Here is a 72,089-nt window from a genome sequence, read left to right on the forward strand (position 1 = left end):
AAGGCAGCAGCGTGGCTGACCCGCCCGAGCTGCGTTGGCATATCAGGGCTGTGCCTGGGGCTTGGCCCTGGGAAGCAAAGGCAGCAGCTTCCCCTTTAAAACACTTTCTTTTGGGGTTTCCTGTCTGCACTTTGCATTTCACCCAGCCCAGGATTCAGATTGGCATGGGGCACCCACCCTTGAGCATGCTGTCTGTGAGCATCAAGCATTTCTGAAGTATCCTCCCCAAAACATGCCAAGCTGCAACAGAGTCAATCTGTGAGCAAAGGAGATGCCGCACACGGTCCTGGTGTTAAAGCATAAGCAGGGAAAAAGGATGTGAAATAGGAAAGGCTCTTGTTCCTCACCTACACCTCCAGCTCACATGGGTCACCCAGAAGCACTTGGCTCTGGTGGTAGAGCCCAGCTAGCAGCTGCCACCCCTGGGGACAGGGACGAAGACACAGACACGTCCTCCAGTGCACTGCTCATCCCAGCACAGCCTATTGCTGTCACCACAGCTGGGACAGGTGACACAGCCACATCACCCTGCCAAGTCCCACACTCCTGCCAGGTTTTTGCCCCCTTTCATGCCATCATGCTCCCACTGCCCCACTGTGTGGCAATAGACACTGCCCTACACTTTCCACCCTCTGGTTCCCAGTGATGGACGATACCAACTTGAGCAAGAAGGATACATTTGCCATTAAGTGCATGGTCAGAATTACCTGAAAGGGGTGCATGGAGGTTGTAATTGATGGAGGCATTGATCTCATTTGCTGATGTGAAGCAATGGGCATCTTCTGTCTAAGAGAGGATGTCAGAATGCATTGCACAATTCAGAAGTTTTTTTCCCTTTGTTTTGAAAGAAGTCATTAGGAAAGAGATGGCTCAGGCATTTGGTAATAGAATATGAAACCTCTCATCTCTCCATCGACCATTCAAATATGACCTATTGTATTAGTCATAGAAAATCATCAGATTACTCGCTGGTGTCTTATGCAAAATGAGACAGCCATCCTCTTCTGCAGCCCAGCTCCAGCTGAACAGATTTTCCAGTTGAAGTGGTAGGATTTTGTTCCAGCAATTTGGCTTTCAGCTTTTAAAACATCAGCCTTTCTGGACTGTGAGCTGCAGTTAGCTCCTTGCTGGGACGGAGTTGAACAGTACTGCTGCCTCATTCCTGATGCTGATGCCTGCCAGTGACATGAGGAAGGGACAACTCGGAAACATGTCTTCAGGTGTATATACTTCATGAGTGAAGGTATCTTATGCAAGATGCTTAGCCAATGCTCCTCAATGAGAAGAGCATGTTGGAACAGGTCTGTGGCTTTATCATGACAACTTCTCAAGGAAAACAATACTGAAAGCAGTAGAAGTGGTAAAACTGCAGAACAAAGATGTGCTTTGACAGATTAATTTAGAAGAGAGACCTCAAATGGATCAACTGTATGAGCAGGAAGAGGTCTGGGATACGTTTTTCCCCCAGATGATACTGCCTAGTACAGAGGAGCAGCTTGCATTAGGTGGTAGGAGGCAGTGAAGTAATCCTTCTGTGAACAGCGCAGCGTGAGAGTCACTATTTCACTGGGTCTGCAGCAATTCACCACATTTCACCTGATCTGGGGTAAGAACATGCAAGAGAAGTCCTGCATCATGGTAAATGCAAGAGAATCAGAGGTAACCCCCAATGACAAAGCACTACTTTTATCATCCTTTCTACTCAGTGGAGATGCTTCAAGATTTTTCAATCTCTGTGCTGACAGCTGGAGTGTGAGGGAGGGGATTGGTAAGAGAATATTCTCGATTGGGCCCATGACCCACACAGTGGCTGAACAAAATGCCTAACCAAAGAAGCACTCTCTTATGGTGCATGAAATGGCAATAGCATAAAACAACAGGGGCTCATAAGGAAATGACTGTAAATATACTTTGGGAACACAAGAAAAGAGGAAAGAAACGGGACAGAAAAACAGAGAGAAATGTGTCTTCAATCTGTTCAGCTTTTCCCACTCATGACAAACCTCTCTATGTAAGCACTGGCTCTCATCTTGGGCAGCTGAAGTAATTAAGTTTTTAAGAATATGCATACTCTCCCCACATGCCCTCCTGACCTCGACGACAAGACCAGACTCCTGAGCCATCATTCAATACTTGGTGGAAGACAGGGCATCTCTGACACAGGAGCACTGCACGCCTAATCTGTCCAGGTACAAATGTTGGCAAACTTGTAAAATTGCTTGCTATCCTTTGCAAAAGTGATGAGCAGTCCCATCCATGGATGCATTACAAGCTCAGGCATGACACTCGCTGTGCCCAGCTTCCTGCTGGCCATCACCCTCCTTTGGGTGCTTTGGGCAAGACAGAGTCAGTCCATACTCCAGCAGCTCTCCTGAAAGAGATGGAGCAAGTGAATAGCAGCTACTGGCAGCTCCGAGGTGTGGTGAGAACCAGTAGCTAAGGCTTGCAAGGCAAGAATAAATAGCTGAGGATTGTGGCACATTAAGAAGAATGGAGGGACTATGCTGGTCTCCTCATTTACAGCAGATGGAGCAAAAGGGAGGCTGCAGTGGCTTGGGCTGTGCAGCTGTAACTGCAGGGAACAGCCAGACCCGCTCTCCCAGATGAATACCAAAATATATTACAAAGCAGAAAAAGCCTGACATGTTTTTAATAGAGACAAAATTTGCTGTTCTCTTCCCCTTCCTGTAAGCCTCAATAATGTAATGTAAAAAAGGAAAAAAAAGGGCTATGATCTCATGCTTGGTGCTTTATCTAAAGTGAGTTGCTGATTTCAGTCCAGCTCTTAGCAGGCAGATCTAGGCTTGGTGAGCATCTGCATGTTCCTGACCTGTTGGTGGTTTCAGCAAGAAAGCCGTGGCACTGAGGGCCCAGACCTTCCCCGGGGAAGCCACTGGGGTTTTGCTTTTGATAAATAGGGGCAACAGAGCTGAAGGGATGGAGACTGAAGTATTTTTTATTTATAAAGGTAGTTCTTCCCATGTGAGGGATTGGATTTACTGTTGGGGTAGTCTTGCTGTATGGTTTTGTGCCAATGAGGGCTAGAAAGTTCCATGCCCATAGAGGCAATGTATTCCACAAATCCAAACTTCACTTAAAAGTGAGAGAAATAAAAGTGATAGGAAGTAATTAACAGGAAAGCCAGCAAAAGAGCACTTAAAAATGCATTTAAACCCACACCAAAAGGGGTAGGACCCTTAGGACTAGTGGTCCATCTCAAGAGGTCTTGCTTGCACTGATGTGACTGTGCTACTATTTCATCCTATTTGTCTCTTTATCTGCTTTCCATCCCCAAAGCCCTTCGCTGGGGAGGGGAGGAGAGGCAGCCACCTTGATCAGTGGTGGGACAAGAGTGAACGGGGTTTTGTCACGCACAGGTGGATGCCCCGCTGGCTGCTGCCATGGGATGGGAACCTCCCTGCACCTGGAGAGGCAGCCAGCTCTTCACCGCCCTGGCCCCGGCGGAGAACATCAATATGGCAAACGTTTCTATCCCTCTGCCATCTTGGCTATGTGCTGCATATTCATCATCTTTATATTTTCTTTACTTTAATCTCCTCCATTTGCATATACACAGGTCCAAATGACAACAATTACCATAAAACAATCCTGTTGTCGCCCTACCAATAAAAATTGCTCTGTTAATCAGGAGACTTTCAGAGGCACCATGCCTGAAAGACCTCATTTTAAACTGGCAGGCTGAACAGGGCAGCAGATAAATTAGCCTATATATGATTGCATGCTGAAATACATTGATTTAAGATTTTTCCCATTCAGCCTGACAACTTGTCTAAATAGTCTCATGTCTGAAGAAGACAGCTTGCAGACATGATGCGAATGACAGGGCATTGCAAATAAAATGCAGCGCTACGCAGAGTGAGGGAGCAAAAACACTGCGGAAGGGATTACTGTGATAAAAGATAGAGTTAAAAATAAACAGAAGCAGGTACTCTAAACAGCACAGCTCTCAAATTTCATCTTGATTTTCTTCTTCCATTTCTAATTGCTAAGTCACTACAGCGAAAAAGCAATTACTGATCTACTATCATTCACCATGTCATCTTTAGGTCCTCATTAGCAATTCCATCGACAATCTTAGCATTTAGCTCCCATCCTGTGATTCTGAGTGTCCTAATCACACTGTGATGGTTTGGGGTGCCTGAGGAGCAAAGAGCAGAGACTACATCTTCTTGTGTGTTCGGAAAAACACGGTACCTTAGGTATGGATCATCAGAAGTAAGTGATTGAGATGGGTTCTGGTCACTGCTGGTGCTGTGGACTCTGCTTGTGCCATTCTCACATATGTTTTCTATCCTGGTCAACAACAGAAACACTTGAGAAGGACTAATTATTTTTTAAAAAGCATCCCATAAAGCATCCTGTAAATCAGCCCTATGCCACAAAGGTTTTAACTGTGTAAACTAAACCCCAATATTTTTCCTCATCATCAGCATGCAGTGCCAGGAGAACAAAGGGGAAAGATCTGACGGTACTTGCAGTATTAGACTGGACTCAACATTAGATTTGATATAAAATAATATGCATATTTTGATACACATCTAATACTATCTGGGCCCCAGTGGATTATAAGTATTAAGTAACTGCTGGATTTTCAGTACAAGGCAAAGGCAGAGAGATGAAGATTTATGGAGGGACTTCACTGGAGACCTTACCACCCAGAGGGCTCAGAAGGGCTGAGCTCAGCGAAGGTGTCCCCACCCTCAGTGGAGGTTGAGGCACCCAGTGCCTGGAAGCCCCTTGGCCTTGCATGGGCACATGCAGAGCTGGGCTGTATGAGGCTGTGCTACTGGAGCAAGCCATGGTGGGAAGCTACTCTTCTGTACCTGCAGTGTACAAAGACCACGGGGGTCCTGGCTCAACCTCTGGGAACAGCTCCATTGGAAATCCTTGGAGAAGCCTTGTGCCCAACCTCCCAGCCTGCCTTTAGCACTTTTCCTCCCTTTGAGAGTAGTTTGAGGGTCTTTGCAAGCGCCCTCCATTGCACCTCAGCCAGAGGGTCTTCCCTCTGCTCCCTGCCAAGAACAACGCCTGTGCCCTGCCAGGCACAAGGGCAGAGCTCAGAGCAGGGTGCTTCTCTCTCTGAGGATATGAGAACACCCAGAACTGCAGCTATGGATGTATCCATCAGTTCTGGAGTTAAGCACCTGTGGAAATCCTTTCCCTTTTACATGCAGACATGCTCCAAGGTGGAACATGTGCTGCAGAGGCATGGGACTCTCCCCTGAAAACTCACCTGTGCTCCCCCAGACTGCATACTCAAACTCAAGCCTCTCTTACCGGTGATGACCTGGTTCCTTGCTGCATTGTCTTATGACATAACTGGGCCTTCACTGTGCAGAGACCATGAACTTTTGATCTTCAGCCAACATGCAGTGATGACCAAGGGTAGCTAGGAAAAGCCTGTTAAAAAACCAGCATGTGCCATTGAGTCTACTGGTGCTCTAACTCCTTGTTAGTCACCAGAAAGGTTGGCAGCACTGTTGTGATAAGAAATCCTGCCTGTGTCCAGTACGTCAGGGAACAGCCACTGTGGCTGGCTGGCTGGCTATCAAGAGCATCACATGGGCTTTCAACACCCGCTTCCTGCTTCTGCTTGGTTATTGTGGTGTACTGACATCTGAAGAGGATGGGGGATCTGGGAATGCCTCTCTGACACTCTAATTATCATTTATTTGGTTGTCCCTTGCCTTAGACCCTTATTAAAGCCTTTCAGACATGATGCACTTTTCTCTAGTGGACCAATAAATTAAGAAGCCATATATTTTTAGAGCAAGCATTTTAGTAAACAAACAGTCTGGAAAAAAAAAAATAAGAAAAAGGAAGTCCCTGGGAAGCTGGTATTGAGGAGAAAATAGTCTTTATGTTCTGATTATTGGAAACTGCTCCTGTCAGACCAGTGAGAACAACACAGCTGCCTGGAAGACAGGGGTGGGGGGCAGAGGGTGCTGCCAGGAAGGCACCTTGTGATTGCTGGGAGGGAAAGGATAGGTGTGCTGCTGTGAGGAACAACAGTGGGCTGCTTAGAGGTGACCCTCTTCCATTTTGTTTGGAGGTATAATTACAGCACAAAGACACTGCCCAGTCATCCTGGGGTGTGATCCTCTTCCTGAAGCCGGAGCCCACGGTTTGATATGCAGAGGGAAAAGGGCTATACCCCCTCGTTCAGAAAATACCCAGAACCAAGGACTGTGCTTCATGTTCTGAACTCAACACTGTGTACCAGGAGGCTCTGCAAAGCCCTGCTGCATGAGTTGTCCCACCTCTTCCTTGGATTCAGCACATCCATGTCCCCTGGAGGACATCTGATCCCTCCTTCATTGCTCTGGCCCAGCACGGATCCTTTTGATGGGACCAGAGGCATGACAGCATTGTAACTCAAATAGCATTTCCGTCTGCAGTTGCTAGAAACTGGATCTTCTCACCCAGCACAGTTCATCTGCACCATCCTTGTGTGTGTCCAGCTTGGGATCCACAGATACTCCTCATCCTTCAGGTGGCTGTTTCAGTCCTGTCAGCCTGCATTGGTTTTGTTTCTCTGCAGCACTTGCTTGAGATAGAAGCATTCTCCTCTTTCTCACTGTCCAGGCTATGCATAGTCCACTCATTCTTGCAAATTCTTCTGCACAGCAAAGTGATGCATTATATTTTTGCACAACCTTTACCTACTGGGGTATTAGTTTACGCTGGCTGTCACAGGCTGTGACTCTTTACTTGCCATTTTTTGCTGGAGTTTGACTTTGAACTTCACATGACCCCTTGCATCAAGCTTTTACCTGCAGTATCTTGATTTTTTACTTTGTCCCTTCTGTCAAGACACTGTCCTCCTCCTTCCATGATTTACCTCTCTTTCTTGACAAGCTTTCATTCCTTGTCAGGCATTAATTCTGTGCCTGCCTTTAATCTCTCCCAGAAGGTCTCAGTCCAAACCCTCGTTATAACATGATCTTATCACAGACTTTGCTCCTAAAATCAAAAAGGTATTTCTGCAGCTCGAGATCACTTGCCAACTGTTCCTCCCTTGCCTACACATGCTAAAAGATGTACGTACATCTCCTTTGTTTCCTGTTGACATAACATGCACCACGCTGAAGCTTCTGCCATGCACTTTCACAGCTAATCTGAGTTAACTGCAAATGATTAAGAGCGTGCTGCTTACCGCAAGGAGCGGAAGAACTCCTTTTTTGGCACCAATTGCTTGTGTGTAGTGCTTGGCCATAGCTGAGCCTCCTCCAGCTGCTCTCCATGTTTACAGCACTTTGGTTCCTGCTGGGTGGGTCTGGTTGTGTAAATGGGATCCCTCCCACCCCTTCCCAGTTTAAAGCTGTCTCCTGATGTTGAGGCGAACACAGATCCTAACTTGGGGTCCAACTGCCAGCGACTCCCCTTCCTGGGGGGGCCAAGCCAAGGACGTGCCTGTGCCTGATGTGCTGGTGATTGCTGTGCTGCAGCAATGTCCCTTTGGGGATTGCTGTTACTGCTGCTGCAAAGGCAGCACTATACACCAGCCACCCCACCGCTCGGGTGGTGAGTGGGTCCGTCTCTTCTGCATATTCATTAATGGCAATATAAAGAACAGATGGCACCTTCTCCCTTTAGTGCACTAAAATGAAGTTTGATATTATTCTCTGTTCTTTGTTACAAGCAGGTTTAAATTACATTAGAGGCTTTGAGATCCACAGTACACGTCATCACTTATCTTGCAGGGCAGGGAAAATAAACACCACTGAGCTCGCTACCCAGTGACTCATTCGTAGGAGAAATTTTACATTGTGGGATTGGTTCTTGACAGTGCACATCCAAGGGCCAGAGCGCTCCTTTGCTTGCAGAGACAACTGGAAGTGTTGATAGGGCTGGCAGGGAATGCTAAGATAACAGAGTTTTGCTCTGGGGAAAATGTCCCTAAAGTGGTTGGAAAAAAGGGGAAAAAGAGAACTAGATTTCAAGGATATAATGAATTATTTAGGTATTTGCATGTTCATGTTCAATCTCATAGGTAGGGGATTAAATGCACATTAATCATTGAAAATCATTATCTCAGGATAAATATTTAGTTACATGGAAATGATCTTCAGATTTGTATTCCAAGGCACAATTCTTAAAAGGATGTTGAGAAATGACCAGTACCCCAAACAGTTGCCGAGAAATGAGTAAAAGCTAAAGTTCAATTTTACAACAGGATCTGTACTGTTAGCCCCATAGTTCCTGTGAATAACCTCTGGCTTCAGTGGGTTTACAGCCTGACCTAAACAGTAGTCAGGGTTTTGCTTGCCTTCCACACAGGAGCATACTTCAGCCTTCATATTCAACAGAGGTATGGAAATTTATTTTTGCTTTTTCATTTTCACCTGGAAATTTTGCTTCACCATAAAAGCATTCACTTCTAGTGAGAATCTCTGGAAACACCCGTAGCCCCCCTCCCAGAAACATCGTATCTGTGCTCCCAGTGGTAATAGAGTGGGGCTTGCTCCTATTTGGCTATATGGCCATCATTAATTTTGTCATCATTTCTCAGAGCTCCAGGCATCCAGCTTCCCCAACCACTTTTATTATCTAAGAAAAAAAAATGAGCACTTTACATCTAGATAATATATCTCAGCCACTTTGTCCAGCTACTTTAAGTATCACAACACTCCATGGAGTCAATCCCATTGACTGAAAAGTGAAGAAAGGAATTTGTTGACATGGTCCAGGAGTAAGGAGCACGTTAAACAGAGTAAGTGGGAATAAAAACCACTTGTTCCAAGTCTTAGCCCTCTCATGCAGGGCACATAACACTCCCCTGCCTTTACCTGCCAGCGGATATTGCAGGAGCAGGGGAGTCAGCTGTCACACTCTTGTGCTTCACTACATTGCTGACTTCAGCAGTAGGTGTTGTCCAAAACCCGAAGCCTTTCACATTTGAATTTCACTATTTGTAACACCACCACTGCTAACAACTCATTGGCTTCACTTAATTTTAGGTGAGCGCCAAAGCTTTGTCTTTTTTCAATATGTAATAAAGGGTGTTGTTTCCTTTTTTTGGTTGTTGTTCTCCACTCCTTGCTCACTGGATTTGAAGTCACTGTTAATCCGGTTAAACCCAAGTTGATTAAAAATGCAGCTAATGAATGAAACTCAGGAATCTGTCAGCAGTAAACAGCCTTTCTGGAAAACTCCTGCAAAGTTCCTTCCAAGTTCCAGCCTGCGCTCATGCATTACTGGCAACTCACCATCTATATTGTAATTCATCCAAAAAGCTAACCCTACAGCGGGCAGTGGTTTGAATGCTTCCTTCCTGTGATGTGTAACTCCAGTGAGGAGGTGGCAATCCCCTGCAGTTTAACAGCCACATGCAGAGGGCTCGGGATGCCTGAGCAAGGCACAGCTCATGCAGAGGACTTGCCCATGTGAAACGTGTCTGCCCCACCGGCTCCCTGAGCCAAGCTGGACTTGGGAAAGGAGAGAATGCACGGCACCAGATGGCTTTTTTTAAAAGGACTATCTTCCCTCTTTCCAAGGCAAGAAGACCTTCAAAGAGATTTACCTCCCACTCCCAATTTTGGGTCAGCTAGTTAGTCCTCCCACCCGGGGCACCTCCTGCAACCAGGATGACACCAGACTTTTCCAAAGGGCTTCTCTGGGCACAAGGACATGGTCCACCACCAAGGCATTCTCTGCAAGGATTTTCCTCTCTGTCCTCCACCAGGAGGAGAAGAGCGACTTAGACCCCTAAGCACTGGGAAATTCATCAAGCAGACTGATTATCCTGTTCCCAGTCCATGATCTTCATGGCCAGGTTCATATTTTCCTCTTTTGTTGATTTCAGTTAAAGGTAAAATTATCCCTGGTTGAAAAGATGTTTTTGCACATTTTAATTTGGCCACACAACCAGATCTCAGGCTTTTCTTGAAATCTTTGTGGCACTTGGTATGCCAGCTAAAGAACCCACTCCTGGAGATCTGTGATTTTATGAACATTTAAGCCTTCTTTTGATCCCTTCACTTATTTTTTCCTCTTTGCTTTTATATAGGTTTGCTTCAACTCTTAGAGATTCTACAGAATTGCAAAACATTTTTGTAAAGAAAATACACATTTTTATAAAAAATATTGTAAGAGTTTTCTGACTGGCATTCTCACAAATAGCAGAATAACTCCACCCTGGTCCTGTGAAATGATCTTTGCTTCTAACTGAGAGAGAAAACATCATGTCTGTGTATTAAAAAAGTTAAAAAAAAACTAAAGTGGATAAAAGGAGGTACAGATATACACTGAATCCATCAGAATGCCAAATAACACCCAAACAAAAGATGAGAATATCTAGATAGTATCTTTCATATACTGGTTTATTATGTGTGATATTGAATATATTTGGCCCATCATAGTAAAGTTATGCCTGTATGTCAGAATTCACTATCACATTAAAAAATACTAAAAAAAGCTAAAAAAGAGAAAAATAACTAAGACCACTTGCAGGTGTTGGATCCAGTTCTCCAGCTGTGGCCCAAGCTTGCATACCAAGGATGCTATTTTTAGCAAAGAGAAAAGTTCGAAAGTGGCTGAACTTCTTGGCTCCCAAGTTTTTATCTATTATAAACTTTTTCCTTAAAACAAGACAAGCATTCTTCTTAAATCCCTCCTATGTAATCATCTTCAAACATTTTAAAACTCTTTATAGACCAGATAAGCTTGAAAATATAACATAAGTGATTTCCAAAGTCCTTTGGAACAACCCACAGTGCAAAGAAAAAGCCCTCCTCCTAGTTTACAACTAAGCTGTGATTATTAAACCAAGCTCAAGACTGGGGAGCTTGGGACTGGGAATTCATGGGAGTATTTCATGCCATGTTACCAATTTCCAGATAATGATTTCTCCTGTGATCCCCCCATCCAACCCATAGCTGTGACCAAACCCATAGCTGTTTTCTAGATTTTAAGTCCCTTTGTCTTTGCTCAAGCAATTGTTTTTCCCCTTTGCTGTTAACTCAGATGTGTCCTAGAGCTGTACATGTCTCCTGCAAGACTCTCCAGCAGCAGCTCAAACTCCCAGCAGCACACCTGCCAGGCAGTGGTCCAGGTCTTTCCTCCTCTCTGTTTTGCAGGACTTCTCAAAGAAAGAAGCAGCAGCCTCTGCCTCCATGCACAAAAATGGGCATTTGCATGTTTTCAGCAGCTTTGCACATTGCCTGGAGAAGCTGTTGCATTAAGGAGCTGAGGACAGACCACACAGAAACCAGGTTTACTCTCTCCTCAGATGAGGGATCTCTGTCTTGCAGAATAAGGCTCAGGAATCCCAAGCAGAAGCCCTACCATAGGATCATACAATGATATAATGGTTTGGGTTGGAAGGGACCTTTAAAGCTCATCAAGTTCCAACTCCCCTGCAATAAGCAGGGGCACCTTCCACTAGATCAGGTTACTCAAAGACCCATGAAACCTAACCTTGGATGTTTCCAGGGAGGGATTATCTACCACCTTGCTGGGCAACCTGTTCTGGTATTTCACCACCCTCATCGTAAAAAATTTCTTCCTTCTATCTAGTCTGGGCACCAATGACTGCTGCAGAGTCCTTCCCTCTCCAAATACATGAGCTGAATAAAAGTAACACCAATCTAATGAGACCTGAGGCTCACCCCGCTTTACCCTCAACTGACCAGTGGTAGTGGATCTGCCCAGCATCTCTGAACCTTGAGGGGAGCACGTCATGCCTTCCCCATCCCCCTGCCCAAGGACTTGCACTCAGGAAAGTTGCTCCAAGTCTCTGAGTGGCTGATATACTCAGACTCCTCCCTGGTTCTACTGTGGCATATGGACTTGGGACCTTCAGAAATACCCTAGGTCTGATAGCACAGACGTACTACATGTGGGCACGAGAGATGCTCAGCTCAGTTTCTCTAAGTTTTTCTTCCCTTTTACCATTAGTCACTCAGTCTCAGGAGGCTAAACTTATTTCCAGAAGGGATAAATATGTGTCAGCAGGATGCATCTGAAGTGTAACAATTAACTATTAAAGATCAAGACATAAATAGTGCTGTCTCCAGGTGGGCTGGAAACTAGCAGCATTAGCGTCCATCCCTGTTACATTCCAACAGCAATCATCAGGGGGCTGTGCTGGATGTCAGACAGATGGGGACCCATCCCCACAACAGGCACCTTGGGGGCTGGGCGTGGGAGAGCAGCCTGACAGACCTGAAGCCAGCCTGGTTAAGCTCTTTTAAGTAAGGAGGCAGAGGCAGAGAGGAGGATTCCCAGATGCAACCAAGGAGCCTGCCTCTCCAGCCTTGGAGAAACTTCTCACAACCATGCAAGGGGCAGCAGGAATTAGGGAGATCTGCACACAGGTATGGGAGCTTTACATGCCTACAGTGCACAATGTGATTGAACAAGTCAGACTGGGCCTGCCATTGTCTTCATTGACCTTCTATAGATAAATAGGCACTTTCAGGGGACTGCTCGTTCCCTCACATACCTTTCGTCCCCAGCTTGCTGTGCCTATTCCTCTGCCCCAGGCACTTGGAGGAGAATGTGCTAGCTTGTGCCCAGGAGCTGGCAGCACCCCTGGCTGCACCCCAAACCAGCATGCAGCCCCACAGCATGCCAGCAGCCCCTGCGCACCCCACCACCTCTGCACTGAGGGATTAAGGCTCTTGGAGCTTGCTGGTCTTGTACCTCTGCAGAGCGCTGGGGGCCTGGTCCTCATGGAAGTACATCATGCCCTGTATTATTAAGAGTATCCTTCGTTTCACACTGTGATTGCACATGCACGCACACTTAGCCTGAAGTACTTTCTTTTCCATTTTACCTAAGTGTTTTAAAACTGTGCAATGTGGGGGAAGACCAAATTGAAATTGTTTGTAGCAAGAATTGTGCAATGTATCAGCAACCATTGTGTGTTCTGGGGTGAATGGTATTTACTCTACAAATGTAGCCCAGCCTAGAATATCAAAATATTTTATAGATAACCATGATATATAATTAAGAGCTGGAGGTGCCAGTTAGAAGAAACAGGCAGCCAAAGGCATGTTGAGGGGAAAAGGGCCGAGCAGAGACAATTTCCCTTCTCTCCACAGCATCCTGCCAGATCAGGACTTTGGGAGAGACACACTGCCCCTCCCTTGCTCTCTAGATGTGGCCTGGCAAAAACACAGAAAAGAGTGCCAGTCAGCAGAAGGAGGTGCAGCAGCAATCATGGGAGAGACCTTTGGACGTCCTGGAGAACTTTCTGGAGAGGACTTAGGCAGGGAGGAGGATCAACCTCTTCTCCTCAGCCCTGTCCCACACCTAGCTTTTCTGCTCCCTTCTCCCTGCTCTGTCCCCTCCCATCGCCAGCCCTTTCACCTGTAAGGATGCTGAGACAGACTTGCAAAAGGTCTGAGAGAGGACAAAGAACTGAATCACACCTGAATCAACACCACACTCCCCAGACATCAGGTGGCTTTCCAGCACACTGATCTACTGTGTCCTGGGACCAACAGCAATGCTGTGTTTGGCACTGGAAACATGGGGACTGAAAAGATCTCTCTTGATTGTCCAGACCAGTCACACGTTGTCAAGGAAAGCCATAACTCCATCAAAAGTTTGCCAAGGTGTTTCTCTAAAATAGGATGTTATTTTCTTTTTGCCCCCAAAGTATCATTTTGATGTATTTATTTGCCCTGTATAACATTATGACAAACTTTGAAGGTTGGAGTTGAATTTCCAGGGGAAGAAGAAAAACATAGAGTGGGGAAAAGAAGATACAGGCTAAAACATGTTGTGGATGTGAAGGGGCCTCACTGCTACCCATCCTTCCATATTGCTTATGCTGCAAATCCATTGGCATGCCCAAAAGATGAAAATATGTCAGGCTCATCAGCACAGGCACTTTGGAGGGGGATTAATCCAACACCAGCAGTCTTCTTATGTTCATCTACCCAAACATGAAAGGAGAGAGAAGTGGGGTGGATGTGAGGGAGTGCACCAAGGACTGCTAACTTTGCATCCAGAACACCCGGAGCTGTGGGGCTCAGAGGGAAGTGCTGCAAACCACCCCTTCTCTGCTTGCTCTATGCCAAAAATTTTGTTTCCAGCAGAGCAGAGGTCCCACCAGCCTGGCCAAAGCTGCTGGAAACCTCAGGGGCTCGGTGGGGCTGGGCTCAGCACCAAGGGAGCTCCCCAAATCGTGCGCTGCTCCCATGCAGGGCGTCTCATCCCCTCACCCAGCCACGCTGTGGAAACATCAGGTCCAGCTGCCCTGGGTCATGGGAGCTTAGCTGGCTGGGAAGAAAATTTGGAGCCTACTTTTAAGAGCCCAAATTTGGAAGCTTTTGTCCACAGAGGTAATTTTTTTGCGCAGTTAACGTAAGCAAGCTACACTTCAATTTCCTCAGCACCATCAGTGCTAGAAGAGCTGGAATCTCATACAAGTCTGATCAGTTTATTTTTCATTAGCTTTTTTCCTTTATTAACATACATTTCAGATCTGGAGGGGGGAAGACCAGCTAGCAGGCAAGAACAGCCAATTTTTTCCTGCGAGCCGTGCAGAGTCAGTCTGAGGGCAGTCAGTCCAGGGGCTGAAGCAACCTTACCATTGAGGACGCAAAGCATGAGAGATGCCTGCCCGTCCACCCTTGCCTCTTGGCCCTGAGCAGCACCTCACCTCCCCTTCCTGCCTCACCCAGCACTCACCAGGCAAGGTCACTTCACAGCAGGTGCAAGATCCACATACAGATTATTTTTAGTTTTTTTTTCACTGTTTCCTAACGCAATGTTTGTGATGTTTTATGAAATGAGTGTTTGTGGAAGAATCAGGCTTTTGGTACAGATACAAAGAGCAAGCACTGACCCGGGATAGGTGTTTCTTTTATCTGCTGGCTCACGTGCCCCATCTGTTCCCATGCCCAGCTCCTGAAAAACAGAAATCTGTTGCAATCACTGTCAAGCAGTTCTGGTTCTTTAGTTCAAAAGGATGGAGACTAATTAGCTCCCATTTGAGATCACCCAGTCCAGCTTTTGGGGCCCTGGATCCCACTTTGCCGACTTTCCAGGTGCCAAGTTCTTAAACCTCCTGAGATGTGCAGATGGTGCTGGTGTTTGGTCCCTCTTCCCCAGGGGAAATCAGCGGTAGGAAATTATATAGCTGCTACACACACCCACACCCTGCAGAATCCACCCTTCCATGAAAATGCCAGAGAGATTTAAACAGCTTGCATAATTTCAAGAGGAAGTAGCGAGGGTAGAAATAAATAGACATGGTAATTGTGTAACATGCCCAGGTTAAAAAAAAAAAAAAAAAAAAAAAAGCTATGTTCACAGAGGTATCCAGATCTGCTGGTAGCTCTTGGAGTCAGATGGGACTGTATCTACAGAAAAGAGCGGCAGGGTAAGTGCCTGCGATGCGAAGGGAGCAGTGCAGTACCAGTAGTGGTAACGTCTGCTTCACTGGTGACAGCCACCATTGCTACCTGTCACTCCAGGTGGCTGCTGGCACTTCGGTAGTTTAGCAGAAGTTGCAAAGGTTGCACAGGCAGATAACTTCAAAAAATGACTGCTTTGAGATTTTCTGAAACTATTTTCTGTTCTTACCTTGTGGAGTCTGCTTGCTTTATGTTTTAGACTATCAAATGCTGATCTGCATGTATGAACAAGGACATGGAAATTTTACTTAACTAACATAATGAACACAGTAAAAATCTCTTCCAGGCAGTTCCAGGGTGAAATAAAGAGCCTTCCTCTCCTGCTTGGGAGGCTTCATCTCAAGTTACCAGGAGACACATGGAAACACAGTGCCTTCAATCACTTCAGGACCCTTTCCCCACAAGTTTGCCCATTTAAGAAACAACACTTGAGGAAGGAGTTCCCACCCTCCCTGGACACCCAAAATAAAGTACTGGGCATTTTATGGGATGGAGGAAGTACAAGACCCCTGAGGCTGGAAGAGGCAAAGGCTACAATGAAGTCAGGCAGCTGGTGCCCCTGTGGCAGCCTGTTCCGTTCCCCTCATCTCGGCAGAGGCCAGCCCCATTTCCCCTGCAGACAAAAGGAGCATCAAACCCAGAAGCTTACGCACTGCGATGACATTCATCCCATCAGGCCTCTGCTCCCAAGGAGAGCAGGCACCAGGAAATTATGTGCAATACATTTAAGTGATTTACAGCTCTATGCGTGCACAAGCCCACTGCCAGATCTAGTTACCTTACAGTCAGCGGCAGCTTCAAACCATTTAAAGATTTCTTTTCCAGATCACAATACACATACAAAGCTGAAATGTAGTCTAAAAAATTGTGAGTCTGGGTTAAAAGGAAAATATAATTTCAAGGAAGAAAATGCACGTGACCTCGAAAGACAGAAGAGTCTAATATGTCCCTTGGAAGGAAATCCCCCACCCTGACCCAGGCACTGAGGAACTGAGAGGGGGGTTTGCAGGGGCACTGGGCAGCAACAGTCCCCTTGAGCCCACGGGAGACATCAGCTAGAGGGGCACGGGTGAGCTGGATACCATCAGCATATGGGGACTTCCATCCCTGATGGAGAGAATCTGCCTGTTGTTTCCCTCCCCCTTAGCGTGTGGGTAGCTAAAGGAGAGCCAGTATTAATATGAATTTATCTGGAGGCAGACAGCAATTCTCAGAAAAGCAATGGCAAGCGTGGATGAGACAGACATAAATCCAGGGACAAACAGTCAGCGCGGAAGTCTCGGATTCACACATTTTGAGACAAATGTGAAATCATTAAATATATTCCTGTTTCTCATTACACTGCATCACAGGGAATTACAACACATCTTTTATCGTGCAAAAATCTTAGTTAAAGTTAAAAATTAACTTTCCTTCTTTATCTACATCTAAGCTGAGCTCAGACAATCACAATGGGCACCTCTCCAATTTCCATTTATGATTTTGAATCATCCTTCAGACGTCTCTTTTGCTCTCATAGCAAAGACCAACTTTGAACTTTGTGCATTACCAAGTTTTCTTCACTGGGACCTATTTCTCTTTTTAAAAATCACCCAAACTGGGGCCATTTTACTTTTAATGCATTTAAATTTTAGCCCCCTAAAGCCTGGTGACTGCCTCTCTGAACTCCAGTTCAGGCCCCTTGAAAGCCCAGGGGAACAAATGGGATTCTTCTTGTCCGTTCCTATTGTCTTTAGTTGAAGTCCTTGTTGTGCATGTGATTGAAGCACTAGGAAGCATCAGAGTTAACTGCAACTCCTAGGTAAGTTGGAGCAGAGAACTTCTTTCACATCTCCTGCATACATTAGGGTGTATAACTATATCTCCTTATAGCTACAATTTCTCCATAGCTAGACTTTCCAGGGGTTTCCTGTTCCCTCTTCAACTTTCTCAGACTCGACAGGGTGAAAATGCTCCAAAGAATATTTTTATTTTTCAGTTTCATTTCTGAGCTCCTTAAAGCATTTTTTTCTCTAGAGTGGAACATGGAACATATTCACTATCAGGGCATCCAGGGGCTTCACTCAGAGCCAGGCCCCTCTAAGTTAATTACTATACAAGCATGTAGGAAGAGACAATTACTACCACAGAGCATGTACAACTGGGATGTCTTCCCTAAACCATTGACACATCTACACACAGAGAAATAATTAAGCCCATCTAACCCCAAACCTATGTTCTGGGTCAGTTGAAAAATGGCCAAATATGTTTGCAAGATCCTGCCATTTTCGTAATTAGTATCGTAAACTAATCACTTGTTAGAGAGCTGGAAATAGGGTCTAACTACAGGGGTGATAAAGTATCAGCAAAGACCATGTGATATCTAGAGACTTGCCTAAAGCCCTCTGGTGGGTATGTGTCTGTGCATCCCTATCAATGCATATGGAAGATCTCTACATCCCAAACTCTGAGACCTCCACAGGCTCCACAAGCCACCCCACAGCAAGCGCAAACCCCTTTTGCCTTTTTGTCACTGACAACGAAACTACAGGGAACAAATCTGGTTCCTTCCCACTTCTCCACCTCCACGCAATTCTCCTGAGCCTCTTCCTCCTGGTGGGAAGCTGGCAATTCAGAAGGCATCATGTGCTACAGCGGAAGCCAGATGTTTGGTCTTGACAAGCTCAGCATGAAATGAGATTGAAACGGCATAATAAAGATCACACTTAGTTGAGCCCTGCACACGATTCTTATCTTGTGCAACACTTTTTTTTTTTGAGGTACAGATAAATGTAAGTACTACCTAAACCATTAAGATTGAATTAATAGCATAGAAAATTCACTCTTTGCCACGCACATAAGTAATTAGTCTTGTATTTGGAGTATGAAATATTAATAAATAAAACTTAGCACCTATGTTGTGTCTATGTTTCAAACTGCTTTTCAAATTAATTCATTCTCTCCAGCTTGTGTAAGGCAGAAAACCATTATTAGCCTAGTTTTTACACACTGAGGGGGAGAGCTTTCTCCAGCCTGTAAGCTCCTTGTGCAACAACATTGCCTAGCTCTTTAAATAGCACTTTTAACTCCTGGAGCTCAGATTACTTTGCAAAGGAAATTGGTTTCCTTTCCTCGAGATGAAAGGAGCCAGGAGAAGAGAGCTGTCAATTCAGAGGTCTAGATGTGTTTCATTTAAACTCCTGGGGCTCCAGGGATGCTCGCCAGTTCCCCTGGCTGGCCCCACCAGCTGCTGGCAGGATCCAGGGATGCGAGGAGGGTCTCTCCCAGTGCTCATCACCTGGAACAAGGTGGGCACTGGGGAGATGCTCCAGGCCCTGCCAAGCATCACCTGGGTCTGCCTGGCAGCAGGCTCATCAACAAGCAGGATCCTGAGCTGTCAAGTAGCCTTCCATGTGGGACCTGAAATTTTATCAGAAATCGCTGTGCCAGCTTTTCTAGGGTTATTATCTGGTTCCTCTTGGCCAGTATCCCGAAACCTCTGGCCTCAGTCAAAGTGCAGCTCACAGGTCCTGGAGACACAGACCTGAACTGTGATTGGGATTGGCAAGGTCTGAAGCCCCTTCCTGGGACTGGATGCTCCAGGACTTGAGATTGGACAGGTATTCCAGGCAGCCATGCAGCTCGTCCCCAAGCGTCTGCTTTTTTAATGCTGAAGTCTGTTTTGGGGGCTCCTTTAACCTGCTGTGCAGTGATGGGGCAGGACAAGAGCTCCAGCCACCCTCCCTGGCCATGACCACAGCTCTTGCCACACAGCCTTGCTCCAGACAGGGGAACACCACGCAGTTGACGGTGCACATGAACAACTGACTTCTGGACCAGGATTTAAGATTAAAACATTCACAGATTTCTCCAGGGCTTAGGAAGGAGCAGGATCCACCAGAGCACACGTGCAGGCACAGACACAAGCCGTCTTTGTGGAGACTCGCCAGAGAGGGGCCAGTTCCCTGAGCCAAACCCGGGGCAAAAGGCAAGGTTGTTTTGGTTCACTTCTGTTTGCTTAAAGTAATTCAACGGAAGAAGTAAAATAAAACGGGCATGTAGAATTGCTGCTGCCAGGTGACAAAGGCCATTTTAAGTAAGGCCCTGGCTTGGCCTGGGCTCACCTTGCCTTGCTGCCAGGTCTTCCCTTCACATGTCCCCCTCTCATGCCAGCTGTGCTCCCATCCCTCTCTCCCATTTTCTGGCATAAGACTTCCCCCCAACCTCAGTCCCATGCTGCACCCAGAGTGACACTATCTGCATCTGATAAACCCCATGCAATCAGGTAATGGACTAACTGGTCCTCTTTGGTGTTGGTAGCAGACAAAATGGAATGTGTCGTCCTCTGCAGCAGTATCTCGGACTGAGTAAATGGTCCTTGTAAAGCACAGGGAACTCTATGTGACCACAAGTTTGATTTAACTTCTGAGTCAGTCTTACAGGGGAGGGAAAAGCCATCAGAATTATAAATACAATTTCTGCAGAAGTACGTTATATCACCAGGACACAAACACAGCTGTCACCATGCTGGTCTCTGTAGGAGCGTAGCAGCAGTCAGATGTTTGGTACTTGAAAATCTGACAGCCGCGTATGACCAGTGCAAGCCAGAAAAGGCTGAGGAAGCTTCTCAGTGTCAGGAGCTGACGAGGGGTTGAGGGACCCCCAGAGCAGCAGGTAAGCTCTAGCCACTGCCTGCAATAAGGGATGCACAACCCACCCTGCACACTCTCTCCCCGACCTTGGTACCCTCTGCTGCCCAACTTGCCCATCCGCACCTAGCACAGAGTGTCACTGGGGATGAGTGGGAGGAACACAGAACCTCTGCCTGTGGCTGCCGATCTTGCTGCTGCTGTCTAAGAGTGTTTTTGGCTGCTGCCAGGAGGGGCTTCCCCTTCCTTGCCGTTCTCAGCATCTACAGGTGATTTCTCTGCAGCAGGCATGTGGGGAGGCACTCACCTACTTCCATCTCAGCTGGGAAAAAGTAACAGACCAGGGGAGTTTCAGATGCTTTTTGCAAAAAGGAAAAGAAAGAACAAAGCAAGCAAACAAAAAAGGACACACACCCCCACATTTAAAGAAAAGGGCAAAGCCCCAGAAGACTTTTGGTGGTCTTCCCAGCACTTCCAGTGGCTCTTGCCTTCTGGCAAGCCTGGGCAAGCATAGCCACATTCTACAGCCTCCCCTCATCACCAGAGGTTGCACTGGCAAGCCCTCGTGGTGTTTGCACACCACATCTCAACTAACTGGGTCTTAATTTGTGAAAAAACCCCACAGGGCTCCTCTGAGAGCAAAGGCCAGCAGAGCTCATGAGTGTCAAGAAGTTCAAGCACGATGTGAGACCAAGGCCAGAGGCTGTTGAGAGACAGACCTAGGGCCCCCTCTCTTCTGGGCTCTTCTTCACTTAGGTAGCAGGTTTGTTCAGGCTTAACAGCAACAACATGTAATAGAGAAGTAGCTGCTCCCTCTTCCAAACAATCATTTAGCTTGGGTTTACCAAGCTATTCATTTCATGCTTATTAACCTTTGGAGTATTGTTTTGTCCAGACTGCCAGACAAATTAACTTTTAAGAGGGGTCTATATGGATGTCTGCAAACTCCCTTAGACACAAAGCAACTCTTAAGGAATATTTAATGAAATATGTAACAGTCAGTTTATCTATCTATAAACTAACACCTCATTCTGGACAACAGCTCATTGGAAGTGCTGTGGGTAATTCTCAGGAAAAAATATTAATCATTTAAAGAGGCAAGTAGGGAGGAGAGTAGGATGGTCAGAAAACTCCAGAAGATTCATCTACAGAAGTGCTTATTACTGTGTGGAAAATGTTTACTTTGTTGTGAAAGGAGCTGCAGCTTACAAGGATATTCACATGTAGCCCAAGAGCTCAGTTCCATCAGCTGTGCTCATCAGCCCTCTCTTTCCTGATGATTAAGATGTTTAGGAGACTCGTGTCCTTATCCAGCCCCCTGCCAAATTTCTCTGAAAGGTCTACAATATGGAACTTGGATCAATATTGTAAGAAGCAAAACCAAAGTCCACTCTGACCTCTGCTATCACTTTAGAAATATACATGGTGCAAAGGGCAGCATTCCCCTTCTGTGCTGTGCCCTGTACCACATGCACAAATATCTCTTGAGGATGTCATGTTTCAGTCCTGAGAAGCTCACAAGGCAAACCTGGCATGGCTTCAGATGCTACCATAAGTATGATCTTCTATGCAGCTGACAAATCTTTTTTAAAAGGCTCTAAAAGCCCCATGACAGATCAGTGCACCAAACCCCAAGTATTGGACAGCAGCAAGCTGAAATAAGGGAGTTTCAAGGGACTTGGATGACAGCGTCATCCTAAGTCACTCAGAAGAAGCCCCATGGAAAGCAAATTTCCTGAAAATTGCCTGGAGCAAGAGATTGTCTCTCACGACATATTTGCACGCAGGCTGGGTCTCCTTTTTAACATACTTTGCCTTTTCTCCTGTTTTTCCGGCTTCCAACAACAACCCAAATGAAACACTGGAAACAATGGAAGCATTAAAGGAAAATGTCATGCCTCTCAATATATGCCTTTGTGGCCGTGAGAGTGGAGAAGTCGTGATGTCACTGGTGGGAATAGCTTAAAATTTTCCATTGAGAAAAGGGATCTGCCTTTAACAGAAGCAAAATGTCCCAAAACATGCACTGTGCCACCCAGTCATGCAGGAGAGTGCTGAGCTGTGATGCAGCACAGGCCAGGGAGCCAATTCAATTCAGAAAGTACAGAAGTAACTTGCACTTATTTACCATAGGGGCGTATAGCAGTGGGAGTGCGGGATTTAATTCTGTGAACAAAGACATTGAGGGTAGCATTCTCAGTATACTAAGAAATAAAAACAACCTACCCAGCAAGTTATATGTGAAATGCTGAGGCCAGGTGAGGAGTATGTAGCTCTGTAGCTGAGCCCTTTGCTGGGCTGTTGAGTTTAACTCCATGACTTTGCATCAAACCCAATAAAGAGTAATTAAAGAAGTTTGCTCCTTCTCAGCTGGGACCAAGCAATTGGCTGTCTGGTGGACTCCAGTTGGTTTCAGGGGCATGTTAAAGGGATGAGTCTACTCTCCCAGTGATGGAGATGTTAATTTCCTGGGTTGACTTTCTTCTGAAGTGGACTGAAAACAACAGCCTGGTCCCTTATGGCTGGGTGGTGGTTCAGAAAGCTGCCCCTCATCACCTCCCAGCTCCCACCCTTTAGTTGCTCAGCTATTTTAAGTGCATCACTTAACGCTTTCTGACTGGTGGGTCTCTGTTGTGACAGCTATACTGGATTGAGATCAGATTAAAAAAACTGAATTTGAGAACGGCCAACACTGTGATGGTTAATTTCTAATCCAGATGTCACACTCCTGAAACTCCTGGGCCCGTGGGATCTGAAATTCTGGCCTCAGCAGCTACAGAGGTCCAGAGGCGAGGTGAGAGCTTCAGTCCTGGGCTGGGTGAAAGCTGCTGTAAAACCCTTCACCACTTCTTCAGCTCACTAAAAACCTGAGACTTCCCCACCTGGGAATAAGAGTGAAAAAGCAGCATCTCAGACAGCAAAGTCCTGCCAAGCCTTCTGGTTTTCCTCTCTATAGGCACTATTTCTGCTTTTTTAAGGAACAAGTCTGGAGGAAAATTAGTGCAATTTACAACATTTGCAAACTTGGTGATGAGAAAGTATAGGTTCCTGGCAATCTATGCTGGGATATATAAAAATATATGAACTTTCATGCAAACACATGATCTACTGGGTTTTTGTTGTTGCTGTTGATGAAGGGCACCAGCGTGTATGAAACAAGTCAAGCAGTGAGCCTGCCTGCCTGCCTGCCTTTGAGGTCATCCTCTCTCATTTGCAGCATGGCAATTTCTTGCTGCCAGAGAGATCCCCAGGTCACAAATAGAGGAAGACAGCTCCGGCTGAAGCATCAGCAAGCTAAGGTACAATTTTGTTCCGGGAGAAATGATACTCTGAAAATACCAGTGCAGGGCTCAGAGTGTCTGCGCTGCAGAGAGCAACACTGTCCAGATCCAGCCGAGCTGGCCCTGAACAAGCTGCCCAGCACAGGAAGGACATGACCAGCTTTGGTGTACCTCTCTAACATACCTTAAGTTTAGCCAACAGAGACCTTGATCTGGCTGGAGTCCCTGTGCAGACAGAGCTGCACCCTGCTCCCCTGTGGCTGTACCTAAACCATGGGGCAAGTCTGCTCTCTATTTATCATGGTACATCCCACAGCTCCCTGCTTGCCTGCATACACATGTTTCCTTGTAATGTCATCAAGGCCATCGGAGGGACTGCTGTGGACCTGCATCTTGTCACAGCATGCAGAGTGTGCTCAGTTCCCACTGTTTAGATCTGCAAATTCTACCAGCCCTGTGAACTGACCCGTTCATCAGGATGGATGATTTCTGGCTCACCTACCCAAAAAGTCAAATTGCTACAGCTAGAATCCACTTGAATGCTCCTGTTTATAAAGCAAAGGCCAGCACAGCTCACATTTCCAAAGCATAGCTGGATGTAGTTTAGAGAAAGAACAATGAAGTCATAACAAATTATTCTACCATTAAATTCAGCTGGCCCAGTTTGCGCATGCTCAGGAAGGAAAACAACTGAGGCTGAAGTTAACCAGATCCTTTCCAGGGTAGATTTGTACTGTAAAATGCTACAATCCTGAGTTGCTAGAGTTCCTTCACAAGGCTCCTGTGGAATGCTAACAAGTGAAGGGTCACACCAAATGTCTACCATATGCTGCACAGGAACAGTTTCCTCTCAAGGTTTTCACTATATTATATTTTAAATTTTTTCCTCTAAAATTTAATTTCCTAGGCTGTTGTTGAAAATAGATGCAGTTGTATTGATGGAAGGAATTTCACCTCTTCAAATCAAGTTTTGAGGGATCCAGACATAGCTGGGTTTTTTATATTTCCTAATAAGCATTTCACCCCTTGTCCCTCCAAGGTATGGTAGTCATGCTTCTCATATCCTTGCACATAACCAGAGTACCCGTGGCTGTGCTGCACGGGGCTAAGCCAACACAAGAACCATCTGTTTACTTAACAGAAGTATGTAAATGAATGTCACTACCACCTCTAATGTCACGCAAAAGTCAACACAGAAAGATTATATTCCACCAAAAGTCTTGATCTGCAGGTCACCGTCCCCCTGCCAGCCTCCTCCAGCTATTCCAGGAAAGTCAACAGAGCCTGACAGGTCACCTCTTTCAGGTGGGTCAACAAATGATACTGCTGAGTTAATTCAGACTCTTTAAAAGTGTAATTTTTCAAACTGGGAAAATATATATTGAGCAAATTTCATTCTAGCTCAGACATACTTAGCCAAATTATAATACAAAAGTTTCTCTGTTTGTTATGTTCCTCCATAAAAGCATTGCAAAAAAGACTAATCCACATTGTTAACTGTACCAAGTTGGTAACAAAGTACATCAGCCAATTCTATATTTAAGTTTCTGATTTTGAGTTTCTATACGTGCTGGAGAAAGCTTAGCTGTGACAGTTTGTGGACCACTGTCAAAACATGTGGCTTTTAAACACTTTCTTATGCAGCTCCTGAGTTTTGGGCAGAGTTGCAGTTTCAAGAGATCTATTCTCACTGAAGTTGTGGGTCAAATTTAACAGCCAAATTAATGCAGACCGAAGGCAGCAGGTCAGGTAACTTACAAAACAAATGCTTGGGAGCCCACTTACATTAGTCTTTACACAGACAACTTTTCTTGGAAGTAACCCCTCTGAACAATTCAAAACCATGTTAATTTTTTTATTGTAAGGGAGACAGAGTTGAGCTCAGAGAGATTCAGGCTGAGGAGAATTAAAAGTCTAGTTTTTACAGTGATGCATTCTGCTTCCTGTCTAAATGTGTCCTTAGGTCTTACTAAGGACATGTAGAATGTATTTTAAACTCTCATTTGATGTGTAACATAAAGGTTTGGTCCTATGTTTAGTTAACAGTATACTGTTGCTGCTCACAGCCATGGTAACTTTGTCTAGCTGTTTTAAGGTATTTCTGCAGTCACTGGAAAAAGGAAATTTTAATATTCCACTTGGGTATAATAGAAACGTGAATACCAGAAGTGCTTAAAGCAGAACTCATCCTTCAACTCATGGGTGGAAGCAATACCTTCCTTGACTTCATAGCATTGTTAGAGAGTCAATAAACTACCACCTCAACATCCACGTACTCTAGAGAAGGGTGCCCAAAAGGATGAGACTTTAATTTCCCAAAACTTTCCCATTTTATGGGACATACAGTTCAGAGCTTGAGAACCATGGCTTCAACTAGACATTTGGATGTTCACATCCGGTGAGCATGACACCAGTACTCACTAGGTTAGGAGGATGAGGAAACGATTGAGGAGATTGTGTGGGAGGTATACAGGTGCTCTCCAGCCAATCGTTATATACTTACTCTTTTTAAAACCACTGATCACTCTCAAACTAACTCTAAAATAGTGGATAGATTGCTTCGGGACTTCCCTCATTTCTTAAGAAATTTTTAGGTATTTCTTTTTCCATCATGGCTAATTACAAGATACAAGCCAATGCACAAAGACTGTCTTTTTTTGCAGCCATCCTACTCTTACCTAGCCTTGTTTATTTAATGGTGTCTTAATCCAAGCTAATCACGTCCCTAGCAGTGAATTACGTTCTAAATGACAATGAATTATGTTAGCAGGAGGATAATCAGGGGAGAGCAATCCAATCACTTTTTTCAGCATACCTTAATCAGAAACAGCAACAAAGAAGACACATTGCAGAGCACTACATGAGAGGAGTAAAGTATTGCTGAATATACCTGGACCTGCATAAGCAAGTGTGAAGTGAATGTAGGTCCCTCTCATCAGAGCTGTGCCTTCACGTTTGCACTGGCTTCAGGGCAAGTAACACACGGCTTGTAGTAAATGGGGGGTGGGAGGCATGAGGAGGGTGTTAAAGGACACTGGCTGAAAAATGTTACCTGGATTTGAAAGCACATTTAGGATCATGAAAAAATCATAGTTTAGTAGTCCAACACTAACGGTCTGCACTAGACTCCAGAAAACGCCTTTGATGGGTCAGTACCATGTTGAGTATGGCTGGGACTGTGCAGTGTTTCCTTTACTGATCTAAAGAGTGGAAAGAAAGAGGGTACAGGAGGAGGAGCAGGATCGGTGTGTTAAGAATTGCAGTGTCTCAGTGGATGCTGAGGACAAAGACACCGTGTTGCACAGCTGCCCAACCCCTTCTGGCCCCCAAGCTGTTCGTCTTCCAAGGAGGCACAGGATTCTGGATACTGGGTATTTATCAGCCTCTTGAATACCCCGACAGACAGGCCACATGTCAAACACGCTATTTGCCAGAAAGCACTTTTATTGATTTTTTTGATAAGAGAGTAAAATATTGGCAAAAGTTTATCTCACTCCTTATCATGAGCATCAACACAGCAAATTTCATGCATTAGTCTCGTAATTTTTCAACAATAATGTAGAAAGCTTAAATAAATTCATTCATCTCGCAGCAATGTTGTTTCTGGAATAGCTGCTTTGTAGCAGTTATTCAAGTGCTGGGAAGTGACAGATCAGCAGCCAAACAGCACAACCAGTCCTGGCACTCAGAGGGGATTATATGGGGCTAGAGAACTGCCCCGTGCAGAAACAGGCGCTCACAACAATTTGCTAAACCGATATGCCCTGTCCCGGAGTTGAAAAGTACCCGGACATTGGGACCCTTCCTCTATTCGCCTGCACACGGCTCTCATTTGCTTCAGCCTGAACGATTCAAAACCGTACTGATGAAAAAAAGTACATTTTGTCTTCAAGAGTTTCACATCTGCCACAAACACCATGAGAACACAGGGCAAAGCCTTCTCCACAGTGGGAAAAAAACCTTAATGGACAGCTCTTTCAGCAAGCCTTAGGAAAAAAACCATGCTCTTGAAAAGGCAGTAAATAAATTGAGATTCAGCCTAAAAGAATGTGGGCTGGTATGTTTGGGGGGGAGGGGGAGGGAGGAAAGGGAGGAGTACAGAGTAAGAGGCACTTAAAGTCATGAAAAAAGCTGAGAATCGATAAACAGGCTGAAAAACAGCGAACAAAATGCACCAGGATTGAAAACGAAACAAAAAACCCTTCAGCCTTGGGGAATTTGTGCTGCATATACAGCTGCAATGGCCCAGGAAAAGAAAAATCGAGGGATTTAAAACTGTAGATGACTGTGGCCAAAGCCCCACACATCTTTATTTCCCAACTTTAAAAAAGACCTGGGAGTTTAGTTCCCATATCCTACCTTAAGGCAAGCTCTCTAGGACTGGATCAAACCTTGAAGAGTTGGGATGGTTGTTTTCTGCCACTGTCAGGGGGCTATACCTGTCTGATGGGGTGCAAAGGGACACTACATCAAAAGGAGTTTTAGGAATTTGCTTTGAGAAGTTTGTAACCATGATTTGTATATAATGAATGCTCTCAGCATGACACCAGGTATTTAAGAAGCATATGTAATGGAATATATTTATCTGCTTGTATTTCTTTCTTCAAAGTGCCTTGCTATAAACCTACTGGGCTTAAAGCTTGGGATCCTGTTTTTGTAAGACCCTCTTTTCCTGTTAGGGATGTGCTTTAAGCTCTGGGCTGAGCACAGGGAGCTCAGTCAGTGAAACTACACCACTCCCATCGATGCCTGCTATGATGCTGAGGAGAAAAATAAGATAATCTCACCAGTCCCTGCTTATGTCACGAAAATGCATAGGCAAGAAGACAGAGCACATGGAAAAGCACCTCATCTCAGCACAAACGTCCCCCTTGTTACAGCAGGTTTCCTTCCACAGGGATACCAGCTGCATGCTGATCCGTGGGGTGGGGTAATATTTTCTCACATTAACAGCCCAACTGTGGCTGTTTGAGCAGGTCTGGCCCACTTCAGCAGCAGTTTCCCCTGTGGGACTCTGTGTATGACTGCAGTGAGTGGGAGCCAGTGCCTTCACACTCGAGTGTATTGTTCTAGTCTTGAAGGAGTGGAGAAGCACTGGAGCAAAACCAACGGGCTGCCCCTGGACACAGGCCTCGCTTACACTTCGGAGGGAGTTTTCCCTCGTCCCAACCCACTCACTGCAGGGACCTCACCCAGGCCGCACCAAGCAGGTCTCAGCACCCACCCTGGAGACATTCAGGCAGCTGACCCTCGTGCACCATGAACCCTTCTGAGGTTTGGGACCTGCTTTCTCTTGGGTGTAGGCATGGGACCAGCACCCCATATGGGCCATGCAGCTGGCTCTCCCTTGACAGGCAGCTGGTTGCTCTCTTCTCTCTCTGGAAGGGATGCCTGATCAAGAGCCTTGCTTTAAGTGTGGTTTCCAGAAAAATGTCCATGTGATTTTGCCCTGTGCATGCATGAATGCCTGGATCTCCCTTACCAAGTTTTGAATCCATCAGCCCACTTCCCCCAGGTTTGACAAAGGAGTTGGTATTTCCAACTACACTTAACCTGCTGGCCTAAGTGACCTTGGAGGTGGCCCATGCCAGGGTGCCCCATGTGCATGTTTCCTTCCTCCGGAAAACAGAACCTGGGGCTGGAGGGGACAGGGGCACTGACATTGGCTCTGTTTTGCCCCTGCATGGGATGAGAGTAAGGCTGTGGGGCCCAGGAACCCAGAGGCTTGTGGGGTTTCACAGTCCAGATGCAGACAGAGATACCCAGCTTCTTCAGGTTTTGTGGGAACAGGCAGCTGGGTATTCATGCTCACCCCAGGGCAAAGACTGAAGCACGAGGTCATACTTTATTGGCAGGGAACCCACATGCTGGAGAAAACACAATGGAGACAGACCTCATTGTCCCCCAGCTTCAAGAAGAGCTTCAGTTGAAGCTTTCTTTCCTTAGATATCAGAGTCAATCAACACCAAGATGCAGATCTGTAGCAAACCATCCAGTCATTAGCCCTATTACTTGCACTCCTCATCTTCCCTACCCAGTCCCCCAGCATGCTCTACCAGCCTGCTTCACTCCATCAAGCTTAAGAGGAAAGTGAAGTCACATCTAATCTGCATAAAATAATACATTTTATAGTTTGTAATTATTTTTTCCCCTGCACATCTTCACATGTGCCACAGGCTTTTCTCAAGGCCTCAGCTCCACAGCCAGGACTCATATCCCCTAGGATGGAAATCTGAAATCACAAAATGATCTCATGCATTTTTCTTTGCTCTGGTTTCAATCTCCCTTTCCTTTTCTAGCATATTTCCAATATACAAAGCATGCTTCCCAGTGTTCATTTTCAACACTCTTTCTTCTCTATTTCCATTTTAGCATATTCCTTCTCCTTGCTCTTTCCTTTCACCTGTCTTTTGTCTACCAGTCCTCCTTTCCTCCTTCTGTCTTATTTCAAAATCTCCTTATGAGCCAAGCCTACTATCTCTAAAGAGTAATGCTGTCAGCTTTAATAGGAGTTGGATTAACTCCCACGGCTTTCATCTTCCCATCATTTTTTTTCCTGCCTCCTCTGTCTGTCCTCCCCATCCCAGTTCCTGTCTCCATCTCCATCTTCTCTGCAACTTGCTTGAACTTTTCTTTCCATTGCTTACCTCACACCCTTCTGCTCCAGCTCCTCCTCATGTCTTTCCTGCTCTTTTCCATCTATCCATCTCAAGGCAAACAATCTGCGTAATCTACCATCTAGCCAGCTACTGAGCTTTCCAGTCCACGCCCACCACTGTTGTATATGAGCACCTAGTATATATTAAGATTAGGATCTCTCTTGTTCCCTCCCCCTTCCTTTCCAAACTATGTTGAAAAGGCGGGTGTGTGGTTTTTTTCAGTAGTTCTGCCTCTTCCCTCCACACCCTTCTCTATCTCTCCTGAAGAAACAGAGAGTCAGAGATACAGAAAACTGTAGTTAGCACTTACCCTGTTAAATACAAGAGAGCTTTACTGTCTCTCTCTCCCCCCCCCCCAAAGAGGACATGAAGCCTGATGTAATGTCATCCAAGTCAATGGAAAGACTGAGATTAAACTCCCCAGGAGCAGGAACAGACCCCTGGGAGAAGAGAGATTGACAGGGGATGTGTGAAAAAAAAGAAATGGATGTGAGAAAGGACTGTGGAAAATAGGGGAATAAAAGAGTACATTAGAGGAAGCCCAAGTTACCTGAAACATGATCTTCTCCCTTGTAATCAGGATCTCCCTTGAAATCTGTATTTTAGTAAAATAAATCAGCGCTCCCTGGGGGCGTTATTTTAGGACGCTGACCTAGACAGTAGGGTAAAGGAGGATCCACCCATCATGATCTCAGCTATTTCTTTCTCATAGTTCATAAGAAAGTAATTTTCCCACAGCCACTGCTTCTCCCACACATCTGTGCTGTTCTGGGAAATAAAGCAGAAATAGGCAACTTTGTGCTTCACCCAAACTGGATCACAGGAGAGGTACAAGCAGGTCTGGAAGGGATTCAGTAGCCCTGACAATAGCGAAGAGGAGTGGATCCTGCTCCTCTCTGTCCCCAAAACTAGGAGGAGAAGACAAAGAGAAACCCTTACTGGAGTCCCTAATCTTTCCACGGGGTCAGGAGGGAAAGGAAACAATAGAAATCAAGAAGGGTGGAGAGATAGGAACATCTATCCTCTTCCTGGATGCAAGAGAGAAGAGGAGATGGCAACTGAGGATGAAAGCCTCTTCTAGGTCTCTCTGTGGGCTGTGAAGCATCCATCTGGGAAAAGCAGTAACATTTAGGGTAGGGTGATGGGGCGGATACGGGGAGCACAGGATTCAACATTAGCCCTGCCGCCCAGGGATTTCTTCAGTTCCACCGTGGAAGAGGGACAAAGGTGGAGGAAATCTACACACATGTTTTAGAAAGCATGCTTCCAGCCCTGGAAGCCTGACTAGGCTGCTGCAGGCAAGCACTTCTCCAAAACACAGGGGCTAAATGCAAAGAATGCAGACAGGAAAGGCACCCCAAGCTGCTGCAGAAAATGCAGACAGGAAAAGCACTCTGTGTTGCCAACCAGATTCTTTAAGGAGGAAAAGGAAAGAGAGAGGAAGAAAGAGAATATGTAGAAGGAGAAAGAAGGAAAGAAAAACAGGGTCATAGAAAATTTAATTCAAAATCTCTTAATTCACCGAAATTTAAATCAGCTATGTTTTGTTAAATTGTGCTAGTAAGTTAGAACTGCCTTCACTTGCCTTATCTAGCCACTATAGTTCTTTAAGTGCATCAGCAGTAAATTATGTGTACTTGCCATGATGTTCTTGCAATCAGAATTAGGTTTCTGCGGGGGTCAGTTCTCCTTTCCTACAGCAGGAGCCAAGGTGGAAATAATGAACAGCTCTACTCATATGTTACTCACCATTTCCCCTCTTGGGGAACTCCCTACACCAGACAGTGTAGTTAGCAGCTTCCTCTGCTGTGTTGAGGCTTTGCAGAAGGTACATGACATGCTGCGTGTCCTAATCTCAGTCCATAATGCTGAATTAATATAGTGTTTTATTTCATAAATTCAGAGAAATATCTGCAGGAAGGAAAAGACAATAATTCTATGTCCATTCAGATGAATTACAACCCTAAAAGAATATCTGGAAACTTGTTTGCAAAAATCAGTAGACTTCAAAAACAGGAGTGTATAGTTTAGGAAGAAAAATAAACATGTTGATGTGCACAAGAAGGAAAAGGATTGCAGTATAAATAATGAAAGAGGGAAGGAAGAAAGGACAGACAAAAAGAATGTATTATTGGTAAAAATCAGTAAAAATCATCATGCAGTTTTTATGAAAACCTATTCTCCTTGAATAGGTGAATGCATAGGGGTCTACCTCACTAGCCTAAAAATGAGAGTGTTAAAAAGAAGTAAAGCAGACCATGTTTTTGCCACTTGTCAAATAAACCGCAACATATTTCTGAGTAACTAAGGCAGTATGTCTGCTGGCAAAGTAGCAGTGTATAATACTGTCATCTGTATATTGGGGGAACTCAGATCTGCCAATTCAGAGAAAATGTGGCTTCCTAGAAATTAGTAATTTCACCTGATTAGTAATGAAAGGACTTTTTTATCTTTCCTGAAAGAACATCTCCGCTTTTTGGGTCAATTTCTTGGGGATCTCCACACATCAAACTTCAACTTGAAAAGCTTGTGCCTAACAGTTCTGGAAACCAGCTGCGTTAGAGGGCACAGTTTAGGAGGCATCCTCAGAAAAGCAAGCTCTTATCTGATAAATGCCTCAAGTGGCACAGAGAATAGCTTTTCCCCAGTGGCCACAAACTGCCTTTCCCTGCTGCAGTGCACTGAAGGGACCCCAGCAGAAGCGACAGATCATGCACTATGTTCTTGATGCACCTCAGGGTGCTTTTCTTTCCCTCTGTAAGAGCATCTTGATTTTCTAGTGGAAACTGAAGGATACTTACATATCTTCATATGTCCTTGCTACTCACAAATAATGGAAAAGACCTTTCAAATGCATCTGCGTTTCCTCTGCAGAGAAAACTGAGAGGACTGAGGTCAAAGACAACTCACCATCTCTCTGGCATCAGTCAACATGTGGCATCTATACTTAGCTTTGCTCCACATCCTTTTGTATTCTTGCTCCTAACCTCTTATGTTTGCTACCTTGAGGCTGGAGCAAAGGTGGCCCGCTCTCATCCTTTAAAAAAAATTTGGTAAAGGGAAACAAAGAGAAGTGAAGACATTGCTCTACCACAGAAAGGATGACCTGGGAGTAGATGCTCAGACAGCATGAGTCACGCTGCTTTTCTAGGAAGGGGCTCTTACCATGCAGTAGAGATTGACCACATTACCTTTTGTTTTACTCAAAATACTGCCATGTGAACCATGCACTGATGCAGCACATGACATTCAGGGTAACTGAATGGAAAGAAGACAGCGTATAGCTTAGCCAACAGAGACTGAACGATGAAACATCAAAGGTAGTCACATTGTGTTCCCCACAATATGCTCTGACAGTCCACAGACAGCTGGTTGGTCATATGGTGCCAGTCTCTCTTCCCTGCTTCTAGCTGCTACATGATATTAAAAGGAGGAGGAAGGAAGGGAAATCCCTTCTTAAAATCGTGTATATAAACAATAGTTGCATCAATGCAGATGGAAGGGGATCCTGTCCAAAACACACAGTTAAAAGCAGACAGTACTTCAGAGTCTGACAGCCAGTCTCTACTGAGCCTAGCTTTTGTGGAGAAAGCCATTTCACCCAGAGATGTCCCCTGGCCACCGGGTCAGGGGAGAAGGAGGAGGGATCTGGCATGGTAGCCCCTGAAGCCCAGCCCTTGCTGCAGAGGGCAGGCTCCCACCACCATCAACATCCTCACTCTGTGCGACTGCTTGGTTCACCCCACAGGTCAGGGCCCTTAGCCACATCTCTGATGAGAACCCTTCCCCAGGATTTTCTGGGTAAGTCATTATGTACATGCAGACCAAAAGGGCACTGTGGATGTCAAGGCGTCTTCCTCATCCTACATGCTGACTTGATGTCAGATGAGGACCTGGTGAACAACATCCTATCCTGCCTCCCACTTTCCATATGAAGGAAAGCTGGGCAGAAAAACTGGCCAGGGTCACGTAGCCCTCCACAGCAGCTCTCTGGTCTGTGCAACAGCTCCCACGGACTGTCAGGCACATTAGGGCTCACAACATCCATCTAGGCACTGCTCCAAGTCTGAGATCTGGTAAAGGATGCAAAGGCAGAATAAAAACATTTAATTTCAAAATATAAAGCTTTTTGTGCCATTCTCTTCACCCACCAAGCCAAGTGCAAAGGAACATGGTTATCTGTGCTTTCACACCAAAGCTCTCAGCCCTCCAAAATGTTGTTTACAGTTGTAACAAAAGCACCTTGTTCTTGCAAGCACTGAACTGCTCAGTATCTCAGAAAGAGTTCACATACTAGGCAAGGCTGACTTTGGGACCTGGGGGAGATAAATCAGGTTGGAAAAGCACTGTGGATTATCACCCTTGTTGCCACTACAGCGGCTTCTTTCCTACCCCCCGCTTCCCAAGGGCAGCATCTCTGGCAAACTCAACAGTCAATTCCTCCTCCTGTTTCCTGATGGTACAGGCTTCTGCCTGCACCCTCCTGTGTTTTCCAGGACCTGCTCTAAGAGTAGGGAGGGAAAAGAGGAGAGGTGGAGTGGGGCATGGCAAGACTCCAGTGCCACAGGGAGGGGACAAGAGGGAGGCTGGCTGGGAAAGCCATTGCCACGCAGTGCTGCCTACCCAGCAGAGAGAATTGGGCAAAATTTGCTGGGAGAGGCTGCCTCCCTCAGCTCTCCACCTGTGCTAGTTGCAGCAGCAGCAACAGAAAACTTCACCTTACACAGCAATGTGGAAGCAAGAGAAGAACCCTGGTTGTTCCTGTAGCACAGCCAGATCCTACCTTCTGCAGAATTCAGCTGAGCCACAGGAGAGGACTGTGCCGAAATCTGTGCTCCTCTAAATCACAACCCGCAGGAGAAATGGTTTTAGCCTTGTCAGTGATCTCAGAGCATGCCTGCTGAGAAGGGCTCCCCACAAAATACTCTGCCTTTTTACCCAGTAGCAGTTTTGAGGGCTAGTGGAGACCTTATTTTCAATCCTCCGAGTGGCTTCAAGTTCACCTCTAGAGGTTCCTTGAAGAGTGGTTCCAGTTGCTTCAGGAACAACCTGCTCTCCTGGCTCTCAGCCCTCCAGTCGCAGCCTTATTTTGCATGGCATCCTTTAATTAGAGAGCAAGAGAGACCTTGTGCTCAGGGCACTCTCAGGGAGGGCAAGTCCTGGGCTCCCGTCACTGTGTCAAGGCCTGGGAGTCGGCGTGCATTGGTGCCCGCACACAAGATGAACCCAGCTTTCCTGTTGCTCTTTTCTCTTTCCCTCCCATGCACTCCATAAATATTAAAGCCTTTCATATCCAGCAAAATTGCTACCATGGCATACTTGGCATCACTGTCCCTCCTTAGAGACTGCAGGCTCTGGCGCAAGGAGCAGTGCCTGGGAGCAAGGTGGCACAGGGGTGCACGCTGATGTGCCCAAGTCCTGCTTAGGATCTCAGCCTGAGCAGCTGCCAGTTTCAGTGATAGTCAAACTCATCAGCACACCAATCTCTTTTGAAGATGGGACTCAGACACACTTTCACAACCCACTTAATCTGATCTACGTGAAAGTGGATGCCAAGAGGGGAGGTCCCACTCTGCCTCTTGGCACTATGTTCCCAACACTTTCTTCACACCGGCCCCGCAGCTAATGCAGCTACACCTTCTGCTGAATGAGGGAATTAGTACAGTTGAAAGATTTTTTCCTCTGCTAATTTTCAGCTGGATCTGCTGCCTGGTCTGGTAATTCCAACACTGCATGAACGCTGGTGCCAGCACAACGGAAATGGAGAGTTTGCAGGGCCAGGGGTGCGGGACAGACAATAGGATGGGACCAGCCCTCTCGGTGCTGCATAGGCTTAAGCCAGTCAAGAAATAGCCACCTCTGGGTCTTAAAATCCGTAGCCCTTCAAAAATATTGCATGTGTTCTTAGTTTGGTTTTAAAAAGAAGAGTTACATGTCTACATACACCTAGATGAGGAATTAATTTAGTCTTTGCTAAATATTGTACTAACAATACCAGTGAAAGCTAAAAGAAACTCACTGCCTGTTTCATTAAAACCAGACTTCTCAACTTCTTTAAATGAGGCATTTTTTGCATTATGCTGAACTTGAATACAAAATCCAGCATCATAAATGCAAAGGCCATGATCTACCAGCTCCCTTGCTTTCCCTTGTCTCTGTACAGGCTCACTACAGGGTGTATTTTCCTCTCAGTTTGAGTGTGACACTACAATTAATACTAATGGCAATTATTAGGGCACATCAAAAGATAAACACAGCACACATTAGTAACAGAGACTGGCTTTCTGCATTGTTGGCTCTGCCTTCAGCACAGCTATTTAGGCACTTGGATATTTCTCAAAGTATGGATTTGTGATCAGGCATCACTATTAAAACATTTTCAAAAAAGCAGTGCCTCCACATGGAAAATAACAGGTTAATAATAGAAGCCAGGTTTAATTACATGATTCAGACAAGGAAATATCATGAAATCACTTAATACACTGTTATTACCAATTACAGTTCAGATCAAAACTAAGACCTGTCTGGGTGATGAAATGAGCTTGGTTTATGAGGAATTTCAGGGAGGAAAAGTCTCAGAGAGATGGGAAAGGGAATTGGGAAGAACACAGGGACAAGCCCATAGGAGAAACAGCCTCAAGGGAATGTAAGAAAGAGTACGTGAGGAGAAGAGGGCAGACAGCACACACAGGAAAGCAAGAAGCAAGGCAGGTGGCTTGAGACATCTTGAGTATTACCCACTGGTGGGTATGCAGATAAAAAAATCTGTATGAAGTCGATAGATGTTTGTCTCAAAGAAAGGCTGTGGCACTTTCCTTGTGTGGGCTGTTCAGAGCTGCAGGAGCAGTCTCTTCTGTGGTTAGCAAGCTTGGTAACTGTATTGAGTTGGTGGCTTTGTCGGCTTCTAGCTTCAGCAAAGCCTAATACCACTGTACCTGTCTGCGTACTCTTAACTATTGCATGTCTGCCGAGCTCTTCAGTTAGTGGCACACAATCAGACTCAAGAAGTACGCACCATGAGAAGTACATGCATTCCATTTTGAAATGGTCTGATAATAAGGATGAAATGTAAACTAACTTGGTCCGGAGTGCAGGAAGTTCTGTACGTTGCTTATCCCACCTGAAAACCGAAGAAAAACAGATTTCAGTTCCAGATTTCCAGGGCAGGACACTCCTTCCCCTCTTTGTAATGACAAGTCTAGGGAAGCCATTTCAAATGTAAGGTGAAATAAAATATCTCAGAAGCACAGATATTAAAACTTGGAAAAAATGTTTTTGTTGAGGTATGTCTAACTGAGACCTTGTGCTTCCTTGGATCTGCATTTTGTGCTTCCTTGGATCTGCATTTAGACCGTCTACCTGCAAAAGAGATGACGGGAGCAGAATATTACACTAAAATATTTGAGAACTAAAACTATTTCTTCTCACACAAAAAAATCCCTCTCGGATTCCAGTAAAATCTCCTCTGAGTGTGGTATAAGTGAAACCAGCTGACTGGTCAGGCTTCCTACAGATCCATAAAAAAAGAGGAAAGGGTGTAGTCTATCTAACATACCTAATCTCTGCATTGAAACAGCCTCCATCCATGTAATGTCTGCTTGTCGGCAGACAGGTGTTGACTCAGCAAGTCTTTAATCTGTCAACTCTCAGGCCTTTCGATAAACCACTAAAGCTGTCAACTTGGACCTCAAACAAGTTTCTTCTGCCCTGAGTGTGGTGGGAAGCCTTTGTGTACAGGCACCAGCCCTCCCACTCAGGAGGGGTGAAAGCATGCTCCATCATTTCCCTTTTTTTGCTCCCAGGGAAAAACCATGTCGGTTATGGGGTGAGAAAGCTCACCATTGTCTCTCTCCCTCCCCACCACAGCACTATCTGGAGGAAATCCCTGAAAGAAAGCTTCACCTTGTATCCCTCTCCCTGCTCCAGCACCTATGCCAATGACCAAGCAGCAATCCCACAGCAAGGGGGTTGCTGTGTTGCTGTGCCATGCTCTGAATCACGGCTTTAGGCACTCTACCCATCTTCTCAGTTCAAATACAGATGAAAAGAGAGATGCACTTAAAAAGGCTCAGCTAGCCTTAAGTGGAGCATTTGTGCCTGTGGGACATCAACCCTGTTGTCTGTAACCCAAAACAGTCCAGAACAAAAAGAAAGAATTATACTAGAATCATACATATGTAGATAAATATGATAAAAAGATACAACACTTTAACTGATACTATGACAAACCTTACAAATGTCACGAGGAAAGCTCATTTACTGCTTTGTGATTTAATACATAGGCACCTGTTTTCTCTCTAAGCTCTCCAAGCTTTTTCTGTGCCATCTCTTCCAGAACAAAATTCAAAAGCACAAAACCCAGAAGGTGTTTTCTTCACTCCGTCACTTTGGGTCAAATAAGTATGAGTGTGTTTGAACAGGGAGGGAATATTACTTTTTACAAAGAGTGTCGATTCTGCCAGTTGGCTACCAACAAAAAGATATACAATTACTGCACTCCTATTTGCAAATTTCCTTTTGGAAAGGAGTTTATAACTTCATTCCTTAAAACTACTTTTGACCCAAACTTGTCATGCAAGTCTGTGGTCTGGAAGGAAAACAATTTTGCAACATTAGAACTAATGCATTCAGGTATTTCTGCTTGTTTAGAGGTTACAACAACAAATAACAGAAAAACGCACGCAAAGCTGGAACTGCTTTTGCAATGCACACCTTTGCTTGCACTCCCCTCAGATTTTATGACAGGTTATAACCCATCATGCTCTTCTATTTTCACTGTGTGTATTATCACCTAAGATCTTTGAGCTCTTTGGAATATAGCACCTAGCACACTGTTAGATAGATATAAATAATAAAAAGATATAACTTTTAAAGATATAAATAATAAAAAGCAGTACTTCCAGACAATCCCCTCCCCTCCAGTGCTTCAGGGAAGTAAGTCTGTGGGAGAAAATCAACTGCAGACTTTTCCACAAAGAGATAAGCCATGTACCAAACCCATAGGCACAAAGAGGAGAAGACGTCTATCCCTTTCTGTTTTCCTTTTATTTTTCCTTGTAGAACAGGGTGCAGAGCTTAACTCCATAATAATGAGATCCTAATATAACCTTCCATCTGGCCACTAACGGTAGTGCATCCTTCAGTGAAGCCAATCTACTGATGACTCATGTGTCTTGGTGCAAGAGCCTGGTGGGGGGGGAACAAACCACAAAACGCAGGTATCTTGATCTATTTAAAACCTCCTGGAAGAAAAAGCTTTCAGAGGGAAAGTAGGAAGATGACAGCCTAGCCTGACTCAGCCTCATCTGCTCCCTTCCACCAAGCACTGACCACAGCGTGCCCTTTGCAGCAGCCCAAGGGGCTCGTGCGCTGGGGAGAAGGCTGAGGAGAAACGCAACGCATCCAGCACGAGGGACTGCACCAGGTGGGTCTAGTTCGAGTGGGTATCAAGATACTGATTTCAGACTTTTAATCTGCTCCTGGGCAGAAAGGGATATGGCAGCCCACTTTTGGAGGGGAATGGAGAATCCTTACGGTGCCAGAGGCAGATACAATTCCTGAAATGCACACATAATCCAGCACAGACCTGCCGTCCATCCAGGACAGCAGTCAGCAGCCAAAGCAGCCTTTGGAAGGCTGTTCTTCCCATGGAACTCATGCCCATCCCCAATGCCCTTATTTTTATACACATATATATACACATATATACATTCCTTGAGACAAAAGCTCAGCTTCTGCTCCCCCCCCGCCCCTCACCATTTGCTCTCCTCTTCCTTTGGATACACAAAAATAAGAGTTGACTCATAAACTATAATGACACATACTGGGCACTTCTATATAGTAACTGATGCATCCCATGAGCAACGTCCTTGAGACTCCTTGCCTGTAACATACCTTCTGCTGTAATCAATTTGTAAGTGCAAACTGTTCTGAATCTCATTATTTATTACTCTTCTAATGTCTGCCTTACTGTATATTGAATCCATTTCATTTAAGCGAGCTAAAAATGACAACCACTTCTCACAGTGCATGTGTATAATCCCCTGGTTTGTGCACGGTTACGGTAGTTTAGCAAGTTCTCCTTTTGTTCATGTGTGGCTTGGAGATAAAGCCACTTATCAAGGTATTTGACATCATAAACATACTTTTACGTTAGACTGATGTCATTTGTCATGATTACTTACAAGTATCAGAATCCCTTTACAGGAGCAGACTAAAGGTTTGCTGAACTCAGGATCCAATCAGGAGCACTTAAAACGATCCTGTCCTTCAAAAGAAAATGTAACTCCTAATAACAAACCTAATTGTATTATATAGAGCGACTCATGGAAATTTTTCCCAATTCAGCATCTACCATACAAAATCTGCGTGTTAAGACTCTGCAATCTCATCTTTGCTTACTGCAATGTCAGGTGCTAGCATTTACATAATTGCCTGACCACCCTACCTTTTAGGCCAAGTTGTTTCCCACAGCAGCCAACAGCAAAATCCCATCCCTTGTCCTTTGCATGAGAAACATGTCCCTGGTTTTATCCATTGTTTTTCCCCGCCCTGCGTCACAGGATGGCTTTCTTGATCCCAAGAGCCTCGATCCTCTCCCCTGACCTTGAAAAAGGGGAACTCGAAAGCAGCTCCCAGGTGGGAGGCAGCAGTGTCTCTTCTGCTGGTGTGTCTCAGCAGTTTTTGCTACGGCTGAACTGGGATTACCCAGGCTGCTGCCAGCCATGTGGCCGGGCGCCCACATGGGAGCCATGTGCAGTTCAGCAACTTCGGGTTAGTCACTCGGGCAGGGCAAATCCTTGAGTCACAGTATCATCCTGCCTCCTCTCTTACCCAAAGCTTTACTTGTAAGGAAATGCCACCTTTGCTGCCAAATAGCGCTAGTTCTTAGCTGCTCTTTCAGTGAAACTTTTCTCATCTTTCTTTAGGATGCAAAGCAAATGGATGCAATATTCATGGTGATACTGCACTGATGTAATACTATTTTTCTAATGTTACTCATGGCCTAAATCAGCACCACATTGTCTCTTGAGCAACATTTAAACAGTATTGTCTAAATCTGTACCAGAAGTTACCGGGAGTTCAAAAGGAGTGCTGCTGAAACTGCGTTGGCTGCTTTTGTCTGAGGTTTTACCAGCACTGCCGAGCAGAGGTTGTAATGAGGTTTTCAGATGGCTGAGCGCCAGGCAGAAGGGAGCCAGGCAGAACAGGTTCTCCCTCTCACCCTCACCTTCAGGAGAACAGAACTTCACCATCCAGCATAAGGCATGGCATCTTTTGCATTACATTAGTTAAGACTACAGCAAGGCTGTTAGGAAACCAGGGTAATCCCTCTCCTTCTTCCTGACTTTTTTTTCCTGGCGTCTTCCCAAGGGGGGAGGGGAAGAGGAGTTAAAAACATTACTAAAAGAACAAGCATCGCCAAGCTAAAAATCATCTGGCCTTACAAAGTTCTTCTTTACCCTAGAAGGGAAAACCTTCTAAAATATGTATTTTTAAACATACACGTATGCTGATTGTTTTAACTACACAAACATCTGCCAACTAGTACCATGTCTGCAGTGCTCATGCTTTACCACAATGTTCTAACAGTTGGGCTGAAAACCAAATTGCTACAGGATATCAAAATTTAAGCAAAAATATCCTTAAAGGGGAGAGAGGTTATTCTCTTATCTTTTTAAATGAAAAAACCCCACCAAACAAGCCCTAAATTGGATGGCAATAATACAAAGTGACATTTCAGTATAAAGAGATGTCTACAAACTTGGCATTTCAGTGCCTGAGAAGAAAACTTCATACGTTATGGAAGGACGTATATATTTATTAAATGGTTATCCTGCAATATGCACACATTGTATTGTAATCAGTAAGTACACTTTTAATATTAGAACATGATATAGACACCCAATTCCAAGGCACATTACTTCAGAAAATGAAAAAAAAAAAATGCAGAGAGAAAGAAATCAATACAATTTCGGTAATGCAAAACCAATAAATTCCTAGTATCCAAGGAGGATTACAGAGGAAAGTATGTAATGGAAGAGATGGGGAGGCAAGTATCCCAGAGCTATTCGGAGGGAGAGCAAAGAGCTCCCCACAGCACATTAAGATACTTCCCGAAAAAAGCAGGAGTCATTCCTAGGCTTTGCTCCAACCTCCATGAATCGCTGCCTGCAAAGTAACCGTGGCTCAATCTTCTCAGATTCTGTTAGAGGGGCACTGACCTTCACACCAGCATTCACACAGAGCAACTGGACTGTCCGGTTGGGAACAGCTTGCCAAAACTCGGGCCATGTATGGTGTGCAGTTAATACGGTCATTCATCCATTTTAGATACGCCGAGTTATCATCACTGCCTAATTGCTCCCTTTGGGGAATAAAAATTAAAAAAAAAGAAGCCACAAAAAAATCCCTCTCTTGCACATGCAGAGATTTCTGTGTCCAGTAAGGCAGCTCTGGAAATAACTTAGAAGAACAACAGAAGAATTCCAGAAGTTAAATATAGCATTTAATTAAAGAAATGTAAATCATACCAAAAAGTTTAAGTCACTTTTAGTTAATACATTTGCATTTATTTTAGAATATACTCTACATCTGAGTAAAAAAGTTTTAAATAAACTCCAGTACATGTACAACTGTGGGACCTGCCATCTGTCCCGCGACAGAGGGATGCTCGTTAGCCCACTGGGTTCCCTCCCGGGTAACAGAAGCAATTTTATGCCAGTTTTGTTATGTTCATCGGCTTGTGCAGAGCCTCCTCTCCGCCAGCTGCGCCACCACCTCGCACACGACGGGTTCGGCCTCCCCGCCCGGGGACTCACAGCAACCGCTCGCCCCAGACCGTACGATAAAAATAAAAAAACAAAAGGGGGGGGGAATAATTAATAGACTAGTATCGATTAATTTACATCTCTCTCTCGCTTGTGCGTTGGTAGAAAACCCGGCTGCAGTCCTGAGGGCGCAGGGCAGCCTCGGCCCCGGGGACGCGCCGCTCCCGCTGCCGGTGGTGGTGCCGGTGGCGGGCCGGGCGCCCACATCCCCCGCTCCGCTCCCCGCCGGCGCTCACTGCCCCCAGCTGCTGAACCCGATCTCCTGCTTGTATCTGTTGGTGAGGACGTTGGCCTTGCGGGTGAGCTTGGAGAGAACTGAGTGGAGCCCGCTGAGGTGGTAGTGGAACTGCTGCTCCAGGTCCTCCTCCCCCTCGTCCTCCTCGGCGGGCCCGCCGCCCAGCTTGTCCTTCTTGCGGGCCGCCGCCTCCTCGCCGGCCGGCGGCTGCACCACGCCCCACTCGATGTCGTTGCGGATGGACTTGAGCAGCATATAGTGGCTGTACATGTCCCTGCGGGAGAAGTAGGCGCCGGGGTCGCCGGGCGGCAGGGCGGCCTCCCGCGGCGGGCAGACGGCTCCCGCCGCGTCCAGCTCCTCCAGCAGCAGCGGCACGTCCCGCAGCAGGCTGGGCACCATCACCGTCTGGTCCATGTTGTTGACGGCGCCGATGAAGCGGTTCATGGCGTTGAAGAGGGAGTACTTCTGGCTGTACGAGTCGCAGATCTGCATCATGCCGGCGGGATGGCGGGAGCGAGCAGCGGGGCGGCTCGGACCGCGGGGCTCCTCCGGCGGCGACCTCCTCCTCCTCGCTGGCGGCACCGGCCGCCCTCCGCCGCCGGCTGGCCTCGCCGGCTGCTGCTGCGAGCAGAGTCCTGCTGGGAGGCGGTGGCAACAGGCGCCGGTTAGGGGCTGCTCGCCCTCCCTCCAGTCCGCCCTCCCGCCGCCGCCTTTATCCACGACCCCGTCTCCTTTTTCAGGCTTCCCCTCCCCGTCCCCGCTCTTCCGCCCCCCTCCCCCGGCCGGCCTCCCGCGGCGCCCCGTGCAGCCGCCGGGGCTTGCTGCTGCTGCTCCCCTCCGTGCAAAAAGAGGCAAAACGGAAAAAAAACCCAAACAACCAGCAAAAAACCGCAAAACAACAAACCCCTCTACTCCTTCCGGACGCCGCGCGTGGCGTGGGGCTGGGGCGCTGCCGGGGGGAACGCAGCCCCACGCCACGCAGGTTAATTATTCAAGCGCCCCCCCGGCCGTCGCCAGCCCTCCGAGGCACTGAGCCGCCGCGGGGGATGCACCCACCGTGGTCCGCAGCCGCTCACCGCCGCGCCGTCAGCCCGCCGCCGCCCGTGGCTGCGCTCCCATCCCCGGCGCGGTATTTATAGCCCGTATCTTAAAACAAGGTGTTCCCCAGTGCCACCCCCCGCGCCGGCACGCCAGATAAAGGCGGCGGGCGGCGGCCGCGCCGCGCCGGCTCCGCCTCTCGCCCCGCACCGGGGGAGGGCACCGCCGCGGGGAGGGCGCCGGGACCGGCCGGGTCGGGGGCACAGCCAGCCCCGCGGCCATCCCGCTCCCCGAGCAGGGCCCGGCGGCGCGGGGGAGCCGGGGTGTCCGTGTCCTCCCCCTGCCCCCCCCCCCGCCGCCCCGAGAGAAGGGACGGGCGGCTGCAAAACCCCCCAGCCCTGCCGGGCGCCGATAACGGCCTCCCCGGGCGGGGGACGGCAGCGAGGGGCACGGCGCCGTGACCGAGCGGCACTTCCACACCGCCCCCCGCCCGCCTCAGCGCCGGGGCAGGCGGCCCGAGCCGGTGGGCGCCGGCGGCAGCAGCCCCCCCTCGTCCCCGTCCCCATTCCCTTTCCCCGGGCGGGTGGGGGAGCGGGAGGCGCGGCCACGCCGGGGCGGGGCGGGGGACAGTGATTGACAGGGCAGGCGGCGGGGACACGCGGGCCCCGCGTGCTCCGCGCGTTCGCCCTGGCCGCCTATTGGCTGCCGGCCGCTCGGCGAGCGTGACTGCCGCGCCGCCCGCCCCCCCCAGCTCCGCGTGCCGCGGCGCAGTCAGAGGGCCAGCAGGGAGGGCGCCGGGGCCGCGGGGCCCGGCGGCGTTCGGCCAAGCTCAGGCCACCGCCTGCCCGCAGCCCGCCGAGGAGCCGCGGCTCCCCGCCGCCTCCCGCCCCGAGGGCAGGGGGGGTGGGGTGTGGGGGGGGCGCTCCTCCTCGGGCGGCCTTTGTCTGCCGGCCGGGGCAGCCTGGCAGCGGCCGCGGGGCGGCCGGCATCACCCCACAGCCTCACCTCCGGGCCCAGCCAATCGGCGGCCCGCCCGGCGCCCGGCTCCGCCGCCCCCTGCCAATCAGCGAGCCGCGGCAGCGGCCAATCGGAAACGGCGGCCCCCTCCCACACAGCCCCGTCCGCCGGCTCGCGCGGCCCTGGCAACGGGCGGGTGGGCTGGCAGGGCCGCCGTGGGTCACGTGGGGCAGAACGGCCGGGGGAGGGGGAGCCGCGCGCGGAGGGGGGGGGGGGGGGCGAAATGTTGAGCGCGTTGCCGTGGCAACGGATGAACCAACACCCGCAGGTGGGGGCCCCGCCGTTGCCGCCCCTCCCGCCGCCGGGGCGAGCCCGCGGCCGCGGCCCGGAAGGGCGCGGGGAGGCGCCCGCGGCCCCGGCAGCGGCGCGGAGGTGTGCGGGGCTCGGCCTCACCCGCGGCGGCGGCTCGGCCTGAGGCGAGGCGGGGGACCCCGCGCTTCCCTAGCGTCTGCCCGCGGCGGCGGCTCGGCCTGCCGTCCTTCCCGTGCCGGCCGCCCGTCTGCTCGCCACGGCCTCTCTAGCCCCCGGCTGCCTCAGGCCTCCGCCCCAGGCCCCAGCCCGAAGGGAGGAGGCCGGTTCCCTGTGGGGGGTGTGATCGCAGCCGGGAGCCCTTCGCGAGCGGCACAGGCGCCGCAAATGCTTGCGGTTAAGCAGAGATACCGGCTGGTGTAAAATTACGATCTGTTCGCAGATAATTCACTGCGGGGGAAAAAAAAAAAAAAGAAGAAGAAAATAATCTCGCCAGGCCAGAAAATTGGCCACAAGATACACTTGCATCTTTATATAGACACACTGTGTCATTAATACACCATTAGCAGTTTTGCTGCCTTTAGTTGAAATACAGCGTGTGCTGAACATGGAATAAATCAGAAAGAGAGATAAATCTCTAGGAACAAGAGAAAGTGGTTTATTGTCCAACTTTCCCATCCAAATTAAAATTAAACGTCTGAGCAAATTAAAACTTAAGACTTTACCTGTGGTTATAACACCCTGGCTGGGGAGGCAGAACCCAGCTCGAAGCTGAAAACGGGATGTATGTGGTCGTAGCAAAAGCACCAGGCGAGGAAGCCTGGTGTTTTCTGTCAGTGTGATGATACTGTACAAATTAGGACCTGAACATAAAATCATTTTGACCCCCGCCTGCCCTCTTCGTTTCCCAAAATGTACAGCCACACGGTCTGCTTCCGCCTTCAACTGTAAATGTTACCTCATTTTAGCGTAGCGCTAATGCAGTGCTGTAGCCTGTGCAGGCATGTGTCTAACCCATTAGGCTGAGATAGATCAAGTCAAGTCAAACTTCACAGCATAAGGCAATCGGCTTTTTTTTTTTTTAACTTCCTTATGTTCTGATCGATTTTGATATGCAGTGTAAATGTCTCTGGTATGTATAATGTATATCATTAACACAAGCCTGACTATGTTTGATTGCTCTTTGGTTGGAACGAAAGAAAGGAGCATATATTTCTAACTCCAGTGGTATGTAATTGTGATGGCCGTCCACAGGAGAGAAAAAGAAACAGCACTTTTCCCCCTCCCATTAGAAAAGAGGATCCCATTTGTGGCACAAACTTTTATATGCAAGCTGCATTTGTTTAAAATATTTCCTCTTCAGAATGATCTGATTATCGTGGCCGTGCAGCACCTGGAAGGGGAATCAGCTGGAAACCCCTTATCTCGTGTCCTGAGCAATGAGGAAGCTTGCACATTTGCTATCTGGCAGTCCAAGAAGGTGTAAACACTTACCTTCGCCCAGCACAGGGTCCTGGATAAGGGGAAACCAAAACGACAATATGCAACAGTAGTCTTTATCCTCAACCGGATGGAGTGCTCCTGACCTACAAGCCTAGCAGTGTGTGGGTGAAAACACCTTTCCACTTGAATAGATTTGGTACCACTATTCAGGAAAGGAGTCACATCTAAGTTACTCTGTTGGCTAAAAACCTTTAATTTTCCCTGAAATGAACGAGAGCTGGTGGTGTTCAGCCCTTTCTGGACATGGGCCTTCTTTCTGTGGCCAACTCCTGAAGAAGAACAGGGATGAACTATTGTTATTACTATTTAGCTATTACTGTCACTGAGCTATTACTAGTATTAACTAGTTCACTTAGCTGTTCACCAGTATTTAGCCACAGTAGCACTGAAGTTAGTGCTACAAAGGCTAGTTGTAGGAACAATGCTGCCGAGGTCCTGTCTCCTCTGGCGACATTAGCAGCTGCGCAATATTTTTCAAGAAAAGACAGATGATTCTGTCAACTTGTGTGGGTTTTCATATACCATTTGCAAGGCCTATCTAAATTCTCTCTTCAGTAGCAACAGGATAACAAACCGTCTTTGTTAACAGTTTTCCCAGGACGCATGCTGGCACAAAATAGGTGCCACTGGCACGTTGCAGACCAGCGATGGCTACATTTTGGTGGTTAGGAAGTTGTTCCGCTGCAGTGTTTGCAAAACAAGATGAGATCTTGTGTGGGCGAAAAGTGATAAATATGTGCAAATATTTAGTGTTGCATTCTGCAGCCTGGGAACACCATTTGGGCCGGCCTTGTAAGAGCAACATCTCTTGGGAATTTCACTTCCTCATGTAATTTGTTGTCGATGTGACATGGCAGATTAGAGTTCAGCCTTGGAAACTGTGAGTCCTTTCCTTCTATTCCTATTTGACATACATTTTTGCTCAAACTTGTGAACTGCTTCCATCATTTTGGGTGGCAGTACAGATGCACGCATTTAACACTTCTCTCTCCTCCTTTCTCTTTCTGAAACTGAGTCCAGTTGTACCAAACTCTGAACTGAGGAAACCCATCATTTCTCATCCAGAAGGAATGTATGTAAATTTATCATCTTAATTGATGCCTCTCCATGAGTTTTATATAATCAGCCCTTGTAGCTTAACGTGCTAATGAACAGGGTAAGTAGAAATCTAATAGGTTAAAGGAATGCAGACCAATTTGTCTGAGTCCTGCCGAGATCTGCGGTATAACTTTGGCAAAGATTTACTCATCTTCTATCTTTCACTTAGCCACTTTTTACTTCTGTTTCTGTTAGTCCTCTGCAAGTGGAGTAATTCTCCAGCACAGATGGAAACCTCTGGGAAGGCATGCAGAGGGGTCAGGAAGAGGACGTTTGGAGAAGGGAGCGGCAATCGTAAATCCCCTTTCCCTCTGGCACACATGCAAATCTGAGCGAGACCGCACGCTGCCAGAAGCGGCACAACAAGGGCTCGGCGGCGTTGCGTCTCGGTGCAGAGGAGCAGTGTTTCGTGTGCATGGTGAAAAGCATGGGAGTTCAGCAGAAGCTCTGCTGGGAGCAGTGCGGGGCAGGGAGGTGGCTGTCTCAGGCGATTCCCGTGAAGCCTCTCCGAGTCACCTGGCTCTGCAGGTTGCAGCTGGGTCTCTCCAGGCCCGCCAAGTCCTCTCTTCCTCAGAAGCATTCCTGGGAATCATCATGAGTTCAGCTGCAATTTGTTCGCCAGTCACTGTGTATTTTCAGGGCCTGGGATCCCTCCCAGGCAGCGCTCAGCTAGCACCAGGGGGTCAAAACAGGCTGGGAACAACCCCCAAAGGAACCAATGGAATAAATGCTGCCACGGCATTGTACGCACGGTGCATCCCTCTACCCTACCTTTTGCCAGCCTCATCCGTTTCCTGGAAGCTGGCCGGAGCAGGCACCGTGCCTGTGCCCAGGACAACGGTGGCCCTTTTCAAATGGCTCCTTAGCGCTGCCATAATAAGCCTGATAAATAAAACATGGCTTGCAGACATGGATTTACTGGAGAGGGCTAGGGGTGCTGTAGCTCCCTCATTAGTATCTCCCGGTGCAGCGTGTGTGCTCCTCATTATGTGGCACAGCGGCAGTTGTCTAGTCATCCACGATGAGGCTGCAGCCACTCCAAGGATGTGCCAGGGATCCCAGGGACTTTTTTTTCCTCCTGTGTTAATAATAGGAATTTACAAGAAAAAAAAAAAAAGACCTTGATTATGAAGAGGATGAAGGGGGGAAGACTGCAGCATTGAGTGTGATTTTCTCTCCCTTGCATATCTATAAATCAGCAGCAAATGCAGAGAAATCCATATAGCCATGCTAATATGGAATTGGCATGAGTAGGATCAAGACCTCTGGACTGCACAAACTCGTTTTTTTGGCAGCTTTGTTTCCCTTTAGTCTAAAACGCTGCTTGTAAACTCTTGGCCAAACTATAAACTTCACCCTCTTCAACCCATTTTTCTTCTTCTCTTTAAGGGAAAAGAATCAGTTTGGCCAATTTCACATCCCTCAAAGCTGGGGACTTGGGAATCTGGGTTAATCTGAAGAGGGTTTGTGGAGGCTTGATCCAGCTTTTCTTTCTGACCATCATTTAAATCCCTCCTACCTCCTGCATACAAGTTGCAACTGCATCATCGTAGTAACCCTGTGACCGAGAGGCACAAGAGTCTCCTCTGAGACTGTAATCTCACTCTAAACAGCTCTCTGGCGGGTGCTCCTGAGTGGTGATACATCATGCAATTTTCTCCTTTAGAGGCTTGCGGTGTCATCTCAACCATGATCCCTGCCCTGCCTGGCCAGTGCTGGGAAGGCAAAAGCCCGGGGCCGGCCTGGGAGCGGGTTCCTGGTGCAGCACCGCATGGCTGGGGCACATGTGGGGTCGTGAACAGCATTAGCAAAATCTGCCCCTTCCTCTGTGCCACCCTGCCTGTGCTCTGGCAGAAAAGATACCTGTTTAGGATGGCAGGAGATTTTACTGGCATAGCAAAATAATCCTCAATAAACTCGTGACTTTCTGTAACGGTATTTAATATGCAGATAGCCAAACGAATGCCACCATGATATATATTTATGGACAAATATTATATATTAAGCCCTGATTTATACATTTGAGCATAATACCTGGGGCTCTGAGGAGAGCCTTTAATCTCTGTCAGCGAGGCAGCACGCATGCTAAAACACCGAGTAAATCTGCACGGGAGCAGTGAACCGAGTGCAGCATATATCAGAGTTCTTCCGCCTGATAAAATTAAATACACAAGACCACCTTTCTGTGACATTAACGGTTTGATACGCAGGGGCTGACATCAGGAAATACCGATCTGCGCTTCCCACTCTGACTATACCCTGCAGCGTTCCTGCTGCTTCTGCCGTCCCCATCCCAACACGTGGGAAGGGTGCCACCTCAGGCTCCCAGGAGAAGTTTCTGGGTGAAGGAAGGTCCCTGCCTGCGACTTTCCCCCTTTCCTCCCATCACCCCATCGCTGCACCTTGCCTTCCCTGTGACCGCCTGGGTGCAGCCAGGGGGGTGCCGGCGCCCTATTTCCCCTTTGTCAGCACGTGTGGTAAGGTGAGCATCGTCTCAGCATGGCGTTCTGCATTTAATAATCTCACCAGCTCAACTGTTTTTATCTGAATCTCCCTTCTGAACTGATAAATCTAAATTGCACATTTTCTAAACCGCTTAGCTTAGGGGTAAATCTTGCAGGTATCCTCAAATGACTAGCTGGTGTCTTCTGCACCTGTCTAGCACCATCTACTGTAGCTTTTTTATACTGTTTTTCTCTCCCTTCCCGTTCCTGCAGGAGCTGCCTTCATCTCGAGGAGTTTGTGGAAGAACGGGAGCTCTGGTTTTGTTTGAAAGGCCCAGGGCTGACATGATGGTGAAAAAAATACAGTACACTTTCACCCTATAGATTGTATTTCCTCATTTTACACCAGTGACCTGATTTCAGTGCCTAGATTGCTGTTGATAAATTTTATCACTTCTCAGTGCTCAGAAAGAGAACATGGAGCAGAATAAAGGTGGCCCACCTTCACTAAAACTTTCTGTGCTAGCTGGTGGAACAAGAATTAGGGACGTGGCAGGATGAGGTGCTGGAGCAGAGCTTTATGTGGAGAGAAGAGAGCCTGCATGGGAACAAGTCTTCTGGCTGCTGCCAGAAGATGCCAAGGAGGAGACATTGTCTTGGATTTCTACCCCCTGATGGGGTGGTACTAGAAGCAGCAGGATTTCCCTGCGAAAATCCTACCTCTTCTTGTTACATTCACTATTAAAAGGGAAGCTGCTCTGAAAGAATATCCTACTTTTCCCAGCTCTGCAGTTCAGAGCTGACATGGAGGCGTTACGTGTCCTTATTATATGCACTTCTATTACAGTGTGGTTTTGGCTGGAGGATGTTGTATGGTTAAAGACGACTATTACAACCAAAAATAGAACCAGAGCTTTCCAATTGCTATGGCTATTATGGATTTGTATGATTAATACTTAGTTGCTTTACGAAAAGCACCAAAAGCTGGAAGTCAAAATCAGAACAAAGTTGTGCTAAGGATTGCACATGGTTTTTCTTTTTCTTTTTTTTTTTTTTTTATAAACTGTTCATAATGAGTATTTCTGTAGGTGACAGATTAACATAAAAATACTGCCAGTCTGTTCCAGGGTTGTAAAACACAAAACAAGGTACATCATACTTTTTTTTTTTTTTTGGTTATTGAAACTCAAATTATCTGTTTGAAACTAATTTGTTTCAATGGCAAGTAGCATATTTTTCCACAGTCCTTGTGAAAACTGGAAAAGAGGTAGATTTGTCAGCTTAGCCTATGAAGTTCTGTGGCAAATCTGCAAACCAAAAAACCACAGGGTTTTGTTCTGGCTTTGTTTCCTGATGAAGTTCTGAAAAGATCTAAATTAAATCCATGCTCTAGCCATATGTGTAATTTTGTTCTACTGGAATAGCTTATATCTGTCAGTGAATTTCTCCATGCTCCCAGCACTGTGTAAGGGGTGATACAAGAGCCTGAAGATTACTCTCTCCAGTAGTACCATGCGTTCGCGAGCTTAAAATTACTACAACAGCATTTTTTCATTTACATGGATGGAGAGAATCTGTTTTTGCAGTAAATTTGTATTTCAAAGCAGATTTCTGTGTCCATCATTATTGGTGGTTTACAAGATTTCTCTTTTTTTCCTCTCCATTTGGGGATGTGGGAGCAAATGAAATAAACCCATCATAAAAAATAATTTTGTCCAGGTGGAACATAAATCAGCCAAAAAAATATTATTCTACATGGCAAATAAAAAGCATATGCTGTATTATTTAAAGCACAGCCTCCATATTCACATACAAAATTAATGCTACAGTGGGAGGTAAATCTGATGGAGGCAGACAATGAAAATATTAGGAGTAAAACATGATGCCAGGAACAATTCAAGCAGAGCCACTTGCAGGGTCATGGTCATATTCCATTTCAAATGGGCATGGAAATACAGTGTGGGTTATTCTTCTCCAGAGATGCACAGATAATAAGCACCTGCTCCCCATGTCTACTCTTCCCTTTTAACTGTTGATTTATTGGATGTTTCTGAAAGCTGTGGTCAGGCTTGTGAGGGATATATAACGTGGTGCCTGCAGGAAGAAATGGGAGAGGGCAGACGAGCTGCCACACTCCCTGTCACTACCGTGAGTTGAAGGCCTGAGCGGGGTTCAGAGAAAAAGCTGATTCCTCTCCGGCTTCCAAGCGAAAGGATGTTACTGAAAGGTAAATCAGCAGTCTCCCTGTACTCGCTGTGCCTGGGTCACACCTAGGAAAGTCAGTAAAAAATCCTAAACTATGTTCCTCGCCTCAGAGTAAGTGGTGGGTTCAGAGGAGACACGTACAGCGTTCGGCAGTCTAAGGCACCAAAAGGGATCTTTTCCATCACTGGATATTTGACTTCCACAGCATCAAGGAAACTACTGGAATATATATCTATATATCTGTAAAACATATTATTACATTTGCTTTAAGGTCATTTGCAGAACAGCGTTAGGAATTGAAACTTCTTACATGTATAAGAAGGTACGTACCACATGCTACTACTCCATACTACATTGGACACAGTACCACCAGCAAATTTTTTATACTCCTAGTTCTCCCAGGGTCAGGGGTGGTTTCACTTTGTTCCTCCTGTAACCTGACAAACAGCCTCAGTAAATAAGGGATGAACATAATCTTCAGATAATGTTGGGACACTATGAAAAGACTTTGAATTGACAAGATTTTTTTCCATGTAATTTAATAAAGAAAAGATTGCACAGAGATCTTCCTTGAAGCAAGTTATGCTCTTTCACTACTCTCTGGTATTTTCTTCTCTGCAGCAAGAGTGGAGCTTTGCACCTACGAGGTCTTGAGATGTTCCAGACATGGGGGTCCGTGAGATTTAAATGACACTGCATGCCCATTTAGAAACAAAAGAAAGAAAATGCTGTTCAATTAAAAATGTGAATCTGGAAATGTAGGGCTATTGAGAATCATTCTGAACTGCACATTTTACGTACATGGCTAAGAAAAGGTCCACTGTGGCAACTGGAGTAGTGCATGGTTCAGTTCTCCTATGATGGTAAGCAGTTTATTAACCTTGAACTACAAAATCATTCAAAATGACATTTGGAGATGCTGAACTTCTGACACAAATCCCCTGATGTAAGGAAACTGAGAGGACAGCCACACAGCCTTCCAGTGAGCCCTGCTGTGTCTTTAAATGGCAGCAGGAGGGGTGCACTGGGAGCCAGGGTCAGAAAGATAAAGGAGCAGTGTGGGAGCAAGAAACTTTTGCATTTTAACCCTGGTTCTGGCTCCCGCTATAGTCCTGAGCCTGTCACCTCAGGCCAGAGATTCAGGCGTTAAGCTATCACAGTGAAGGCCTGGATTTAGACAGAGCTCCCTGTGCTCATTCCTGAGTCCCTTAGACCTGACTTATGCTCCCAAAAGAGGACTAAGTTGTTTGAAAATCAAGTCCTGATAGTGCCTGTTGGGGTCTTTTGAAACAGGATCCTTAAGGTCTGATCTTGCAAGTTCACAATGGAGTTGTGAGCATGCCCTACTTACAGCTCTACTCGTGCTACCTCTCAGGCAAGATGAGGACTGACTCATTTATTCTCAACACACCCTTGGCCACCACGTTTGCTTCAAAGACCTTCTTGCAGGGGCAGGGCCCTCAGGACCCACCTCCTTGGTTGGACTCAGCATGTCTCTGTAATGGGGAGCAGCACGGCTGCTTTGGTGTGGAGTTTCCCCCTTGTGATGGTGTGAGCTGCTGTGCTAGCAGGGCTTGACTTCTTTTGGGATGAGAGCTCCTGTCTCTGTGTGGTGCTGCACAACCTTGCACAGCAGTGCCAGCTTCACTGGGACTAGATCAGGGACCTCTGCACCATGCTCCATCCCATGCTGTCAATGTGCCCTCTCTCCGTTTGATATCTCATGTTTTTTCAAAATGAAGTTATGAAGAGTTTCAGGGAATGCACTTGACTGTGAGACCTCCCAGTAGATTTTACAGCCCAACGATTGTATTTCGTTTTGCATAAAGCTCTATCTTTGCTCTTTCTCAGCGGCTCATGCAATCTATCCTTGACCATCATGAACCAAAGACCAGGTTTATCACTTCTGCAGGTGCCAGACCTTAACCAAAGGTGGTCTGAATGACACAAAATTACTCACATGCACAGTGAGGCAGAAAAAGATCATCTCTTCCCACACAGGCTTCCTGACCCAGGTCTGGATTCATCAGCACTCACGTTGTAAATCCCCCAGAAATGAACCTGCCCCATGTAACATGACTGGAGGGCAACAGTGTCCTCCTCCACCATCACTGCTCACAGCAAGTTGCCACGGGCTTGGTAGCCAAAGCTCCTCCATTCCTCAGCTCCTCAGCTCCTTCAGGTGGGCTGCTGGGCAGATGGGTGCACGGGCAGAAAGGAAAATCAGGCAGACCTTATCACTTGCCTGGCAGCTTGGTTCCTGGTCATCAGAGGATTTTTGACTCCATGTGAATCTTTTTCTTTGACAGACCAGTTTCAAGGAAAATATGTTTCCCAGCCTGACCTGTGTGCATGCACTTTGTCTGCCCTACCATGTAGCTGGAAAGGAGATTTGGGGCACAGGTCTGTCGGAAAGCACTGCCAAAAGCATAAAGTAAACATACGTCCTGAAATGGGGAGGTGTAAATTTACTCTCTGATGTCTTTCAGCTCTAGGAATCTCAACTGGTCCAGTAATCTCAATTGTTATAAATAACACTGCAAATATTCTTCAGCAGAAGTGTTATCTTTCAGCTGACAACATCCCTTTAAGCGCTAAGACACTGTTGTGCTGAGTTTTTGCTGTAGCCAAACAGGACTAGATTGAAATCAATAGCCCCATTTCGCCTGTCACTTACTTAAGCTTGATTTGAACCCATGTTTGTAAAGTTGAAAGGCTTTTCTAGTCCATTGTTATTGTGCCTCCCTCAGCCAGCCCACCTGTGACAATTTCACATTCCTACATTTTAAAAAGAAATATGATGGACAATAAAAATAAATGTTTGTTTTGTTTTAATATGTTTAATTCAACACTTTTTCTGTTATTAAGGCTGGGCTAAAATGAGGCTGCTTGGGAAGGAGACACATCTGCTCAGAGCAGAGACTTTTATAACTCATTCAGAGTTATTGGTCTTACCCACAATATTAGTGATAAAAATTGATTATCCATTCTCACTTGTTTCATGATCCATAGCTTTTTTTTCATTCATAAGTTGGTTTATACAGAGTGAGACAGTGTTATTTAAATAGCCAAGGATGAGCATAATACATCTTACTTGCCCACACTAGCAGAAAGCAGGATTTTTTCATGTTAGCCCTGTCTGGCCCTGAAGGTAGAAATAATCTGGATTTTGCAACTGTCATGGCTTCTTTCAACTCTGAAGAGAAAATACCCTTCGGTTAGTGTATGTGCACTGCCCACTCAGGCTTACTGCTGCTTTTTTATCCCCAAGTGCAAAGTCTGGGACTCGACAGGGCCCCATTGCTTGATGAACAGTTATGGCGAGCTTCCTAGGGGAAGGTCATTTTGGGACTGTCACCGGTGCCTCACAGAAGGCAGGGGAGAGGGGGAAGGACCAGATATTGTAAGGATGGAGAGAATAATTAAAGGGAGGGACACAGCTCAAAGCTTCAGCAACAGTTTTTGAGTGAAAGCTCTGTTTTGGAAGTCACGCTTCAGCAATATGGGCTTACCTGCTCCCAAGGAAGGGGACCATGCATAACACATCTCCACGGTGCTCGCATAAAGATCATTAGCATCCAGAGCCTTATACACTCTCTTGCAGCTGTAGGGGAGAGGAGTAGTGTTCCGCCCTCAGCTCTCTGTGTTCCCAAGCATTAAAAGGGCAGAGCAGTTTGGATAGTGCCTTGGATAGGGCCTCTCCTGTTTAACATCTTTATTGATGATCTAGACGAGGGGATCGAGTGCACCCTCAGTAAGTTTGCAGATGACACCAAGTTGGGTGGGAGTGTTGATCTGCTCGAGGGTAGGGAGGCTCTGCAGAGAGATCTGGACAGGCTGGAGCGATGGGCTAAGGCCAACTGTAGGAGTTTCAATAAGGCCAAATGCCAGGTTCAGCAGTTCAGCCACAACAACCCCCAGCAGCGCTACAGGCTTGGGGAGGAGTGGCTGGAGAGCTGCCAGTCAGAGAGGGACCTGGGGGTGTTGATTGACAGCCGGCTGAACATGAGCCATCAGTGTGCCCAGGTGCCAAGAAGGCCAATGGCATCCTGGCTTGTATCAGAAATAGCATGGCCAGCAGGGACAGGGAAGGTATCTTACCCCTGTACTCAGCACTGGTGAGGCCGCACCTCGATTACTGTGTTCACTTTTGGGCCCCTCACTACAAAAAGGACATTGAATGACTCGAGCGTGTCCAATGAAGGGCAACGAAGCTGGTGAAGGGTCTGGAGCACAGGTCGTACGAGGAGCGGCTGAGGGAACTGGGGTTGTTTAGTCTGGAGAAGAGGAGGCTGAGGGGAGACCTCATCGCCCTCTACAACTACCTGAAAGGAGGTTGCAGAGAGCTGGGGATGAGTCTCTTTAACCAAGTAACAAGCGATAAGACAAGAGGGAATGGCCTCAAGTTGCACCAGAGAAGGTTTAGACTGGATATTAGGAAGTATTTCTTGACAGAACAGGTTGTTTGGCATTGGAATGGGCTGCCCAGGGAGGTGGTGGAGTCCCCATCCCTGGAGGTGTTCAAAAGGCGGGTTGACATGGTGCTTGGGGATATGGTGTAGTTGGGGTCTGTCAGTGTTAGCTTAACAGTTGGACTAGATGATCTTCAAGGTCCTTTCCAACCTAGATGATTCTGTGATTCTGTGATTCAAATGAAACTGTAGAAATTGCAATTTCCAACTTAAATTGACTCTCTGAGTCCAACAGTTAGAGATCAGTGTTTTTGAATTAGACTGAGAAGATTTTGGTTATTTGATCCAAAACTGGATCCTGAAGATTCCACCTTTCCCTCCATGACTCCTTTTAGCATAAACGGGTATTATCTGCACACAAGGAAAAGGGAGAACAGACTCCTAATAAAAATTCCTCACAGCTTAACTGCATAGGTGGTATCTTCCCTCAGATAGTAAAACAGCCAACGCATAGACTGACATAAAATTGAAAGGAGAGGTGTTTCCCTGTGGGACTATTAAATGTAAATATCTTTTTTTTTTTTTTTTTTAATAAGGAGACAAGACAAGTTTTTCTGCCTAGTTGCTGGGTAATCTTTTTTGGAGTGAGGACCGCTTGTCTTGCACAGGCTCAAGAGCTCCTGAGGGCAACTGCAGAGCAAACAACTAATGCCAGCAACGGCAATAAGAAAAATAGCCACCTATACATCCATAGCATCCTTTACGGTCTTCTCACCTACGGTGTTTAAGAGCCACATCCGACCTTTAAGGCACGATCTGTGTGGTGGCAGGTTACCCCTGTGTTTTGAAGGCGGGAGGGAGGTCAGGCAGAAGGGCAGGGGGTGCACAGCCCACCCTCCGCGGGATGCCCACGGGCAAGCTGTACCCACAGCCACCTGCTTTTGGGGGGCCAGTGGGGCCCGGGAGCAGCAGCCCGGGCTGCGCTGCCAAAACTGACGCTGTTTTGCCATCTAGTGCCGCGGGCCCAGATTGCAACAGCCCATCGCCGCCCGCTCCGTTCCCCCAGGGCCCGGCTCTCGAAGAAACCCAGCTTATGGCCCAGCTAGAATTACAGGAACGTCAGCTTTGTTTTTTCCTTTTTTTCTCACACTAATTTTCATCAATATTTTATGTGCCGTAAAAGGCTGGATAACCCCTGCTCAAAAAGGCAGTATTTTGTGTTATCGATAGCAATGGGAAGGGGATAAATCACCGGTGGCCGCACAAGTTATCGGTGGCTGGCTGGGAAACCCTTCCCTTGCTCATTAGCTATCACCTAAAAGTAGATATTTAGTGTCATTCGGATCTCCTGATTTAGGGCTGAAACTGTGACGGAGCCGAAGCCATTAGCCGAGCGCCGCTGCCGCCACTCAACTTGTTTGGCAAATGAGGCTCCTTTGGGTTGTGAGGGACGTGATTTACATGGGAAGGCTTGGGAGCAGAGCCAGGTGAATCGTTTTCAGTGACAATGAGTAATGAGTCTGATCAATTTTGCGGGTGCTCCCCCTCCTCTGGTAATCGTTCGTGAGTAGGTCACGATTTTCTCACGTTTATTCATTCTTCTAAGGTGAATAATTTCAGTGAATGTAGGGCATCCTTAAACATCCTGAAATAGTTTACTGGGGGAGCTCTGGAGTCAAAGGGATTTTAGCTGGTTGACTGGAAGCACAGAAACACTGTACTAAGCCTTTCAGTCAAGACACACAGGGGTTACTCGTGTGTGAATTTATGATTTGCTTTCTAAAATCATTCTCCCCTGTTCATTTAGAGTATGCTATGTCTACAAACTTTGGGGCTATGACATTTTTAACACTATAACTAGATATGAAAAAATGCCTGCAATGCAGCCCAACCCAATTTCCTATAAAATACAAATTAATACTTGCTGAACCTTTTAGTTTTAAGTTTAATTTCAGCAAATTCTAGTCACCTCCAAAATGGAGAAGATAAGTGAGTTTGGCTACCTACAATCAGTTCCCAGCACATAGAACTAAAAAGTCTCATGCTTCATGAACTGAAGCTAACAGGGGGGAAAAGGGGACAGATTTGGACTTTGAATACCATTCTCTTACAGAGAACGTTGTCGGTAACCAATTATCAGAGGAGCTTTAGAAATATTTCTGGTTTCATTAAATAAAACTTCCTTCTGCACTTGAATCCACACATATGTCTTCACAAGCACAAGAACTTGTCATAGGGGGGAGTTGGCACTGCTTGGGTAAAGGACAAGAACATAAACCATGTGCCAAGCATGTTAAAAAGGAGATGATGATGGGCAAAGCAAAAAGAAACTGAGTTGAGCTGGGGACTGAGAGATCATCAGAAAGAGTGAAGACAATGACAATGAATGAATGAGCTGTATTCAGAACGCCTCTACTGCTGCACAGGAAAACAGGGCAACAAGCATACCACCAAGAGGAAAACTTGGCAGCTTTCAAGTAAAGTCATACCACACCCTGTAGGCTTGGTGAGCTATGAATAATAACAAGTTTTAATTTTACATGCTAGCACAGGCTATATTGTCATCTACAATTCAAATCTTTACTTAGGAGGTTATTGGGTTTGCTATCAAGAGAGACTAACAAAGAAGTGTTTGAAGACAAGATCCAGTGAGACCTGGTTTTCCACAGATTCATGGCTTAACACTGAGCACCTAAGAGGACTTTGTACTGTGTAATAGCAGTTATGCTCACACTGTACCCTTTCCCTCAGCTGGGAATGTTAATAGGGTCTTTTCCATCCACCTTCTTGCTTTCATGCAACCCACAGGAAATTTCTGTCTTTGACATCTTTGGCTCTCTGTCACATTTGGTTAAACTAGCCAGTAAGTTTAAAAACTGTTGAGGTTACCTGAACTGAAAATCAACCTATGGATTGAATTAGTCTTGCTTCCTTAGCAAACTCAAAGTTAATCAACACAGAGTGGGAGGGATGAGGACTTCAGCCTTTAAAATGGGATTGAATCGCAGCAGAAAGGATGACCTTTTTGAAGCCAGACAAGCATTTTCATCATTATCAACAATAATGACTAATAAAGTAATAACAATAACAGCTGACCTTTTACATAATAGCTTACATCTCCAAGTGCTTTTCAAGCTTCTTTTTTTCTGCTTTTAGAGTAATTTTCTCAAAATGCACTACATTTTTTCAGCGCTGCTGAAGTCCAGTCTCTCCTTCAATAGGACAAAGGCATTCACATGGATTGCAACACACTGCACATCAGTGGAGGGAGAGGAAATTTTAGACCAAGACATTCAGATAGTTTCCTGCTCTGACATACAGGCTTTCTTCCATATTAAAGCAAGGAAGACAGGACTTAACTGGTAAATGTCTTATTCAGTGTTTTCTTGGCTAGACTAGGCAAACTGTGAGCATTATTGTAGCTAAGACACCCCAAAGCCAATCTCCCATCAATACAAGGAGCTGAGTTCGCATCAGAGTTGTGCTGTGACTGCATAAGCACAGCCGAGCTGATTTTATGAGATGTGCAGTGACGTGTGATTGCACAGATCCTAAAAGATATAGACCACACACCAGATAATGCCTCAGACCCAAACTTGTAAGTGTTCCTCTTCCAAGGACTTGAGTGACAAAGATGTGTTCAAAGGTAGAGAAGTGTCCTTCAAAAAGCCTTTGAAAGCATTGCTGCTGACCTGCAATTCAGTTTAACTTTTTGAGCAGGATGTGTTATATTTGTTTGTATTCTTACAGAAATATTATCTATGCAATCTCTGCATGTATGAGGATATATATACAAAGAGACAGAGAGAAAAAATTACTGAATGCTTTATATTTTACTCCTTACAAATTCTAAAGTTGGTGGTAGTTCTATGTTAAAAGGAGGCTGAGGTCTCGTTGCTCACCTGCCATCAGCACAGAGCCATGAGTGCTTCCTCTGCAGTTCAGCGAACACAAAGGGTACTGTAACACTTACTAATTAGTTCCCCTTTACAGTATTTCATTAAGATATTATTATTATTGTTGTTGTTATTGTTACTATTATTCTCTCAGTGAGTGTGCAGAGAGAATGACTAAATAATTTGGACAGACACAGCATGATTGGGAAACAAAAGGGTTTCTAAGCACTTCATTTCCCCCCATCCCGTTCCCTCCAGCGAGAAGAATAAAATCCTGTGGTTTTCATGCAGAACCTCGTGCAGTAGACAGGCAGCAAATAATTAAGCATTCCTTTCCGACAGCCCAGCTTAGGCCTTGTCTGCAAACAAGCAGATAATGCCGCTGCAGAAATGAGGCATTAGTGGCTGTGTTAGCTTACCGGTATGCCAGCAAGTGTAGAAGGGGGTTGACCTGATCTGTGTCAGAGGGTCGATGCCAAGCATGGCTAAAGCCTGATGGGTGGGCATAAACAGCAAAGTGTAGAGGGCTTGTATAAGGGTCAACACCTCAATGAACTCTACAAGCACTAGAGGAAGAAAGTGGCACATCTTTAGCTTTCCTTGGGTTCATGTGAAGGCAAGTTGATGACCTCACCTATGTCCATCTCCGGTGGTTAGACACAAGGACAGCTAGGAGATGCAGGAGCAACCTCAGCTACAGTAAGCCTACACCAGCTGCTGGTGTTATGCCAGCTGTGATGTGCTGATCATGAAGCTGATGGAGCAAAGTGCATGGGATCCTGTCTAGCCAGCCCTCCATCCAAACATTCCCCTCCAATAAAGGAAACTTGAATGGCTTTCCTAAAGGTTCTTAGAGCTGCAGAAGCTCCATTATTTTGTGGAAGGGCATGGGGTAAAATAATGGATGTGGCTGGAGGTGGAATTGAGATGAAAGAAGGGTAAACTAGGCTAAGGTTTCCTCCTGTACTGTATTGACGCAAGCAGCACAGATAGCTAAACTGAGGTGCAGGACTTCAGAGAGATAAAGACAGATAAAGGAAGGGCTGAAACACTTTTCCATGTCAGTAATGCTGTGTCAGGAATGCCGTTACAATTTTTTTTCGCCAAAATAACAATATGTGAATTTGTATGAAGAATGTTTGACAGAAAATACTAATTGTGTGTAAAGCTACTTCTGGAAGTTCTGTAAATGAGCTTTTCAAGTAACTTACAGGGGTGAGAGGTCAATTTTCATTGAATTTCAATGGGATCTATTGTTTCAGAGTCTTGAACAAAATTCTAAAACTGTTGGTTTTCACAGCAGCAATACTTAACTGCTTTCTTCATACTGTAGTGAAAAACATCAAAGTCCTTTAACTACAAATCAATATAATGGACTAAAATTACCATTTGAAAATTGTAGGCTACTATATTAATTTAAAGAAAACATTCTTAATCTTACTAATCCCTATTCAAATAAATCCAGCAACTACTTTAAGAGACATATAATGATCTAATGTACTCAGCCAGCTCTGTGTCTCCTTGAATAACTCAAGGGGAGAAAACAAAATAAAACAAAACAGAACTCCAGCCAATTGCCAGATGGGGATATGGCACAACTTAGTAAATTAAAGTAAGATGGGAGACAGATGGAGGCCCTTTCAGAAGTCAGATTTTGGTAGTTAGAAAGGATGGTGATAGTCAGGCTGTGATAAAATCCCAGCTACCAATCACCCAGAGCAGATTGGACCTAAAAAAGCCATGGGTATTCAGGAGTCACAGCTTTACATTCAAAGCCTTTAAATAGTTTAATTAACTCCACGGCTCTTCTGTGCTTGAGATATGAGTTATTTACTTGGGAGCATTACTAGGGTACTTGGGCATGAGCATTGGTCACGGCAGTAGGATGTCATGAGGAGCAGCAGGGATTTAACACTGCTGATCTGAGCCCCTCAGTCAGCTGCCTCGGGGTGAACAGCCCCCACCTGACTGCCTTTCAGGGTACACACAGAGGTCCTTCTCACTGTCCATCCCTGGACTTCAGGCTGTTTTCTCTCCATTTCCACGTCAGTGTGTGGAGTTATTGCAAAGCACTTTCCCACTCTCCCCCTTGCATGCTTTCCTTTTCAGCATCATGTGAAATACCATGTCCACACTTTCCATGAATACTCCCTAAATGACTGAATGTTCATATTGGGAATATGTAGGGGGATTGATTACTCCATCCTTTACCTTGAGGGTTTGTTGCTGGTTACAGTATTTCCTCTTTGGCCGCGTTTCTTTCCCCTCTCTCCCCTTTTTGCTGGAGATACAGCATATTAGGCTTTATGGTGTTCACATGAGAGGTTTCTGCTTTCTCCAAATCATTTGACTGTGTCTCATCAAGCTGAACACATTGACACTTACCGTGTGGCATGCTGGCTGCTATTTTGAATTGACATCATTCTTCTTTCAAACATTCAACTTGCTTCCAAAGGCACTCACAGTTACCTGCCAGGGCACTACTCCCTGCCTTTTCCTTTTCTGTGTCAATACAGTAGTTTAGGAGCAATTTCTATCAGGATGTTACAGAGCAAGGGGATGACCATCAAAAAACTTCACAGTGACCCACATAACCTAGCATGTCTTTCCAAACTGTGTCCCCTGTCCCTTGTTGTGCCACCTGTGAAGCTTACTACAGGCTACAGCCTGTATTTCTGGCACACACCAACTTTTCTTTCTTTAGCTTTCCCTGTGTCCATCTTGCTCTCTTTCAATGACTTTTTTTTTTTTTTTCCCCCAGTTTAGCAGCTTTTCAAAAGCAGGGACATTTGATCATTGTCTCAGCTTCACCAGGTTTGTTAAGTCTGTGCTGTACATCAACAAATATCACATTGTTTGATGGATTACAGTTTAAGAGTAAAAATACGGCCATACTAATGAAATAGACACTTGTGAAGGTGGGAACCAGAGACCATGGAACATTTTACAGTCATTGCCGTATCTTGGCAAAGTCCTATCACTTACTTACAGCTGCATTTTGCCTATAGCATGATTCTGATCATAGTAGTTGAAGGGGAAGGAGGGGGAAATACTGAGTGGTGATGTTGGTAAATGCTTCAAAACCTTGCTCTCACCCTTTCTCTGTGTCCACTGCTCTAGCTGTCACATTTATTCTGTATCTGAGCAATGCAGTTTCTTTAGTAAGTGGTTTGAGTTGCATTGCTGGGTGTGAACACACTGACCTACTTCAAACTCCTTTGCAATTTCTAAATTTCCTTGTTTACCCCTTTCATTCTCAGCTTGTTCACTGTTGCTTATAATCAGCAGCCTTTACTGCCTTTGTGGTTGGTTTCTCCAGAGGTAATTAAATTGTCCAGGATTGACATCTGGCTCTGCTGAGGTTTGGGTTGTATCTCCTTGGCTGCCTCAATGTCCTTGATTTGGGATTCTGATCAGCATGCCCCCTCATGGCACATCATCAATGGATGCTTTCATTCCTGCAAGACTCTTGTATCTGCAATAACGCTGTGAAGTGTTTCTGGCTCTCAAAGCACTCCGGAAGGTTATTTCAAGACAGTCTCAGCTGTGGTCCCCGTTGTGCATGCTGGAGCCTCCAGCGGGCCTGCATCAAACTACAGCAATTTATAGGGGTCCCTGTCCCTTTGCAGGAGGGCTGTGAGCTCTCCATGTCTGATGTCTTCCCCTTCCCCCCTGACTGAAGCTCTGGTTTGGAGCATCCCTTGGTCCTTTGGCAGCTGATAAAACCCTGCCAAAGCAGCTGCTCTGTGGAAGAATTGGGTCTTTTCCTGCTGCCAGTGATCTTGCTTAAGGGTCAAAGCAAGACCTGGTACCTCTCCTGCCCCCCTTCCTCTCCTCCACTGTTATGAAGCCTTCTCTTGTTTCATATGGTACAAGCTATGCTATCTGCGCTCTTCTTCTGCAATGCTTCTTTTAATCCCTTAATTTCAGGTTTGTGAAACACTGCAGGTGGTAACAAGAACAGACCTCATCTTTTCCATGACATACCCTTAGGTCCCTGGGAAGGCTTTTTACTTGTTAGCATTGTAGCTTTTGGTGACGTGCACCCTCTTGGTCTCAAGCCTAACCACTCACATACATGTAATCTCACGATCTGCTGCTTTTCTTTGTCAAGTTCATTGACTTTAGTGGATTTAGTGACACGTTCCCAGTCTAGAGATGTCCCTTGTTGGAAAGCTAAACATTGCAAATTTTAACCTTCAAATTAAATTTCCTGAGTTTTCTGGTCCGTGCTTGCTTGTTTGGCCATGGTTAGCTATGACCATCGCTATACGTTTTCACTAATAAGAGCCTTAAAAGTTGGCAGATATTGTCTTCTCACTGCACTTGAACTTGCTCTTGTATTTCCCATAACGACCCTTCACCTCTCAGCTTTTCCCACTCTGAAATTTTTGTGATTTTTTTCTAATTGGAAGCTCTTCAAAGTATGCATCCAGTCTTGCTATTACTCCTTGTAGAAAAGGTTTCCCCCTTTCCCTTGGATTTTGTGTGTACTTTTTGTTTGTCTGCTTTGCTCTGGCATTTCCAGCCACGTGCTCTTTGACACTTTCTAGATATCACGTTACAGTTGTGTTTGTTCATTTCTGTTGCAGGCACATTGCTTTGCCCAGTGTGATCTTTGCACCCATGCAGAGGCTGCCATGTATCTTTGCTTTCTATAGCCCAATAAGGAGACATTCTGCACACTTGTAGGGTGTTAAATGAACATGTGTCAAGAGCTGATAAGTTCTGAGTTACAGAGTTTCTTTAATATACCAGATTAACAAGGCTAATTATTTCTTTTAAGGCTATTTTCAATATGTAGGATTTTTTTTCTTTCTGAGTTCTTATGCAGAGCATTGATCTTTGGTAGATCATTTATGTAGATGTGTCATCTCTGAAGTCATGTTCTTCCCTTCCTACCATCACTCTCAGCCTTGCAGTTCCAACCACCACTAAAAACAACAAAAAGTGCTACTGTGTTGTTTCCCATTTCCCCACCTAGCTCAGGTCAAGAGGCAAACCTTTATCTGGATGTTTTCCACAGTACCCTTCCATGTTCCCTATATTTAATCCTTTAAGCCTGGCAGCTGATTTGTAGAAGATTCCTACAGTAAGCAAAGTAAACTCGTACAGCAAGTACGAGGCCTCCAATGCCACCATGCTCTAGTCTGGCTGTATTCTGGAGCTGCTTCCCAGCTCCGTGTTCAAGTCACTGTGAAAGTCAGCTGGAAACTTGGTGTCACACAATAACCCACTAGGAAATACAGTCACATCAGATTTGCTGCTGGGCTTAACGCTTCGCTGGAGATTACCTCTGTGTGCAGAGACTGAGCCTTGCACTATGCAGGCTCTTCCAACTTGCACTAAAGGAGATGTCCTTTATCTGTGACAAAGTGAGAAATTGTATTATTAGCAAGATTAGTTGCTCTGATCTCAAGCATGAGGGTAATCTAATAATTGTACCCTTTCTTGATTAGGCAGTCTTCTCTCAAGCACCTGAGCTGCATGAAAGTTTAGGTCCTGTGGCGAGAGCCCTTAACGAGCCCTGAATGAGCCCTGAATGAGCCCTGGCTGCGCAGCACTATGGGCAGAGCTCTTCCTCGGAGAGGCTGGAGCCGCTCTGGGCTTCAGACACTGGCAAACAAGCTTGTTTAACAGGAGGAATATGTAAAACCCCAGCCTTGTGCCTGTGGTCATGACTATATAATGAGAAATCTTTTTTTTAACCCTGTGGTTTTGGTGCTGAAATCTTCGGGTTGAGTCCCCCTGATGATCAGAGTGTCTAGCTTGGTGTTTCAGCAGTACCTTGTTTACATTTGTAAAAGTGAGATTTACAGAAACAACCACTGTCAGAGAGCGGGGACTTCCCTTTTCCTGCATTTATCTCCCTGGCTCCTAACTAAAAGTGCTCCTGGGATGAAGGGAGTGGACCCACAACTATTTGGCATCCAGCATAACTTGTTTTCCTCCAGTGGAGCTGGCAGATCAATCAGCAGAAACCAAATTGGGACCAGTTTCAGGTGACTGCCCTTTGTTTCCTATTGATTTCAGAGCTGCCTCCGTGACAGGCTAATGAGGGCTGCCGGGTGCCAGGCACTGCCGGGGAGTGCCACCTCGCATCCTTCCCCGTGATTGAACTGCCACCGTATCACAAAGCAGTGAGAACAACTTTGATACGCTCAGGAGGTGAAATGGCAAGTACAACTGTGAAGCTTGAAAGGGAAGCGCCAGAAAGCAGAGTACAAGCTACTGCTTGTCATTTAGCAGAGACAAACGTGAGTGCAACCAAAACAGCAGCATTATCCGATTAGCAAGCACCTGCAACCCGACAGGAGCAGATCTGCAAAGGCAGGGGATCTGTCAGCTGTCGTTGCAACACCACCGCGAGTGCCACAATACATTAAGTGGGAATAAAGAGCAGTGGTGTAACAGGTGTAATTGCAATAGCACTGAAAGGGACACTGTCAGAGCTTGCAGACCTGAAATTAGATCTCCCGACCTCCTGTGTGGGTGTGCAGGAGATGCAATGTTATATTGCACTTGAGGCTCTGCCTGATGGCTCCACTGTGGCATCCAAGGATGCAACAATTCTGCTCTCAGGCACAGAGCTTGCGAAACTCAGCATCCCCTTTGCTTGAGGTCCAGAACAAGAAGAGGACTGCTGCGATCAGGAATACCTCAAAGAAAGCGGCTGGTATGACCATGCTTGGGACCACTCTGCTGACCTACCAAATACATCTCTGCTGCCCTGGAAAGCTACCTCTTGGAAACATGTATCAGCTTTAAAAGCACTCAGTCACTTTTAACTTGTCCTTCCCTTGTCACATACTCTCCCTTCCCATAAGGCAAAAAATGTATTCAATTTCAGTTGGAGTATAAGGTATGCAGGTATATTATACAATGATGATGATGATGATGATACATGGCATAATAGCTGCCTTTTACACACATACACAGATGTGAGTACCACCACATACTTACTTTATACTTTACAGAAAATAGTATATGAAAATGTCACCTAAGCATGGTTTATCTGATTACATTTCTTCCCTGAAGGATAAGTGGTAACAATAAAGATCATTGATAAATTGGAAAGTCCATATAGGGTTTTTCCTGGTTAGGGATTCTTCTGCTCATTAACCTGCACAAAACAGAGAAGATACAGTTCACATGAGGGACTGGTGTATCATGCCCATCTTCCACTTTAAAGATTATACAGGCCAGTTCGTTAGGCTGCTACTAATATACTCAGTTTAGTCAATCAGCCCTTGGTTGTTGGGCTGTCTTGGGACTGTGCTTTAGATGCAGAGTTATGCACCCTCACTAGTACCTTCCCCAGGTGGCACAGACCTGCATTTTTCTCCAGGAACCAAAAAGAGAATTTTAATTGGGGAAGAAAAACCAAAAAGCTTGGTCTTTGAATGTGATGTTGAAAATTGCACTGTTGGTACCAACATGGGGCTGGAAGGGATTGCCAGGACTAGGAAACGCAGCTCTTCTATACCCCTGCAGCTAGGTCTGTGGGTTGTGTCCTCCACAGCACAACTCAGGTTTAGTCAGTTAGACTGGACTAACTCCAGCATGGTAGAAAATCCAGGCCCTCTGCTATTTGCCCCCATGCCATTTTGGTGGACTCGCCACAGAAGGGCTGAATTTCCCAATGTCTTTTGGTTGCTGGGACCCCGTAACACTGCCATGCAAAGATCTGCTATCCACAAGCCAGGGAAGGGATGCAGACTCCCGGGGTGTACATGAGCCCTCCCTGGCCATTTATCGGCAGCATCTTGGTGTGCTGGTACCAGGGTGAGCAGCATGGCATGGGGTGGGATGGGGGTATTACTCCCTGTGCAATGCACAGTGGCCTTTCAGCACAGTCGAGTAACGAGGCCTTGTCAGGAGATGAATCAGGCCCTACAGATGGAAAGGCCTCCTTATTCACCCAATAACTCTATCCTTGCCTTCTTTGGGCAGCAGGAAGAGATTACATATAGTGCCTTGTTGCAATCCATGTCTTAAAAGCATCTTGTTTTTTCCCCAGAGAGATGACAGAGTTTGCTGTGAGTTTTTGGACACCTGTGCACACAACATGCCTTCTTCAACCACAAGCAGAGGCCTAGCATGGCCTTGGAAAACTTATTCTACTTATAAAGAAAGGGGCTCCAATTATTCTCAAATACAAGACAGGGGTTGGCAAGAGACAGTTAGGGAGGCTGAGGAGCAGTAACAGCCATAGCTTGCCCAGTCTGGGAATAAGCCAATGGCAAACACAATAGCTCATTTGTGCCTCAGCTAAAAATTGCCTCTTGACTATTGTAACTGTGCAGAGTGTCCAGCATTTGAAACCCTTCTGGGATAAGCAGCTATGTGCAACCGCCTACAGGCAAGTTTATTGCAGGCAGCAGTGCAGCAAGAACATCGGTGAATATTTGGTTGCCAGTTGGACATGTTGAGCCTTAATTTTATGATGGACAGTCACATTGCTGTGCCACTTCAGGCCAAGGGAAATAGTTCATGGTATTTCCAACATTCATTTTTAACATAACCATTCTTTGAGCATAGGCTGCTTTTGGGAAAAGCAAGAGCTTGGCCCTCCAGAGCCGGGGACTGGAGCCCATGGCTTGGCCAGCAGCACTGCTGCTGCGGCCGCTGTCATGATCTGAACCAGTCGGTTGCTGCTTGTTTGGGCTGGAATTTCAGTGCATTTGAAGAAACACTGACTCCAGAAAAGAGCTATTATTAATCATCTCAGTCATCCAGAGAGCTGCATTTGCCATTATTTAAACAAGCATCACTTGATCCACTAGGAAATAATAAAAACAGCAGAAGAACAATTCAGGTTCAGAAATGACTATAATTTTGGAGTTTTGTTGGTTTTTGCTTTTTTTAAGGGAGACTGCAACTCTGTAGCTGGAAGCGCTGAGCGCCTTACTCCAGTGGCCCTGGGGCAGCCTGCATTTCTGTGCATTTCCCACCCTGCCATCACTACATCCCTTTCTAACAGGGAAACTTATGCAGATCACATTCACCTCAGGACTTGAAGGAAGCTATTCAAAGACTCGGGACAAAATGCGGAGAAAGAGCAAAGCTGTCCATCTCTTTACTCTGTTAGTCTTTGCTCTTGAATCGCCGCGGTGCTCAGCCGTCCTTAGGAAAGCCAGCAAACCTGTCCAGACAGGGAGCCAGGCAGAAGAGGAGGTGCTGGATGTGCCACCCTGTGGTGGTGGTGGCAGCATCCTGGGAAGGATGGTGACTGTCCTGCAGGCTGCCAGGGGCTGACAGACCTGGCCCAGCGGTTGGTGTGGGGCAGCTCATAGGTAATAGCTGTCTAGGAACCTGGAACAGGTTCCTTAAGTGGTATATTAATGGGAGTTTTGCAGGGCAGGTAATTTATAGGGAGGGTTTATGAGCATCTCCCATTTCAGTGAGTGCACCTGTGTACTTGATCACAGCGCTTACTGAACCAAAACATAGTCACCCTGTAACTCCACTTGTTTTTGAGCTTGTAGCTGCCTTTATGTCTTAGAGTCTGACCTGTCCTAGCTGCAGATACTAGCAGCTAGTGTTTCTTGGCCCTGTGGCTGTGATGGCATCAAAGGATACTTTCCTTTCCAAGCTTCAACATTCCTGCAAAAATTTCCTTTCCTGGTACTGTAAAAAAATGAACGATGGAAAATACAGACTCCAGCATGCTGTATGAATCCATAAGAGACATAGCCCCAATCTTCCTTGGTTCTGTGGTAAGATCATACCAAGTCTTCATCCATTTCATTTTTTGAAAAAAGCAAAAATCAACCAAAAAAAAAGGGCAACTCTCTAAAAAGTGAAAACTGAAATACAAATACATTAATTTAAAATACCATTATATTACCAAAAAATGTAATCCTTGAGTCCAGATACTTTAAATGTGACAATTAAGTGATTACTAATTTATGTTTCAAACCTAATTACATCTAGTTGAACTTCTGAAAACTTCTAAATTGGAAAAAAAAATACTTTTTCCCCCTTGTAAAACTTTTCCCAGAGGTCTGCCAACGCTTCCAGCAAAAAGGGGGGAATAAAACTCTAGCGAATATTAAACCTTTTCTTTCCCTTTATACTAAAATCATGACACAGCATGGGAATCAGTCTCCCCAGGGGGCCGGGTGCTCTACGTGAGCATCCCCTTAACCCCCAGTCTCCACAGCCCAGGCAGCTGAGCAGTCCTGCTCCACTGTCCCACAAAGAGCTCGGGTGACAAGCAGCAAGGGGGATTATCTAGGGCATGCAGCCCTGCTATAAGGGTACCTCAGAGGATGGTTACAGTTCCACATGAAAAAAATACTTTCCCCCGTGTACGTTTTTTTTAAAGTTAAGTAATTACATCAAACCAAATGTGTACTGAAAGAAGCTTATACTGCGAACTTAGGCATCCATAACCTATGAAATGCCAAAATCGAGATTCCTTAAAGCAACTGTAATGCAGCCCTGTGCTCATTGCACTGATCCCAATAGCCTCCACTCTGTCTAACTCTCTTCTCCTTATTTTCTGCCCCTGTTTGTTCCTATCCTTACACCTACAGCCTTAGCTCCATGGCATGACTGTATTCCTTGACATATCCAGTGAGACAGTGCTCTGATACTGCACTATCGCCTCCAGGCAGTACCACAATGCAAGTTAAGCAATCATTACATTTACTACTCATCTGAGTGTTTTATCTTGCTGCATTGGCATGGAGCAGCAGCAGAGACGTGGACACCACAGAGGCGTTTGGTAGAGCTGGCTATTAAAGTTTGTGTTGGCTCCAGAGCCAGCTGCCACGCTTGCCTCCATGTTGTCCCTGCAACTGCAGCACCATTTCCCACCATGGGGTGGAAGGTCCCTGATCCCCCGGGAAGCACAGGGAGGGCTGGAAAGGGGGAGAGGCTGGAGGCATCTTTTTGCCTTGGGGTGGGAATGGTCTCCCTAGCAAGTAAGTGTGAGATGGCAGGGGGAGAAGCTGGTAGGAGGAGAAGCATCTGCAGCATGTAAATTTGCTGCTGGTCTCCTTAATTAGACTTCCCATTACCTACTGCCTTGCCACAGTGAAAGCCCTGGGGGCCAAGCTCCTCAGCCTCATCCTGGACCACTTCTTCCTAATTTGGCAGCCTGGCTTGGAGGGGAGGGTTCAGCTCTTCATTTGAATCCTCAGGTTTGTAAATGTAATGGGGAAGCTTTTAAAGCCTGGCTGCAGGAAGCTATGC

General features: G+C 46.2%; 1 protein-coding gene across 2 annotated transcripts; it reads right to left on the reverse strand.

Moving 5' to 3' along the window:
- Positions 1–41,760: 41,760 nt before the first annotated feature.
- Positions 41,761–44,592, reverse strand: MID1IP1 (MID1 interacting protein 1). 2 transcript variants are annotated; one of them, XM_074814559.1, is made up of 2 exons: positions 44,082–44,592; positions 41,761–43,663 (listed from the first exon to the last, which is right to left on the reverse strand). In XM_074814559.1, the coding sequence occupies exon 2, from the start codon at positions 43,518–43,520 to the stop codon at positions 43,023–43,025; it is 498 nt and encodes a 165-aa protein (XP_074670660.1). In that variant the 5' UTR covers positions 43,521–43,663; positions 44,082–44,592; the 3' UTR covers positions 41,761–43,022. The 2 variants fall into 2 exon arrangements, with proteins under 2 accessions (XP_074670660.1, XP_074670659.1); XM_074814558.1 differs by having other exon boundaries at positions 41,761–43,660; positions 44,082–44,591.
- Positions 44,593–72,089: the final 27,497 nt, after the last annotated feature.

This window comes from Strix aluco, chromosome 2, assembly GCF_031877795.1.
Source record: "Strix aluco isolate bStrAlu1 chromosome 2, bStrAlu1.hap1, whole genome shotgun sequence".
Taxonomy (NCBI): Eukaryota; Metazoa; Chordata; class Aves; order Strigiformes; family Strigidae; genus Strix; species Strix aluco.

Bases quoted from the DNA above. Each gene is read 5' to 3' on its own strand.
- MID1IP1 (XM_074814559.1), bottom strand. From the start codon at position 43,520: ATGATGCAGATCTGCGACTCGTACAGCCAGAAGTACTCCCTCTTCAAC.